This window comes from Cupressus sempervirens, chromosome 6 (genome assembly GCF_028749045.1).
Source record: "Cupressus sempervirens isolate cs-2001-9-10 chromosome 6, ASM2874904v1, whole genome shotgun sequence".
Taxonomy (NCBI): domain Eukaryota; kingdom Viridiplantae; phylum Streptophyta; class Pinopsida; order Cupressales; family Cupressaceae; genus Cupressus; species Cupressus sempervirens.
In genome coordinates, this window is record NC_143123.1 from 462807585 (window position 1) to 462879673 (window position 72089).

General features: G+C 33.9%; 1 protein-coding gene across 1 annotated transcript; it reads right to left on the reverse strand.

The window, feature by feature from the left end:
- Positions 1–20950: 20950 nt before the first annotated feature.
- Positions 20951–26822, reverse strand: LOC149553066 (uncharacterized). Its single transcript, XM_089788574.1, has 6 exons — positions 26656–26822; positions 22836–23013; positions 22105–22609; positions 21938–21991; positions 21714–21791; positions 20951–21591 (listed from the first exon to the last, which is right to left on the reverse strand). The coding sequence occupies exons 1-6, from the start codon at positions 26761–26763 to the stop codon at positions 21093–21095; spliced, it is 1422 nt and encodes a 473-aa protein (XP_089644700.1). The 5' UTR covers positions 26764–26822; the 3' UTR covers positions 20951–21092.
- Positions 26823–72089: the final 45267 nt, after the last annotated feature.

The following is a 72089-nucleotide window of genomic DNA, read 5'->3' on the forward strand; positions in this document are numbered from 1 at the left end:
GTTTCATTCATGGTAGATCTATTCTTGACCATATTCTTATTATCCAAGAAACTATCCATTTAGCATATAAGAACAAAGAGGCAAGTATGTTTATGAAACTAGATATCCAAAAAGCTTATGACGTGGTTGATTGGTGATTTCTTTGCAAAACCTTAGAAGCCTTTGGTTTCTCTCATCGATCGATCAATCTTATTTTTAATTTCATATCCACAACAAAAAATTTAGTTCTAATTAATGGGACCCCTGAGGGCTTCTTCAAGACTTCTAGAGGCATTAGACAGGGTGACCCTCTCTCTCTTTGTCTCTCTATATCATTATGGCTGAAGCTTTTGGGAGATCAATCTCTAAGGCTTACCAAAACAAGGTAATTATAGCTATTACTATCACAAGGAATATCCCTAACATTACCCACCAACAATATGTAGATGACACTATTTTGCTGGCTAAAAGTTCAGTTATAGAGGCACAAAATATTAAGGTCATCATCAAGCAATATATGAATGCATCGGGTCAAAAAGTGAATGATTTGAAATTTGAGATTTGTTTTATTAACACAGAACTGAATTTGGAAAAGCAGATATTTCATATTACAAGATATAAAAAAGGTTCATTCCCATACAAGTACCTTGGCATCGAGTTAGAGAAAGGTATGAAGTCCTAGAAGACATGGCATACTATTTTGGAGAGATTGGAGGCTAGGATTGGTAGTTGGAAAGATAAATGGTTCTCTAAAGCTGGTAAGATCATCAAGATAAGCTTAGTTTTATCAGTCATTCTGACTTATCTGCTATTTTGTCTTCCATTACCTAAGTACCTCCATCAAAAGTTTGAGGCAAAACTCAAAAATTTCCTTTGGAATGATTGCGAGGAATCCAAAAAACTGGCTCTCATTAAATGGGAGAATATTTGTAAACCCAAGAATCTCAGAGGATTAAGAATCAAGAATCTATACTAGCAAAATGAAGCATTAAGGGCCAAATTAATATGGCACCTTTATGTGGAGAGAGAGAGAGAGAGAGAGAGAGAGAGAGAGAGAGAGAGAGAGAGAGAGAGAGAGAGAGAGAGAGAGAGAGCAAATGGGCCAAGATTATGTATAATATGTATCTTAATGCAAAAGATTCGTTATCAATTTTTAGAATGAAGACCCTCCCCAGAGGGTCGAAGATTTGGAACTTCATGGTTAAATGTCACCACCTCATTGGAAAATATCTAACTTGGGATGTTGGCAAGGGTGATGAAGCCCTTTTTTGGGAAGATTCATGCGATGGGCATCCTCTGATAGACAACAATAAAATACTAGGGGATCTCAAAGAAAATTTAGTCAAACTATGGGGTAGTAAGGTTAGTAACTACAAAATAGAGATTTCCATGGAAGGAAACACAAGATGGATCTAGAAGCCTTTGCAAGACTTCGAAGCGGAACCAGTAGCAATAACAACATATGAAACAATCATACAAAATAGGAAAATTAAGCAGACCGAGAGGCATGACAAGCTCATATGGGTGGCATCGAATGATGGAAAGTATAGTGTGAAAAATGGATACAAAGCCCTTATTCATTCATAAAGATGGGATGAAGTGGAAATACTACTCAAACTATGTTGGGATCCTTCTTGCTTGCCAAAGGTAGGATTCTTCTTATGGTTGGCATTTCAAAATAGAATTTTGACAATGGATAGATTCAGTAAACTAGGTTTTGAAGGCCCTTCTAGATGTGTGCTTTGCAAACAAGACAGTGAGGATACTAATCACATCTTATACAGCTGTCCCTTCTCCCAAGTTTGTTGGGATTGGCTTAGACATATGTCAGGTTGGTCTACATCGATGCCTAACTCATTGACTAATCTTCTCAAAGGATGACCTACCAATCTTTGCAAAGGCATTTACAACAAGTTTTGGAACATTTTCCCATCTTGTAGTGCTTGCCCCTAGTTCACATTTCTGACTATCATTGCCAACTCTTTTAGGCCAATTTTATGCTTGATTGCTGGTAACATTATCTTGAGATTATTAGATATTGTTTTACTTTTAGTTGATTCAATGATGAGATTACCTGATTCTCTATATTTCATGTATGCATGATGATTATTACAGTGTTTTCAGTTATTAATGATGATTAGTTAGATGGTTCATTATCATATGTGTTTTCTTATGGATACTTACCCCATACTACATGTGTATGGTGTGCGTGTTTGTTTTCTTTATGTATGGTTTTTTTGATGTGGTTAAGGGAGTCGTAGTCACCTGCTAGTCGAGATCTACACAATGCACCACTTCCTACCATTGCCTGTTTAGCTTAGAATATTGTGTTTATACATGCGTGGATTTTATGCAGGTTGTAGGTATCGGGTATCAACTTCTCTAAATTGACAAGATGATTGTCCCCTATCGCATTATCTCAATGGTAAGAGAGGGGAGATAAATTCTTAAGTCCAAATCCTAAAACCTTAAGCCATTTGTCCTAATTGATAATTAGGACAAGTATTTGAGTTGTGTACCCTCTGAATGCATTGAATGACATTAATTCATGATTATTAACCCTTTAGTTTGATTTTGTATGTGTTTTTCTATGATGGGTTTTTCGTATTTTACCTTATGAGTTTTTGGTGAATTTTCTGTTAATTGAGTCTAATTAAAAGATTTAATTAATGATTTAATTTAATGGAAAATTATTATGATATTTTAATATTTAATTATATTTAATTAATTGAGAAATTAATTAAATAAAAGAATTAAATTTGAGGATAAATTTATAAGTTTAAATTTGGAAAATGATAATATTTAGTTAATTTCATAATAATATATTTAGAGTGCATTTTTAAATAAATGCTAAATAATATTATTATTTAAGTTAATGAATAGTTATCAAAATTAATGTTCAAAAATAAATTAAAAGTGGGAAAAGATATTAAATTATTAAGAGTTGTTAGTTCGCATGAAGTATACATGAGATTAAAATATAAGAAATTAATTAAAAGATAAAACTAGTGAATTTAATATAAAGGTATTTAATCTCATTAAGTGTGCATGAGTTTAAATTTAATAAATTAAATTAAAAAGAAGTCGAGTGAAAATTAAATAGAGTTATTTACGTGCATGAAAAAGATTAATGCAAGATGAAAGATAAATAAAAGTTAATATTGAGTTAAAGGGTTGTGAGCAAGGAGTTCTCCTGGGTGAATGCACAATCAGTGCCCTGATTTAAGGAGAGAACTCGTTATCACAATTAGGGGGTTCATTATTGAGGGAGAGGAATTTTGGGAGAGGAATTTGGATGCATATTTTGGAAGTGAATTATTGAAGGGAAATTTTTGGAAAACTGTTGGAGAGAGGTTCTTGAATAGAAGCAAATCTTTTGGGCATCAGAACCAGGTAGGTTCTTGAATTATGTTCACCCAGTTAGAATTATGATTATTATATAATCTTGTCTTCTCCATGATTGTTGAAAATGATTCTCTGAATTTCGTTCTGTGAATCTTTCGTTCTCTTGTTCTGAATCTACGAATATCATCTGTATGATATGATTGAAAGAAAAATAAATCAAATTGAAAACCTTGTCCGTAGGTAAAAGGAAATTGTAATTAAACGAGGAGGTTTTGAGATTTTTTTTAAAAATTAATTTAGAAACTCGAATGTTAATCAAACCTTTTTATCAGATGTTTTGGGAAAGATTTGAATTTGAGATTGGAAATTCTAGATTAGAAATTCAAATAGTTGTTTGTAATTTCCTATCAGATTAATATGGAAATTGTTTATAAAATATATATATATATATATATATATATATATATATATTAAAAAATAAGAATAAATAAATAAACAAATATATAAATACATTTTAAGATATTATTGTGGGGGAGATCTATTTTAATTAAACAAATTCATATTAAAAAAAAATTATTACATATATTCTTAACTTGGGGGGAAACGTTATTGAAGTTTTTAATTATAAAAAAAAATTTTAATAATATACGGTGGGGCGGGGAGGGAATAACCCCACACCCTCTACCCCTTACTGCATGAGTGTCGATAGCCACTACTGTCGCAGGATGCTGTCGCAGACTTGCATCAGTAGGCAGCTACCTAGCCAGCTGGCAGTGTATTAAACATGCCTGCCATTGAAATTTAAAATGCAAGGTAAGTCGATTATAATTTTTATTAAGATTTTTTGTATATATGTTATATGATGTATATTTTAACATAGTTATTAATTAATATTATATTTATTAAATGATATAAAGTTTTGTTGTTAACATATTAATTAATGTTATTAATTTCAGTAAATGTTATTAATATATTTAATAATTAATAAGTTTAATTTTATAATATGGTGATAATTAATTATTATTTATTATATTATTAATTAAACTAATAATTGTCTAGTAGTAATTTAAATTATATTTAAATAGATAATTATCTTAAATAATTTAATTAAGTGACTTATATTTTTCATAATAATTAATTAAGTTTTAATTAAATTATTATTAAAATGATTTGGGATCATAGACAATGAGATATATATTTTATTGATTAATTTAATTAAACATGAATTAATTAAGATTAATTAATAAGGGAGGTTGATAGTTTAGGTTTTAAAATTATTAAATTATTATAATATTGATTTGATAAATTCATAGATTAATTTCTTTGAAAATCAACAAGCATTATTTTAATAATTTAAGTAAATATAATTTACCTTTGGTATATTTTTGTGGAAAATTGGTCTAACGTATAATGGGGGTAGTTCTATTTTTGGTTCAAATAAATGAATGGGTTGACATGTAGGATAAACTGAGAATCCTATACACCTAAAATAAACGTTGAAATGCAAATTAGAACTTAAACTTTATTGTTCTATTCAACTCTGTATTTTCAAATCAAACCAACTAAGAGACTTTGATGTTTTCTATGTGTTGTTTATGTGTTGGGGTTGACCTAGCTTTGACCAATCCTAGGACGTTTACTAGAGGCTCGAGGGTTATGTGTTTGTGGTATCATGTTGATGTTTTGATCTCAATATTTTATACCCAACCATGGTAATGGGATGATATGCTCTATGATATGGTTGTATTCATTGCTTGTTATTGCTTTCTAGTCTTCTTGTGTGAATTTGAGGTGTATGTATATGAGATACCTGACTTAACCATTTTTGAATCATCGATCAATTATATTTGATTTACCTTCCAATCACTTTGAGAGGATTGAGATTTTTTGGATGATTTGTTCTTGATGATGTCATGTTGTGACATGTTTGACTTGACCATTTTGGAGTCTTCGATCGGTATTATTTTGGGATGCTTTATGGTTGCTCATTGAGAACCAATGGATATTTTGATTTACTTTGGGATACTTTCTGGTTGCTCGTTGAGAATCGATGGATATTGTGATTTATTATTTGATGTCTTTCAGCTACTCGTTGAGAACTGTTGTGATCATTATGATTATCTTTTGGTGCTTTCCAGTTTCTCATGGAGAAGTGGTGTGATTATTGTGGATTATCTTTTGATGCTTTCCAGTCACTTGTTTAGGACTGAGGTGATCTTATGTGATTATTGATTTGTGCTTTTTTTGAGCCTAGGGCAGGTAATCTATATGTAGTGTTGGGAAGTGGCTTACAATGGGGGATGGGGCCCTAAGTGGCTACCAGGGGAACCCATTGTAAGTTGTTTTAATAAGTGAAAACATTACACTAAATGAGAGTAAAATGAACCTAATAAGATAATTGTATGTTCTTTCCCATGCCTCGATTGCTAGTACAGACTAGGATGGGAGTAGAGAGAACACTTGGTTATGACCTTGCATTCCGTAGTATGCCTCGTCAATACGAGAGGATACTAGTGGTTGCATAAGGATCACTAGGGACCCTGGAGTCCTAAGCTAACTGCCAGGGTAACTCCTACATGATTTGTGCAATGACACTTTCCCGCTTACATAGTAGGTTTCCTATGTGTCTTGTGTGCCTCTAGGTCTAGATGTCGATCTATGTGTTGGAACCTTTGAGTTAGTATACTTTTAAGATTTCCTAGACTTAGAGAGTATTTGTGTTATGTGATTTGATATCCTATTTAGGACTTGAGACTATCTCCTTAGCGCAGTGGAAGTAGGCCATTTACGTTCCTTGTAGTCAGATGGTAGTGCTTTCTACTCTTACCATTGAGATCCGTCCATAGTCACCATGGCTGGAGCTTCTTGGGATGCTATTTATCATGTTTAGGTGATGTTATTTATTGATGTATTTATTTATATTGATGATTAGCATGTTAGATTTCTTTACGCATATGTTGTAGCATGTTTTAGTAGTGACGTCCCTATTACAATAGTACTGAAAATTTGATCGATAGCTTGGGATGTTACCCATGGGGATGGCTAGGGCCCATGATGGTCTAATGATGTTATTGACAATTGGGAGGAACCGCGCACTTACTTAGTTGTGTTTTATGATGGATGGATGTATCATGTATGTTATTAGTTTTATTTATTTTACTATACTTCGTATCATGGATCTGAAGAGGATGATGTATTTCTATTTCTACACATGTATATTCTTTTAAGCCTTTCATACCCTGTGACATGTACAGTAGATGATTGAGTATTCTAAATTAATTTGCCAAGAGGCATTCGGAAATGTATATTATGGACTTTGGACTTTCTATTATTCTTTCATGTGGATGTGATAGTTGTTAGACTTAGTATTAATTAGATTTAAATGTGATTCAATGTCATGGAATCCTTAAGGAATGTAACTTGTTATTGTATGCGTGAATATGCAACCTCTGCTAACACACACACTTCAACATGGTCATTGTATGCAGATTCATCCCAGAATGAACATTGGATTGTTCATCTGAAAATCAGCTGGCAAAGCGACCTATTGCCTTCTATCTAAAGGGAATTGCTTGTTAGATATCCTCATATTCGAGGTTTTTAAGCAACCAGACCCTGTAAGAACAAAGGATTTGAAAGAAAATGTGACTAATCTATATGAGAACGCAAATTAATCTAGAATGGAGTATTCACGTTTAATCTAAGAACATGTAAAAGAAATTATACTAAATGTATGCATATTAAATCTAGAAAATGAATATGAAAGTAGGGAGCTTAAATGAATGCACAATCTAGCAGTAATTTGATGCAAATTCTCATTCAACCTCTTTTAAAATGAAGAGATGAGGGTCTCTTAAATAGACTTTCCTGGAATCCATCAACGGTTGAGATTGATTTCAATCAACGGTCAGGATTAAAGGTGAAGTTCAGTCATAAAGGAAGATTCCCAAATTAAAGGGAGTTAACTGATTTAATTTGAGTAAAAAAAAGGAGTTAACTGATTTAATTTGAGTAGAAAAAGGAGTTAACTAATTTAACTCATTTTTTATCAATAGTGAACTGGAAATTTCCTTTTTTGAACTGAAGAGAGATTTTGGTGAGATATTTAATTTAATAAAATGAGATATGCTCTCATAATTACCTTTTCAATTTAATTAAATAATCCTTTAATTAATTAGAGACACTTTTCTTATTTAATTAAATAACTTTATTTAATTAATTAGGAATGGCTTTCCATATAATTAAATAACTTTGTTTAATTAATTAGAAGTAAGTACTCCATTTAATTAAATAATTTTCTTTAATTGCTTAGAAATACCTTTCCCATTTAATTAAATAATTACATTTAATTAATCAAGATAGGCGTATTTATTAAATTAAATAAATTTAATTCCATAGTACATTAGCCTTAAGATACAATTAAATTAAATTAAAGTATAAATACTTAGTAGTTAAATTAAATATTAATCAATAGGTTTAATGTGACTAATATGAGTAAATACTATAGGAATTAAATAATAAGCATGATGAATGCAGATTAGGGTTTTCTGCATCTAACAATTAAGTCAAGTAGCGAGTAGTAGAATAAGAATTTGCCTAATGGAATAGGACTTTAGGATTGATCAAAAATAGACCAGAATTGGTTGAGATGGCAATGAGCCAATTTTGGGGTATTACAGTTATGTATGCTTTAGTTGATTGTATGTTATTGCTTCCACTACTATGTATTTGATGTGTATGTTATATTTCTTGTTTAAAAAAAAAGTTTGGAAAACTTAGTAAAACTTTAGGTTAATTCTTTTGGATCCCTTGGTGGGGCGTTACACATCTATTCTCATATGGGAAATTTGGAAAGAAAGGAATAGAAGAATTTTTCATGATAAGGAGATGATGCCTAAAGAGCTAGTCAGCAAAATAGAAGCATGCATAGTAGAAACAGTAAATTCCCATCTTCAAAACTCTAGGAAAGAAGAAGGATCACTCTCCAGCTAGGATGGTTATATTAAAAAGAAATGGCCAAGCTTGATTAAACCCCCCACTTACCTATTTCAAGAAAAGCAAGGAGGCAAGGGAAAGTTGTAAATGGACTCCTCCTCTGATGGGTTGGGAAAAGCTTAACTTCAATGGGGCTACTAGAGGAAACCTAGGGACAAAAAGTATTGGTTGCATCATCAATGATGATTCAGGTAAGTGGATTGCTAAAAAAGCTAAGCCTATTAATCCTACTTCTAATAATTTGCAGAGCTTGAAGCATTCGAAGGACTTTAGCTTTGTCACAATTTAGGTTTAATTAATATCATCATCAAAGGTGACTCCCAAATTATTTTAATGCTATTATAAAAAGAGCTACTCCCAACTGGGTCCTTAATTCAAAGCTAGAAGAAGTGCTTAGGTTACTGGATCAGTTTACAGAAACTCGGATCTGTCACATCTTTCGGGAAGGTAATTGGAAGGTAGACCATTTGGAAAATAAGGGAGCTGATGGTGAAAATTTCCTAGTATTTAAAGATAAGCTTTGATTATGCCTAGTTATAGTGGTTTTTTAATTTTTAGCTATTAGATTTAATTCTACTAGGTGTGGTTCCTTTTCAATATGATGTATTGATAATCTAGGTAATGTAGATTTCTTAGTAACTATTAAAGGCATGATAGATTATGTAGATTAATCTTTGCAAGTTGTTACATAGATTATGCATTGATAATCTAGGTTATGTAGATACTTAGTTACTTTTCTAGGTTAGCTAGATCTTTCTTTGTAAGTCATTTGAATGAGTGGATGATAATATATCCTTTAACAATAAATCCCCAAGGGTACTTAGCAGTTAGGCTAGCAAGCAGATTCATAGGTCATGATGTCCCTAGGATTCATCTTCATTTAGCATAAGTCTCTAAGATTCTTTATTCGATGTCGATGTCAATAATGAAAGCTATGATGGTATGTTCCTTTCATCACTCGATTTGTAGTACATGTTTTTTCATTATTTCCTTAAGTTGATGGTATGTCTATCCCTTATATGGGGTGTTGTCTAATTCATAATAGCTACAAGGTGACATTAGATCTTAGAGCTAAGATGATGTAGGCTATAGTTTAGGTGTTTCTAGAGCCTTCGCAAAGCATATCCTTTCCTATTAGTTAGTGGTTCGAACTATCCATGTCACTCTGTTCATTCTCTATAGCTATGGACATGTTTATTTGTGTTTTCCACACCTCCAAGGTTTGCACTATGGCCTTTCATGGCAACATTAAGCCAGAAAGGTGGAATTAGGTGTTGAGACTAGTTGGACGAGATGACTTGAATTGCAGTTAGCAGGGCTTCAAGTGAGGGCTTCTTCAAATATGATTTCACCTAAACGATGAATAGCAACATCATAGGCACTTTTTTTGGTTGCATGGCTAGAGCAAGGATAGACAAATGGGACATAGTGAGATGCTATTTATACATTTTTGAACCCGTTTGGTGTCAAGGTCTGATAGAAGCTATTATGAGTGTAGATGAGAAATGCATAGTTCCTCTCCCAAAAACATATATGGATCGTCCTTCAGGGAGCTTTGAGCTGGCTATTGTGCCTAGATAGCCAACATTGGTAATTCGAGATCCTGTAGCATTCAACCAAGTATGGCCTAAAATGGAATCAAGCATCCATTTCCTCCTTAGATGGAGAGGGATTTTGGTGGACAATGGGAAGGAATGGCTTAGTAGCTACCTCAGCCTATTCAATGCCTACATCCATCTAGGGGTAGATTTGGGTAATATGGATACTCTAGACTTTTGCACACCCAATATCGAGAAGTCCATTAGGGAGAAGTTCTCTTTTGAATTTCCTACCTTTTTTCAAATGGAAATCCTTAATGACAGTGTAGAGGTCATTATGGTTTTTTGGAAGTAGGGTGTGCCAGATTTTTTGTATCGTCTTTCTAGTTCTAGTTGTTGTCCTCGTCTGCTCTACCCTGATATGTTGGCTGGGTTTTTGTTTAGTCTCTTCCTTAGTCTGACATTTTGGTTTGCCTATGTCTTGTTCTCTGGCCTTTTTAGTTTCAATTTTCTTTCATACTAGTCCTATTAAGGTTTTTTGTAATTAATGTATTAGTTTTATTGCTCCTATCTGGCAATGTTCTTAGTGGCTGGCTAGATTAGTGCCTCTATGTCTCCTCTATACTTTTGTAATCTTCTACTCATGATATACATTAAATTGATATTAATATAAATTTTGATGTATTCTCGGCTCATATGATTTATTAATGGTTCTAGCAATCTCTTAAGATCTGATCATTTGGATTTCCATAAGGATATTTCTTATATGTGACTTTGGTTTTGTAGGATGCTCTCTTTCTTAACTAATTGGAGTTGTCAATGGTATATGAAGTAGTAGCACTCAGATTCTTAATGGATATGTTTATTGATCTCTATGTTTCTTAGAATTAATACATTGCTAATACTTTTAGCAAGGTGTAGTTTTTGTAATTATAGTATATTTGTTATTAAAGATTCTTTTTGCTTGTTTGTTATGTTTTTATGTCTTTTTACACGGTTCTGAACACATTACAACTTGCTCTGTCAAGTTGCCTTCAATCTTTTCTATTTTTGTATTCAATTTGAGACTTATTATATGTTTTTCTGGTAGCTAAGTAGGCTTAATTTGTATATGGGGCTACTCATCGTATAGGTGGGATTCTTCTTTATCCTTGGACTATAGTGATTTCTGAGTAGGTTAGCAAGATTATGTAGGAACATCCCAGAGATCTAGGTAAAGGTTATTTAGTAAGAATTGGTTTCATTAAGCTTTTATAAGGTAGGTCTGGACAAACAAGAGCAATTTTTTCCTAAATTGGTAGGTTCTACTTATTAATAATATGGTGAAGATCATGACTGACTCACAAACTTTGAGAATGGTAAAATAGTTAAGTCTTATAAGGAGTATGGATTTGATTAATTTGTGGCAGCACAAAATAACTGATAGGCCTAAGAAGAAAAAGTATAGTGATCTTAGGACTTATCTAGGTTATCTCTATTTTGTCAAACATTTGATAAGGAAATCAATTTGCATGTTTCTACTAACTATTGAAATGGTTTCTACTTAAGGCTGCGTAACTGATTCTGAAGATAGTATGGCATGTGTGATTCTAGCATCCAGCAATGGTTGGGAGGTTTTTTATCTATAACTCTGGCTGATCCCTTCCGGCATCAGAATTTTGTATGGTATTCACTCCATTAGAATTCCCTTATCTATTGAATTTTGATCCTTCTTTGTAACTTTGTCAATTATGTAGCAAATCAATTGGGATATGCCCCTTTTATGATATAATAAATGACCTTGGTCTCAAGCAAGATTGGAGATTTTCCTCTTCGTTCTTTCCTACTAGTGCTTGTTTGAACTGAGGTACTCTTTTGTATTTATCTTTATTATTATTTAATGAATATAATCAAGGCCTCGACCGTTTACCAATCCAAAAAAAAAAAAACTACCAATACAACTAATTAAGAGTAAAATTTTGAAACCAAAGACAAGAATGAACTATATAAAAAAAAATATCTTTGTAATAGTGTAAATACATGTCATATTCTTCAATGATTAGGATTCTTTTGTGACCTTTATTTGAACAATGATTGTGAATACTTCTTTCATCATTGAGGGAAACCTATCCACTTTTGTAGATGTATCACACAAAAAAATTTATGCATCTTCCATATGCATTAATTCCATTTCCTCAACATAGTCAATTGGAAATATTGCATTCTCCGCAACTTTAATTATAGTTGTGCACGTCTCTTTAATTATTTGTAGGCATTTGTCAAACTCGGTCTCAAAGAAATCATTTGAGGTCACTGAAGTAGTCAAGCTAGTATCAAATAATGTTTGATTCTTTATTCGAGGTATCCATAACTCAAATAGTAACCTACAAACTTATAAACAAACATCAACATATAGAAATAATCAAAATGAAAAATATTAATAGTTAACATAAATTCTTTCAAATGATTAATGTTCAAAATCATATAAATATAAATCAAAACTATTTCAAATGAAATAGTTAAATTGTGATGTTTGAAATATGGTGGCATTGTCTTCCACTTTTCAAACATTACAAACATAAATATTAATAAAAATCTATATATACTATGAAAAATATTTAAATAAAACACATACATAATCTAATTAAATAATGACAAAATATAAACTAAATATATGATTCATTTATTTTAAATTAATCATTAACTTTAATAAAATACAAACTTTATTGATAAAGCAACCTTGCCATCCATATTAATGATAAAATTTAATTATGAAACATTAAAAATATCAATATTTTGAAACATACAAATATAAAACTATTATGAAAAATACAAATCTAAAACATGCAAACCAAAAGTATTTTGAAATATACAAATCTAAAACTAATATAAAACATGGAAACATAAAAATAAATTGAAACATGCACACTAAAATTCTGCAAATGAAATGTATTATCAAATATCTAAATCAAATAGATTTTGAATCAATTTGAATTCTAAATCTAAATCAAACATACAAAGCTAAACTATATAAAACTTATTAAAATTTAAATTTAAATCAAAGGAGAATATTATAACTAATTTTGAAACTAAATCTACATTTAAATCTAAATACATAGCTAAATCTAAATCCAAATGCAAAACTAAAATAAAAGTTAAAAATAAAAATAGAAATCTCACATGCAAAAAATTACTTCAAAACTTTAATCTACTCCTCTTCAAAAATTCTAATCTACTCCAATAATCTCCACCTCTTCCTCCCTATAAAAACACAAAATGAAATTGAAATGAAGAGCATTTGTTTTATAACCTATGAGAGACTCCTCGTATCTCCCAATAGATGTGTTTTGACATTCCACGAATTTGTTTCAAATTCCCCCACTCCCCACAAAAAAAAAGCATGAATGTGCATGCAAAAATATATTTAACAAATATATATATATATTTAATGAAATTATTTCAACCCTATTTTTTGGTCTTATTTTTTTGGGTCCTATTTTTTCACCCTATTTTTTAGGTCTTATTTTTTGGCCCCTTTTTTTGGGCACTATTATTTCAGCATCCATTTGACTTAATATTATTTTGGTCAGCTATTATTTTGAGAATGTTTTTTATTTTATTTTATAATTCAATAATGATACAATATATACTAAATATATGATTCATCTACTTTAAATAAATCATTAACTTTAATAAAATTCAATTGTATTGATATGGTTGCATTCTCATCCAGATTAATGATAAAATTATGCTTTGAAACATGAAAATATAAATACTTTGAAACATGCAAATATAAAACTATTATGAAACATTCAAATCTAAAACATGCAAACCAAAACTATTTTGAAATACACAAATCTAAAACTACTAAAGCTAATATGAAACATGCAAATCTAAAACTAATTTGAAACATGCACTTTTAAAATACATAAATGAAAAGTATTATAAAATATATAAATCAAATAGATGTTGAATACAAATCTATATCTAAATCAAACATGCACGACTAAACAATTAAATGCAAGCCTAAATAGTTAGGAATAGAATTCTAAATCTAAATGAAACTAATTAATATTGAAATCTAAATCAAAGTAGAATATTATAACTAATTTTGAATCTCAATTTACATCTACATCTAAATATAAATGAAAATATAAATAAAAAATAGAAATCTCACCTGCAAAAAAATTACTCCAAAACTTCAATATATTCCTGTTCAAAAACTCCAATCTAATCCTCCAATAATCTCCACATCTTCTTTCCTACAAAAACATAAAATAAAAATGAAATGAGGAGCCTTTGTTTTATAACTTGTGAGAGGCTCCTCATATCTCCCAATGGACGTCTCTTCACATTCCACAAATATGTTTCAAATTCTCCCACTCTCCACAAATAATAAGCATGAATGTGTATGCAAAATTATATTTAACAAAAAAATTAATCATATTGAAATTATTTCGGCCCTATTTTTTCGGGCCCTACTTTTTAGGGGCATATTATTTGGTCCCTATTTTTTTGGGTCCTACTTTTTCAGGCCCTATTTTTTCGGGTCTATTATTTTCGCCTCCACTTGGCTTCCTATTATTTCGGCCAACTATTATGGAAATTCTTTTTTATTTAATGGTTTAATAATTTGATATTTAATTTAGAAGTTTGTAACTGCTCTCTTTTCTTTTTTATTGACAAGGAATCTTGACATATTCCCATGTTGGGCATTTGTGTTGCCATTGTATAGAACGCCTCTCAGCATAATAACATGAAATGTGCCCATTTAATGTTACCTTACTAGGTCATTACTTTTCTATAAAAAAATATGATTATTTTGGGATTATTTTCTCTTAGTTAATTATTTTGAGTTTAAGTTGATTAATTTTTTTTTGTATAAAGACAACTTTGTTTAAGTTGATCTTTAATAGTCTCTACAAGGAAGAAAAATAAATAGTTAAGCTCTTACATTTTTTTTTAAAAAAATTCCAAAATCTAGTGGAATAAAGTATTTTTAAGGATAAAAAGAGACTTCTACCTCTCCAAGGAAGTCAAACCCATTAATTCCAAAAACCTTCCAGTAATATTAATAACTTGTAAAATTAAAAAAAAATTACACCAAGTTGTTCTTTTTGAAAAATGATTGATTTTTGTTTGTAATAATAACCCTATTAGCAATTTAAAATTTGTCAAAAATTGTATTAATAAAAATTGGAAAATTTTTATTGCAAATAGAACTTTGGGGCCTTCAAAATATTATAGCAACATCCATTTGAATTGAAAGGTGCTTTCATGAAAAGCTATTCATCAATTTTGAGCTTCAATGCCCAATTTGCAACTATATAATACAATGGCCCATTTGAATGAAAAAAAATCCAATATGGCTTTCTTGGAAACTCCAAACTCAATGGTGACCTTAGATTTACACCAACATGCTTCAAAATAAATTAGATGAAAACCTCAAAAGAAGAGCATAATCAATTTTACTAGATTTGTCAATATTTCTAACCTGGCAATAGCTTTAACCTAACATATGTGAAGTGTTTGTAAGAATGGATATTTAATACTATGTAGGAGAATAAGTTTAATTGAGACTCCAAGATAACATACAAAAATGATGAAAAACTTCATTTATATAGGAAAATGAGTATTAAGATTAAACAAGATATTGACATTTACATTAGTCTTTTAAATGAAACAATTAACTCAAACAACTATTTAATGACCTAAGAAAAAATAAGTAAATAACATATGATCATATTGTTTTGTAAAACATACACCCCATTGCAAAAAGGTACCTCCATTGTTTTCCCTTAGTTTCTTAGTTTCTAAGGTAACATGCCTAACTAATAATTTTGGTGTTGCCTCTCCATTCTCAATGTTGTTCTCATTCTACCTATTTTAATTTTTTTTTGGCAAAACATTCTATTTTCAACAAAACAAAAAAATCCCTAGTAAAAAAATATTTTTGTTTTCTAACAAGTTTTCTTATTTATTATTTTGGAAACCTTACATTTTTGGAAACAAATCACAAAATCAAAGATTGACAATAAAAGATAAAATCTTTGGTACAAAATAGAAATATCTAAATCGACTCAATTTTATTCAGTTTGTCACAAATGGGTTGTGACAGTGTATACAATGATATCAATATCAACAAATGAAACACAATATGTATTGTGTTTAAGGATAGTAGCAACACATGTTTCAACACCATAATATAGATGGCAATTATGCATTCCATCTTAGTTCATGTTGTCTTAGCTGTCCATTTCGAATATATTCTCTTCAAAAATCTGTATGGGTGGTATTTGAAATATTTATATCCTTCTTTGGGAAAGGGACACATCCTTCCTATTGAAAGCCCTTGCACACATCACCTAGATACAATGTTTTTTTCAAGGGACTAGAATTGTCATGGTTATACTAAACAGTATGCCTCGCCATTTGGTTAGTATGAATTATACCACTATTTTAATAAACTTGTGTTGCTCAAATAAATTGAAAAAAATACATTAAACAATCAATGATTAATAAAATATATAAACAATAATTGCAGTTAATAAATTTTTTTTTATTCGATATTGTAAATATTATATAAATGATATCTAATCAATTAATTTGACAAATATAACAAATGGTAGATATTAATCAATTACATTTATTATGAGGAGGGTATGATAATTTGAGTGAACATTAATAGCATAAATATCAATCATGCAATCTTTGAAAGATTGCACCTTTCTATGCATAGTTGAATTGGTGAAGCAAGTATTTGTTTAGACCATTAATGGTTTCTTGCATTGCTAGAGTTGGCTTAGATTCTTGAACCGAATCTCTTTGCAAATTGTTTTGTTAGAAGTAGTTGAAGAACCTACATTATTGAGTCATTTATGATTCTAAAGTCAATCTATTATCTAATGACTGAATAATGTTAAGTACCCATATGGTTACATACAAACCACATCATAAACTGAGTTATATCAAAAAAAAGTCACCAGTTTGCAATAAGAACCTTAGAGTCGCCTATATGATCTTTTTATAATCTTAGCATATGCGTTGTCTTTATTCAAGAGAAGATTAAATATTTGATGTTCCATCTTGAAATACTAAGTGTTTTATCCTAATGTTGCAATGGTCACAATACTCACATCAACATATTCCATTAACAATAAATATTTGTAGAAACAATCTAGGACCTAAGTTAGCTTAACATGTAAATAAGTCTTCGCTGAGAAATTAGTTGGGCATATTACCTTATTAACAGTAACACATAGAATGTACAAGGAGACTTGTTGAATTGGGATGCAAATAGAGCCTAGGTTGGAAGACATAAAATTGTGACATCATAACCAATTGCAATTCTTTCAAGATTGTATGAAGAGACTCTTCCTATTGTTGTGAATGGGATGCATCGTAACTACTATTTTTGAGGTTGATCTTAAACTTGTATATATTATGTTAGTTATTCTTTCTAAGAAGTGTTATTGTGCACTCTATCTCTCATGAGGAGATTGTATAACTTTCATTGCTTATTTTCCTCCAAGTGTTGTTTGCACATATTTTATATTTCTTTATTCTAAGGCATCCTTTTAGTTGCTTGTAAGGACCCTGTGACTCTATGCCAAATGAACTAATAAATCCACTTGATATGAATTCAATAGGGAAGCACCTTGAGAGGTTACCAAAGATGTTATCATTTCATGTCTCCCTTTCATTTCCCATCAAAGATGGCTGATTAAGAAAACTAAAGGGGGTTTTTCATCATATTATGTTTATGTGGTTATTGCATTGATTCCCCTTTCATGTTTTCATTAGTTACCCAATTTAGGAAAAATAAAATTGGCTAACTACGAAAGGTTTCAAAGCTTTGAAGTTTCAAGATTTTCCATCCATACACATTTTCCTTGTCACTCTTCAAACCCTTCCCAAAAGCCTTGTGAATTGCCTAGTATTGAATTTGTCAACTTTTTAGACACTTAGACTTCCTCATCCATCCATTCCCCTAACACTTATTTCCCAACTTCTTTATTCCTTGATGATTCAATCATCATCTTGTTAGCCTCCATCCCTTCTTCCCCATTCGACTTATCATCTTGGTCATACCTTCTCCAAAAGTCTAATCCATTGGTCTATCCCAAATTTCCTCTAATTCTTTCATACTTCCAACCTTTCTCATCACTTCATGCTTTCACATCCACCCCTAAAGGCCTAGAGCTCCACCTTTCCTTTGTTGACATCATGTTCATGTTGTTCCCCCTATTGACATCATGTTGATGCCATCCATCCCTAGAAATCCCCACCCCTACTAACATCACCATAACATTTTTCAAACATCATCAACCCTTCAAATATCCAATGTCTCATATCCCTATTCCATGGCAAATAGTTAACGGTAGCTCAATAGCTTGATGTGTAATGGATCAATGATTTACCGGACAATAGAGACAGTTATGCTCTTCTCTCTAGCCAGACATTTACACAAATGAAAGGAAACTTGATGGTCTGATAAGGAAAAAGTAATAAAAAGCATTGTCATGACATCTAAGGATTTTATGCTTCTCTCCTAGATGTCAGAATGTCCATTTTTATTTATTTTTTCAAATATGCTTTACTTTGTCCCCTCCATTAAAACCTTAGTACATAAATTGATTATTTGCTTATGAAAGTTCACTTATTTATCCTCGCTCAGGCTCAGGCTTATGACATCACAATAGAGACTATCATCAGTCTCATAAAAAAAATTGAAATCATCCTTGAGATCATCTTTTCATAACAGTGATCAGAAATCACTGAGCAATCTAGTACATTACCCCAACAAAAAACTTGATAGAAAAATAATTTAATGGTGTATTCAGAATTCCTATGATGTATTATAGGAATTCACAAATGTCAACGTTTTTCAACATTTTGTGAGGAATGCAATGATATCGTCAAATTCATATGATCTACCTTGTGGCATAACAAGAACAATATATGTAGAGCTCCCATTATGAACCAGCTAATAGGACACCACATCGTCAGCAGAGTAACTAATTAAAATACCTTTTCCCAAGTATACAAGTAAATTAGTCACATTCTGCTGATAGTTGTGTCATGTGGCACCCACTCTTTAATCTTCACAAGAGCCATTATTTTCACACTTCGACAAACTGATTTTCAACTTCAGTATTGACATGAAAATATTGCGAGATATCAAATTCAACCTATAGTTCAACTTATTCGTCTAAGTCTTGGGTTTTATCTCAACACTGGATACCGTGTAATGGCATGGAAAGCAGAATGTTACCTTACTACCTAGTCATGCTTCCTTCTAACAACAAACAAAAGCCATGATAAGTTTTAAATCCACATAGGCCTTCAGAATTTGTAGTAGTGAAGTCGACAAGTTTGGAACAACTTGTCATTAAGATTGCAAGTAAGTACAAAGCGAAACTCTGGTGTGGTTATGCATTCAACCAAGCATTTGATGTATTAATTAAATTTTGGGATTTTTCTCTCAGCTGATTGTTTTGAGTGTAAATTTGTCAAGGTTTTTTAGAAAGTCAGTTCTGCTGAATTGATTTGGACTTCCCTTAATTTGATCATGCATTTGATGGTTCATAGTCATATAATTGCTTTATCTCAAACCACATAAAAGAAAAATATTAACAGTTGAACTCTTGCAATTTAATACTTTCATAACTGAAAGCTAAGCTTCGGCAGCAACTTCTATCCACAGGAACTCAAAACCATCAATACCAAAAACCTTCCTGTAGCATTAATAACTCTTAAAATCAGAAGAATGTGCATCAAAATTCCACTGTTCGTTAAAAAACCGAGCCATCTAATACAGGAACTTCATCTTAAGCTTCATCTGTTGTATTTCCACCAGCCTATGTTTTCAAGTGTAGCATATCATCTCACATCTTACACTTTCTCATATTGAATACTCATGTGCAGGATATTGTGCTCATCTCCAGAAGCATGTTTTCTCTCCCAATCGCTGTTTCTGATGGCTTAAGAACTTTGGACTATCTCCGCTTTCCCTTAATTGGGCAGGGAAGCTGGCTCTTGCTGTCATTTCCCAAATTACATTATGCAGCTTTCTTCAGCATTTAGCACAATTATTTGCTTCCCTCTTGACATTTTAAAATTTATACTGTGCAAGTGTCTTGAGCGCTTACTGTACAATTCTTTGAGATGTAGCAGGAATCTATTTTATATAACAGCAATAAATCTGACTGATGGAATTCTTCTCTCTCTGACAAAGTAAAATTTGACTGATGGAATTCCTCTCTCTCTCACAGGAAAATTTGACTGCTGGAATTTCCCTCACTCTCTCTCGCAGTAGAATTTGACTGATGGAATTCCGCTCTCTCAGACTCTCTTTAATTGGCTTCCACTTCTAATAAAATTTCCCATGACCATAGCAATTGCATTTTGATTTGATCCATCTCTTGCCTGTGGATAACAGCATCTGATATTAAGAAACCATCCATCTATGTTAACATGGTTAAACAGAAATTATTACAACTCTACCCTCTAAACAATTCCATTTTTTCGCAAACTAATGTCAAAGTGCCATAAATATGTCAGTGAAACACTTGAAGCAGTTTGCAATAACACCAATGATGTTATCAACCATCATTAAACACTTCTGATGACTGCAATGCAAAAAACCTCAAAATCATAGGGCCCAGTAATTTTCCTCTCATAATGATGATATTTCACACAAACATGTGAAATCTATGGAACAACATGGAGGCGAAGATACTTATGAATACTAAACAACAACTGAGGTAGAGCTCTTGTAAGATAACATTAAGTGAAGATCTTAAGCCGCAATGAAGAACATTCAGTCAATTGAGCTTCCATCCACCCACAAGCTGTATGGATTAACATTCAATATTATGAATAGGTCGAGAGTCCTCTGTTGCTGTTGGGAAGAACTTTGGAAAAGTATTTCGAGAAACTGACCATACAGGTTATCGCTCTGCCAACTTAATTCTTCAACACTGCTGAACCTTTTATGGTTGAATCTTGACATCATTGACTACAAATCATAGGAAAAGTATGTTTCTGGAACATAATTCACACAAAAGGCATGTGCGAGGAAAATTCATTTATAATGCTGCTGCAGTCAAAAATTTATAAAACTATTTCATTACAAAAATTAATTAGGAAGATCTACAATTGTCTGCAACCTTAACAATATGTTACATAGGGGAAACAGAAAAGGAAAGCCTTGGGAATTTAACCATTCCTCACTATAAGCTGTATAAGGTACATTTACACAAATCTCACTAGTGAGAAGGCTATTAATGTTAAAGCCTTGAAAAATACACCAGTTAACTCCCTTTTCAGCCTAGAGACAATTTTTCTCTCTTTCGGCTTAAATTTGTGACTAAGTCTGGTTATGGATAAAACCACCTCTCTTAAATTTTGGACTCCAGCTGAGAGCCATAAAAGTCCAATCCCAAACATTATATTCATGAGCCTTCTACTGTCAACAGCATTAACAGCCAACATCTTTGAAGAAACAAACATTGTGATCCCAAGTCCACTTCCAGTAAGTCCAACAGAAATGCAATTAAGCAGCATTGTAAATTCCTTTTGATTGATTTTTTTAAGTTGAGAGACACTTGATGTTGCAGAGTCATTGTTGAAAAGCATTGAAAACATGTATTCATAATGTTGAAACTGACTTTTCTGGAAGATATCCCGTTGCTGTTTGACCAATTTTTTATTCTTTTTTCTTACATGGTGTTTTGGCTTGAGCTTTGCTGGACTGCACTTGAAAATATGTTCAAACAACAAGGGTAAGGCCAAAAAATGGATAGGAAGATTTACCACAGAATTTGAGAAATCCCTTTCCTGTAAAAAATTACTAAAAATGGCAGAGATTTGTACCTTGAAACTGGAGACTTCACCCTTTGCATAGTGTCGGATATAGGGGGCTTTTGTTCATTGAACTTAGTGGTGCCATATCTTCATTTGGCCAAAAGGAAGGCATTTAGTTTGTTGTTCGAACTTCAAATTATTAAAAAAGCAACCTATTTGATTTCTGTTTTCCTAAACTTATCTTTGTTGGCATAGCTTCTAGCTAAAACAAATGGACAAAAATTAGGACTTACAAAGTCTCTGGTGATTTTTCTTCATACTTGATTGAAGGCATCCCAAGCAAAGAGCTGCAGCCAACAAACATGGAGATAAGTGAGAAATGTGCAATTGGTGGAGATTTGAAATAAAACTTTAAGAAAAGACCTCAAACACAGAAAACTTGTATAATTCAGAAGATTACTTTTCAAAATGAGGCACAAATGCAAACTGCTTATCCAATTTGATTTGATTATTTACTAGATGTTCACTGATATTTGGAACTGAGCCTTGTTTCTTGTTCTTAGTGTCTGGGAACAATAAAACATGTGCCACTGGTTCTACCCAACCCATGACAGCTGCATTGCTTTGAAGGAACTGAGGTATTGACTCCGTGTATTTTCTGTTGTAGCCACATAATTTCTGATGTGTCTGAAAGCAGTCCCTGAACTTCATTACCTCTTTTCTAAACTCATCAGGTGGGATGTTTTCATAGCCATGAAGAAGAAAATCGATATTTGAAGGAAATGAACATTCAGTGTCCTTGACAGCTAAACATTGAATATCCATCAAGTCAGAAAGTAAAGATATATTCAGAATCTCCTCAACCCTTCTGTTGCTTCCAGAACTAAGAAACTGTATTATCTTTTCATATTGCAAATGCTGCTGAGCCAATCCAAACATGAATTCTACCAAGTCACTGCTGGATTCTGTGAACAAAAGAAAAGAGGAAATATTACATGAATTATAAAATGTATAATCCATCATCTATTGCAGAAATGCTTGATAATATCTTATAAACAGGTGCTAAAAATCATTTCTTCAGTTGGTAAAGGAAACATGCTATAAAATTATATATCAGTTTGAAAAGACGAATCAGTCAAACTGATAATAATACAAAATAATAGGTTTCAAGTTCAAATACATAGTCTGAACCTTGAATATCAACCAGAACAGGCACACTGAAAAAGGAGTTTTGCCTTGGCAAGCCTGCTTTTGGTTGCACAAATGCAGGCTTTTGAGCATTGTGTAACAACGCCACTTTGAATTCTTCTTTGCACACCCCAATAGCATTTGATTTATTGTTTTGATCTTGTAGCAACGGTACAAATTTCTGCACACAAAGACAATTATAAGTATACACGTACATAGCACACACATACAAGAATTCATGTTTGATATGCAAAAACATAAAATGACCCCCCTATAACTTGTATTTTGAACCTTCCCAGCCTCATCTTCATGTAAGAAATTTTCTTGAATTGAAAAATAGAAGTCCCACTCCATTGCATCTAATTTGGATCTTCTATTTGTGTATGTACATCTGTGTAAAAGAGGGGGAGACAGCATTTCTCATGAACAGAAAAATTGCCTGCAATAATTTACAGTAGCAAGCTGCAAATAAAGGATCTCCCTATATGCAAAATGTAAAATATAGTTAGAATACTGGAGAAAAAGCAGGTGGAAGGATCTCCCTATACAACAAAGGGAAAAAAATGAGAGTATATGCCTCTGGCTTCAGATGCCTGATCTCAAAATTTACATTGGAGCTCCCTATTTGTGTATGTACATCTGTGTGAAAGACGGGGGACAATATTTCTCATGAACATAAAAATTGTGTGCAATAATTCACAGAGCTGCAAATCAAAGGATCTTTCTATATGCAAAATGTAAAATATTTTAAAAGACTGAACAAAAAGCAGGTGAAAGGATCTCCCTATGCACTAGAAGGGGAAAAAATTAATGTATATGTCTCTGACTGGAGATGCCTGATCTCAAAATTTAACCATTGATCTCAATGTTTGTTCCATAAAGTTGAAAACCATCAAATCCTGCAGACTGTTTTGCCTATAGTCATTTGGTTTTGACAAGCACTTGATTGTTACATCACTACTATATTACTATTTATGCAGAATATACAATAGATTCATCGGCAACAAGCATTCCCAACTACAATTGGCAAACCCATTAATTTTTGTGCTTTGCCAAGATGCCATAAGAAAGAAAGTGCTCTATTCTGCTTGGTTAGAATCGCACTATTGCATCAAACTTGAGTTTTGAAATAACTCAATGGCAAATAGTCAATGGACCTTCATTCTGGTTTGCATCAAATAACATAACATTCTGCAGTTGATATGATGTTGACCCTCATTTACACTACAGCTCAGAAAGAGAAGCATCTCAAGACATTTTGACAGTCCAAATATTGCATGGCATTTCCAAACTAATACAAGGATAATCAGCTCATATCTAGCATACATTGTGATTGCGACAATCAATTCTTCACTTACGTGCTTTAATTTTATATTTAAAACTTTGCAGAAATATGCCCAAGTAACTGCTCTGCCTAGAATAACTTTACTTTGGCTTAGATGATAAGTCTGAGGAGCCTATCTGTCCTCATCCTTCCATACTCGTGCCATCTAGGAGGGCCAAAATTAATGTTCAGTGTTTCTTCTTTTTTAAATGCTGGCCGTTGGACTAACCCATGCTTATCAAAAACTTATGATTGTCTACTGAGACAATCTCTTCTAGGAACAATACATCCATTACCAGGGGGCAGGCAACCCTGATGACTTGGTGATTACACCTGATTGCAGGAGCAACCACCCAACATGTGTGAAATGAAAATTTCGATAGTCTTAGATCTATATTCAGTAGAAGGCAAAAGCAATTTGATCCTGCTGGATGCTTCCACACACTTGCCAAGGAACCAACATCATAATAATCTTTCTATTATGTTGTCTGATTTCTAGCTATCAGCAAATAAAATCCATTGGGTTATTTCCCAAACTTTCTATATAAATCATGATAGTTAGCTCAGTTAGCTCTGGATGGATAAGTACTCATTTGTATCTTCTACCCTGATAGTGAAGTCTGACCAATTCTTGGTGTGATTGTGCTGTGGCAAGTCATGTGAATAACTAACAAGGAAAGAGGTTGTGCTGTTGAATAACCCAAAATAGCTGTATTTTGGTTAATGAAACATACACACAAGTACTAATTGGAAAGTGGGCACTTCACTGAATAATCCACTTTCAGTCTTTTGGTTGTAGGATTTTATCGACAAGCATTCAGTTCCAGCTGGATCAATTAGTAAACAATGAAAATTTTATTTTTATCTTTATAAAAGCATTTAATTTAAAGGCAGATTTTCAGAATACCCTTTAATTAAAGGCATATGTACCATTCAGTTTTCTACAGTTTTGTGCAACTCTTTTGCTGTAAGGGTTTTGAAATAAATCCTAAAGTGCTTAAAAATTCGTATCCACAAGTATTTACCTACCACATGGAATCCCAGAAGTGTTCTCGAAACCCCCTATATCCATAATTCTTTCCATTTTTTCACCTTGAAGAAAGCTTAGCTATTCCAGGTCAGGTCTGTAATGTATGAATAGCAAAAGTTTTTTATTAAAATGGATATTGCATAACTTCAAGTAGGGATTGGATATTTGTTATATAACATATTGCAATTAGACAAATGGGTAATGGATAACTCCTCGTCTTATTTAACAAGGCAAGAATTTCTAAACTACACAATGGGGTAATTCGTTTAGGTGTTTCTGGCATCTTCTTTTCATTATCATAGAACCGAATTCCACCCCATTACAGTGCATCCCAAGAAGTCTTTCTGTCAACTCCATATCCTTACCTCTTCTGTTTTGCATTTACTGTCCACCTTAAAACAATCTACCAACATACTGTAAACTCCATTTCACGAACAATCATTCTAGTTCAGAATGATACGTAATAGAAAGCAATTGCAAGAGAATCATACTACAACAATTCAAGAGCAGTGAATATTGAATACTAGAGAGCATCCTTAATCCCTTTTTTTACATATGCTCTTCGTATCCCTAATTCTTCTGTTTCATATCTCTTTATATGCTCTCAAACAAAGTGGGTATTGGGACAACCGCTATAAAATATTTATTATGCCCATCTTATCTCTAATTCCTATGTTTCATATCTCTTCTATACTCTGAAACAAAGTGGGTATTGGAAACACTACTCTAAAATATTTCATACGTTCATGTTGTCCCCAATTCCTATGTTTCATATCTCTTTTATACTCTGAAACAGAGTGGACATTGGGAACCCTAATCTAAAATATTTCATATGCTCATGTTAACCCTAGTTACTCTGTTTCATATATCTAATATACTCTGAAACAGAGTGGGTGTTCTGAATACTACTCTAAAATATTTCATAAGCTCATCTTATCCCTAATTCCTATGTTTTATATCTCTTCTATACTCTGAAACAAAATAGACATTGGGAACACTAAAGTATTTCATATGCTCATCTTATCCGTAATTCTTCTGTTTCGTATCTCTTATATACTCTGGACATTGGGAACACTAATCTAAAATATTTCATATGCTCATGTTAACCCTAGTTACTCTGTTTCATATATCTAATATACTCTGAAACAGAGTGGGTGTTCTGAAGACTACTCTAAAATATTTCATAAGCTCATCGTATCCCTAATTCCTATGTTTTATATCTCTTCTATACTCTGAAACAAAATAGACATTGGGAACACTAAAGTATTTCATATGCTCATCTTATCCGTAATTCTTCTGTTTCGTATCTCTTATATACTCTGAAACAAAGTGGGTATGGGAACACTAGTCTACAAGAAACCATTATATTTCTGCTGATCTATTCTGAATACAATCGCACAGATTTCAGATGACTAATAAGAGAGAATTCTAACAGATCTCTTAATCAAAGTGGCTACTAGGTAACTTACACCAATTGGATGGTGCCTGCGAATTGCAAGGGATGGAAGAGAGGCTGCAGTTACAGGAGCCGCGAGAGAAAGGCGTGGTGAATCAACCATAACCATTGTCCCGGCCATCTCCCCTATCCAAATCGAAACGAAGGTATGATACAGAAAAACTGCACCCAATTTTCTTTGATATAAAATACATAAGGAAAATCCAAATAACACCCTCTCGGAATACTCCATGCAAATGGGGACCCATTTTTTACGTGGGGTTGAAAAATACTAGGCACTCGTATCCACAAAGGTCAGATTTTTCGTAGGGTTAGACCATGGTATCACTCGAGAGACCACGAGTTTGATTATGAGTCAATCAATGGTGGAGGGAACAAGGTTAGACAAAGATCTGATTTTTTACTATATACTAAATGTCTTCAACAAAAATATTATAGTTGTCACATTAACACAAGTGCCACATAGTGGCTTGTATTTGTTCTCAACAAAAATATTATAATTGTCACATTAGCATAAATGTCACATAGTGGCTTGTAGTTGTTCTCAAGTTATAATAGTTTAATTAGATAATAGATTAATTAGATAGAATAGTACATTAAGCCTAATAATTAATAATTATAAGACAATCAATTTATTGATTGGTAATGATAATGTATAATATAGTTTAATTATAATTTTAATATTCTCACAATATTTGAGATGTTAAAAATTCTTATATTCAATTTATAATGTTTAAAATTAATCATTCTATTTTTATAAATTGTTAGCATTTAAAGTATTAATATTTTGAAAATATATTAAAATATGTTTGATCCATTTCATATTTTCATATATTCTTACCAAAAATAGTATTGCCTCATAATATGAGTATGCTTCGTGAAAATCCACCCTATAAGACCCCAAAGGTGTGAGCCAAAAAAATTGAAGTAAAATAATTTTGCAGATGTTAGAAACTAAAAATCTCTCATATATACATTAAAAAAATTTAAAATAGAACTTCAAAACAAAAATATTGAAATGTAATTGGTTGAAATAAATAAAATTAATTACAACTTAAATAGAACCAATTGCAATAGTATATTGCCTACGACAAATACAAAAACTTTCAAAAGGATCTAAAGTTGATTAGCATTATCCAAAAGGATGTAAGGGTGCCAATGTTATATCCAAACCCTTTTAAGGATGTATGTGAAAGGATATCTTTCTATAGACCATTCTTTTCTTTTAATAGGTATGTGTTTGGTTGGTTTGATTAAGTGATTGTTAAGTATAAGTAGATTGACCAAATGAAATACAAGTGATGAAAGAATATGTATGAAAGCTAACTCCATATACTAATCAGATATGAGACATAAAGATGAATAATATGAAATGACAAATGAAGCACAAAACTCATCTTGAAGGCCAATTAGGGAGGTCAACTTGGATCTAAAGAATTGGTTTAGCATCTGCAAAAAATTATAATTGTTCTAGATTCAGAACCTAAGAACTAATAGCTACTAGATTTGAAACTTTGAGGGGTTCAAGACAAGGATGACCAGGAGGGTCAGGGATGACTTGTGGGGTCAAGGATGACTTCCCATGTTGATTGAAAAATTATACAATGACATTATGATGATGATGTTGAGGCTATGTTTGTCATTGATGTCAAACAATTGTGCATGAAGAATCAATAGATGAAGAGGTAAAGACAGCATATAAAGGGTTATATATTATTGGAGAATAGCAATAGGTTAAGTGTTATATACTATTGGCAAGAAGGAAGTTATTGACAAATAGGTAAATAGGAAAACAGGTAACAATAATTTTATTAGTAGATTAGAGAGTTATCGGTGTAAAGGAAAAGAAAACATTTGATTGATACAAAGGATATTATCAGAGAAATACAGTTATCAGTGAATAGGAAAATGATGAATAGGTTAAATCTACCTACTGACAATAGAATAAAATGAAGAGTAATCGAACCTATCGTGTTATAATCAAATTCACTAAACTTGGATAAGGCAAAACAAATTACATAGTAATATGTGAAGTGCAAAACAACTTATAAAGATTGGTGATAAGATCTTAATGTAGATTTTGAGGAAGGTTTGATGAATAAGATAAAAGCTTATTTCATCTTGCAAATGACAAAAAATCATAAAGCAACCAAGAGGATAAGAAAATGTATTATGTAAAGACCTAGATGGATTCGAGGACTAGCTAATGGGAACTCTAGTTAGGTCATGAAGACTATGCAATAATAAAAAATATATCAAGTAACAGAGTTAAGGTTATTCAAAGTCAAGAGGTTGAAGAGATAATATAGAATTAAGTTGTATTTGAGATCATAGATCATAATACAGAGAAGAAACTATTGGAAATGTAGTATAGACTGGGTGACTAAGATGGGGGGGTGAATCAAGAATGAATAAAACTTATACTTTAATTCACCAATTAAACAATCACCATATAATCTGATCTAATTGCATGCATGAAAGACTGAAAGCAATAAAACATTCATAACACTTGATAGAATATTTGGTAACCCATAAACCTTCCAATAGAAAGTAAAACTAGGGTGGGAATGATACTTGCAAGCTTAGTACTATAGTATAAAGTTAGCCTGTTAAAGCTTACAATTGATCACTTCTGATGATTTTCCCTGTTAGGAATAATATGGACTATTATGTCCACCTTGTGAAAGGATTTAAAATGTACAATGAAGTATGCACTCTGTTAGGAGATTTAGGAAAAGACAGTTAAGTCCACCTTGTTAGAGGATTTGAATGATACACATGTTAGGATGAATTAGTGGCTGATATTTGATCTGCAACTCGGTTTGTTGAATGAGATTCCTTTGAAATACAATGATCACTTCACTATGATAGATAAGACTCTACTTTTCCTTATACTTCTTGTAGCCTTATTAATTTGCACTCATATTGCTTCTTGTTTCTTCAATATATTGGATATGACAAGATGTATTACATATATACCAATCCAATTAAATTACCTTTTGGAGTCGACTACAATACCAAATTCAAACAATCTTCACAAAGTTGACTCACTACTATAACTCAAGTTTAGAAGACCACTTGGGTGATGTTCTAAAACTCAGCAACACTTGTCAACACTTGACAAACTCTGGCTCTCAGTTGACATAGATGCTTGGTCCATACTAATCACTTGGGATAACAAGAACTTGATCAACACTAGATGACTTTTTGAACACTAAAGATCTTGGTAGACTCAGTTGACACTAAATGGCTCAATCAACACTACCTTCATTCACTTCGTTAACACTGCCAGCTCGGTAGACACTACAAAGCTCGGTTAACTCTATATTATGTCTCAGATGCTCGATAGACATTATAAAGCTCGGCATGAATTACAATTAGATTGATTGGCTTGGTAGCAACTGAAACACTTGGTTTGCATTGCTAGTAATATGATAAGCTCAGTAGCAACTACAGAGCTTGGTAGAAATGTAACCAATTGATTAAGTGTTAAGTCACTAATAGACAATTATTTGACCATAAGGTCAACAATCTCCCCCTTTGGAATTAGTAACAAAAATACTTATCATACCAAAATACTGAATACTCAAAATATAAGTCAAAACTCCCCCTATCAACATGTCTAGGTCTATAACTTGGTTTTGACTGTTGTTTACTGTTATTCCTGCTCGGTAACCTCTGACTCTCTTTTTTTCAAAATTATTTTTGTAAACATATTTTCTACTTTTCCTTAGTGAAGTTAGATGTATCATTTAGTTTCACAAATAAGGAAACAACATTATTTATAGAATCTTCAAATGTAGCAAGAATAATGGACAACTCCACTTGGTCCATAGCAATCTCCTATGCTACCTTCTCCAAAACTTTGTTTTCAAACTTCCTTTCTGCCCTTTACAGAAGTTTGTCTTTCCTATCCATTTCCTCATTATACTTGTGAACAACTTCAACAATTTGATCCAAAATTGATTGTTATTCATCAACCTCAATGCTCAGTGCATCAACAAATATGCTCTTAATATCTTCAAGAACTTGATTTTTCTTTTTCTTCTCCTCTTTGAGCTTTTTTTATTTGGCCCTCTTCTTCCAAAGTTCACCAAGGATATCCATTTGATCAGGAGTCAAATTAAAAAGATCCCAATCTAGTATTACAATGTCCTCTAGATCAATTTCTTCAATAGAGACTTCTACCTCTTTACCCTTTTCTTTTTGAATAACTAAAGGAATAATTTCCTTTCCTCTCTTCAAAACTTTAGTGCTCGATTGAGGCTTGACCTCAACTATCATTGCACTTGCCATAGTAGAAGTAATAATAGTAGAAATAATATCAACAACAATTATAATAGGAAAACTTACTGATGTTGGTTGTGATTCTGATTTTGAGATGAATTGAGCTTGATGCTCAGTAGATGAAGTGATGGAAACTTTGCTCATCATTACACTTGGTAGTATTGCTCCACTAGTTAGTTGAGTGCTTGGTGAAGTGGTGTTTACCTCAACTAACCTAGTAGTAGCCTTCTCTAAGCTTGGTGGCACTAAGGCTTTGCTCGGAGAGAGAGGGAGGGAGGCTATTACCTCTGCTACTATCTTTTCTAGATCCGAGTCTTCAATACTCTGAATTTTAGGAAGATTTCCTCCTACTTCTTCTTGATCCTCTTCATCCTCTATATCATCTTCTTCTATATTGTCTATGTCATGTATTTCATCATCATGTATTTCCTCCTTATCTTTCTCAACACCTTCTTCATCATCTTTGTCATCAATTTGCACAACTTCTTCACTAGGCTTTTTGTAGCCAATAGATGTTCTTCCATGCAATTGTGTTTGATTTTACAACTGATTCAATCTCTTTTGATAGGATTAGGAATGCATTGAATCTATGGATCAGCTTTTTTTTCATTCTCCTTCAATGATTCCTTCAATTCCTTGTTAGATAGACTTAGCATAAGTTATCTCAGGGTTTGTTCTCTGATGTCCCTAATAATATTTAATGCATTCTCCCAACGATGTGTTATTGTCTTCAAAAGGATATCAAGAACTTGCTTTGTCAATTCCTCTAGGGAGTACTTTCATGTTGTCATTTTAGCCACTAGAGCTTCTTCAATTTATTTCTGCTCTACCTTGGTCCTTGTTTCATACTTCAAAAATTTGAAATTAGACATACCTCCACCATCTTGAATTATTTTTAATCATTGTTCAAAGGTGGGGATTAATCTCTTGAATGTTATTTGTTGATCTTCTTCTTCATTATCATCACCCAATTTGAGTTTCTTCTTAGATTTTGTTAATTTTCTAGTGAACATAGTAGGGGAGGACTTTGTAGGTTTGGTTATGATAACCTTCCCTTTCTTCCTAGGTGGTTCCTCCTCCTTAGATTCTTCTTCTTTTGTAGGTTCCTTTGTCTCTTCCTCTTCCTCAATGTCATCTGCTTTACCTTCTGTCAACAGAAGAGGAGAGTTGGACTTCTTGGTTTCCTTCATAATCTTTTCCACTTGCTTTCTTCCTCTCTTCATGGCCTGAGGAAGTTTGTTCTCCAATGAGATCCTAGCCTTGGATTCCTCATAAGTACCAAAGTATGGTGCCTTAGGGTCTACTAGCTCATTTACAAAAGCTTCAATTATATCCCTTGTATCATCTATATTAACCTCATATCCAAGAGGCTTAACCCATGCCATTCTAGGCCTTACTACCTGGATGTGCACTTTGTCATAGTCCACTAGAAAATAGATATACTACCCATAGTATTCCACAAGTTTCTTCAAAATCCTAAATCTACTTTGCATTCTCTCTTTGAAATTTTCAAAATATGCATCCATGATGCTTTCAAAATTATCACCCATTTCTGCTATGAACTCATTTATTTGATCCAAAATAGGTGTATCCTTCTTCCATGCCACAGTGCCTTTGGAAGGGAAAAAATTTGTATATAAAAGAATAAATAGGTCAAATGATATTTTAACTTACATGGATTTTTCTTTAATGACCAAAGCTTTCCATGTTCTTGCTCAACTGATTGAGTTGTAGCTCGACAATGTCAAAAGATAAGTTGTGCTTCACAACATTGTACGCTAGGTCTACAGCTTCAATGGAACATTGTTCAATCTGTTCAAGTTGTAGTTCTTGTGGGCAATGACATGGATGTTGAAATTGATCTCCATGTTAGTTACACCATTCAACTTCATGCCTCTTCCATCCTACTTTGCAAGAGTCTTCTTAGTCAGTTCTACCCAACCTAGGGTTTTGGTGGGTTTTGCTTTGTTTAGCATTGGCAACCCTGTGATTCTATGAATCATCTTCTTAGTTGTCTGAATAGGTTGATCTAACCAAAAATTCATGTTGTGAACTCAGCTGAGGATTAACCTAATCCATTTCCCTTGGAAATCTTTCGGCATATGCAATATATGCATTAAACCTTTCATCTCCAAATGCATGTGCTCGAGTTTCAAGCTTCCATCCACACACAACTCATTGTATGCCTGGTTCATTTTTAGGGTTCCTAGATCTTGAATAGAATAGTGATAATATGATTAAATATCATGAATTAAAAGTACCTTGGGAGGAATCTAGGATTGCACTCCAATTGGGTCAAGTTCTTCAACAATCATCAGAGTTAGTTTGAATGTTGGAGCTTAACAATTGACTCCTCGAACTAGTATCTCTAAACCCTTCTTCATTTTTCTACTAGAAGATGTCATATTGCTTGGTAAAACTTCAAATGTTGGAAAGAAATTTGATGAAATTGCTCTAAATTGCTCAAGGGCTCTGGAATACTCTTCACACTATTTTCTCTAAAAATCGTGATGAAACAATAACCTTTGATTGCCCCTTTTAATGAAATTTTGTCTTCAAGATTGTCATTAATGCATCATACACTAGTTAGCTCAGTGATAGGCTGTCCAACTCGGCTAAGTCTTCAACTTGGTAAAGTCATCAACTTGGCAAAGTCTTTGACTCAGCTTGAAATCCGATCTCACCATCTGCATCCAAGCTCAGTTATGTCTTGCAACCTGACCTTTCTCAGTAGGATCTTCTGACCCACTTCAGCTTTCATCTTATCTTGGTGATCCTTATGCATCTAGAATGTTGACTAGAACTAATGTGAGATATCTCCTTTTGAACCATAGTTCCAATAATCTCCATAAATAACTAGGTTGAAATGGTTGTGTCACCCAACTCATTGACTTGGATGTCAACACTTTCATTACTCTAATTTGCATCCTCAAGAGATTTCCTTACCCATTGTTACCTTGTCTGACTTTTGATATTATCAGCCTTTGCTTTCTTTTCATCTTCAAATCTTCCTCGGTTCATACAATTCTTGGCAAGATGTCCAACTTCTATACATACAAAACATCTCTTTGTAGTGTATCTCTTCCTTGTGTGATGTTTTATGCAATTTTCTCCAATGTGCCCATACTCACCACAATAGTAACATCTATACCATGTGTTGTAATCCCAACCAAATATAGATTTGACAATTTATTCAGTCAGGTTCCATTTCTTGGTCTTGTACTCTGAATATATATGCCCTTGTTTGTTGCAATTGAAACACTTTCCTTCAAACTTAGGTTTCTCTATGCATTCACTTGCTCTATGTCCTAGTTTGTTGCAACTGTAAAATTTTCCACTAAACTTTGATTTACCATTGCTCCAACACTTGTTTGATGTATGTCCTATCTTTCCAAAATGATTACAAGTAGGCCTTTTGTTCTTTTGAGCTCCTTGCTGAGATGATTCACCTTCTTCTATGTATCCTAATCCAGTTTTGCCTTTGTGTCAAAATTGAGTTTTCTCATTCAATTGATTCATGTTTTCATTAGATTTCATCATCCTCTCATTGGTTTTATTCTCTATGTTGTGGTCATTCTGCAATCTTTCATTCTTTTTCCTTAAGTTGATAAGCTCTTGATTTGCATCATTGAGTTGATCAATCATATCTATTTGTTGAAGAGGTAGTTGTTGAATTTCATTGTCCTTTTGTTCTTTAACTTCACACATTCTAACTGATTGAATTTCTTGTTCTCTTTTCAACTTTCTGACTTCTTCATGAAGAGTGAGATTCTTTTTAAGTAAATCTATGGTTGTTGCATCATCTTGATCATAACTTCTATCTTGACAAATGTCATCAATTCTTTCTTCAATGTAGAGATTGTCATTCATCTGAGATGCAAGATCTTTTCTTCTTTTCAAGGATTAAGAGATTTTCTCTTTCATTTTCTTGAATTGATTTATGGCCAATTCTAGATCCAACTTTTCATTTTCAATAGTTTTTTCTAGTCTATCAAAAAAATATTCATAACACTTGGCACAATATTTGGTACCCCAGAAACCTTCCAAATAGAAAGTAAAACTAGGGTGGGGATGATACCTGCAAGCTTTAGTACTCCAATATAAAGTTAGCCTATTAAAGCTTACAATTGATTACTTCTGATGATATGCCTTGTTAGGAGCAATAAGGATTGTTAGGTCCACCTTGTGAAAGGATTTAAAATATACAATGAAGTATGCACTCTATTAGGAGATATACAAAAAGACTGTTAAGTCCACCTTGTTAGAGGATTTGACTAATACACATGTTAGGATGAATCAGTGGCTGATCTTTGATCAACAACTCGATTTGTTGAATGAGATTCATTTGAAATACAATGATCACCTGACTTTAATAGATAAGACTCTACTTTTCCTTATACTTCTTGTAGCCTTCTTAATTCATACTCATACTGCTTCTTGCTTCTTCAATATATTGGATATGACAAGATGCATTACATATATACCAATCCAATTAATTACCTTCTGGAGTTGACTACAATACCAAATTCAAACAATCTTCACAAAATCAGCTCATTGCTATAACTCAAGTTCTGAAGACCACTCCAGTGATGTTCTAACACTTGGAAACAATTGTCAACACTCAAAAAACTTTGGCACTTAGTTGACATAGATTCTTGGTCCATACTAATCACTTGGGGTAACAGGAACTCAGTCAGCACTAGATGGCTCAGTGAACACTAAAGAACTTGGTAGACTCGGTTGACACTGAATGGCTCGGTCAACACTACCTTCATTCACTTTATTAACACTGCTAGCTCAATAGACACAATAGAGCTCAGTTAAAACTACATTCTATCTTAGATGCTTGGTAGACATTATGAAGCTTGACATGAACTGCAATCAAACTGATTGGCTCGATAGCAACTGAAACACTTGGTTTGTACTACTAGTAGTATGATAATCTTGGTAGCAACTATAGAGCTTAGTAACAATGTAACCAATTGACTAAGTGTTAAGTCACTAATAGACAAATGATCTAACCATAAGGTCAATGAAAACTGAGACAACACATAAGAGATCTAACAAGCTTTAAGAGGAAATAATTTTATAGGTTAATTAGTTTCTCGTAAAAATACATATCAATTTCTACAAGTTATTATGAAATCCCTTAACTGAGTAATCTTTAACATGACTTAGAAGTTCTAGATTGAACTTACTATAAATCCTTTAACTAGGCTAACATTGTATATGAGCAATTAAATCTCATAATATATTAGTTTATAACTGGAATGCTAGATACACCCAATAGTGCATCAATCACTCCTAACAAGGTGAGACATTGGAAGGTGACATATGTAGCTCTTAATTGGCCAAACATTTCTAATACACTAAAGATTTTTGGGTACCATTCCCACCATAGTTTTTCCATCTAACCAAAGGTTTCTATAAGACCAAAATGTTGACCCTATGGAAAGACATATTTTCAATTAGTGCCAAAACACTTAGTCATCATGGGAAGTCAGTTAGTACTACAACTAAGCTCTCCCTTAGGCAACAAGCACCAATATAGCCCATGCTACCAATCAAAAGAATGTTAACTGAGCTCCACTATAAATCGTGTTAGTTGAGCATTCCAATTTTAGAATGAGAACAAAGTAGGTAGAGAAGTATGAATCGAGCCAACAAAGTTTTTCGAGTGATCAATGTGAACCAAGCATGTAGAGTCAATCAAGTGCCAGACTTAGCCAAGTTGACAATGTTGCCCGAGTAATCTGCATATCACCCAATAAGCTATTGGACTCAAGTATCAGCATTGAGCCAACTTGGTAATTTTTTTTGAAACTATTGAATTTCTATTGTAGCCAACCTAATGCAAAGTTACTATTTGGATCGATATATGAAAGATATCTTGTTTCATCCAAGTCATCATGAATGATGGAATTATATTATTCATTATCATAAGAAAATATGGATAATGGAAGAGCAGATTGATTAGGAGGCTACCAAGAAATACAAAGGAAAAGCATAGACTCATTTATCACAATCAAGTGATCATTATATTATTCAAAGGATCTTCATCAGAAAACATAGTTACAAAGTAGAGATCAACCCGTCGATGCATCCTAATAGGTATAATATCAATCTCAAATCCTCTACCTAGGTGGATTTAATAGTCCTTGTAGAATCTCTAAATTGAGTGCATACTTCATCTTATTGTATAAATCCTTTCACAAGATGGACCTAGTAGTCCTACTTACTCTTAACTGAGTAGATCACCATAAGTGATCAATTGTAAGCCCTAATAGACCAACTTTATTGTTGTAGTAGTGAAGCATTATGGGTGTCATCCCCACACTAGTTTGACCTTCTCCTTGGAGGGTTTCTGGGTTACCAAATATTGTGTTATGATATTGTTTCTCTTATTGCTTTATGTTCCATGCATGCAAGTAGATTAGTTAATCTAATCAAATGAGATTAAGAGAAATAATTTTTAAATGGTTCTTGATTCCCCCCTCCCCCTCTTAATCACTCAGTCATCATTACATTTCCAACAATTGGTATCAAAGAAAGTTTCTCTTGTCAACAGTATAGCAGCTTGAGAGTAAAGATTATAGGCAATAGAAATGTACAAACTAGATAAATCCATTGAGAATGAAAAGTTGGATCTACATGTGGTCATGGAACAAATCAAGAAGTTGAAGGATCAACTCTCTCAATCCCTGAAAAGAAGAAAAGAGTTAGTAGTACAAATGAATGAAAATCTATACATAGAAGAAAGAATAGGAGATAGTTGTAGAGAAAGATGTTCAGAAGAAGAAGATGCAGCTATAGAAGATCTACTCAAAAGGAACTTCATTCTACAAGAAGTCGGGAAATTGAAAAGAGAACAAGAGATTCATTTAGTTAGTATATGTGAAGTCATGGAACAAAAGAACCAAGATGAAAATGATAAAGAGATGGAAAATGAAGATAAAATATTACTCAACACGAGACTAGAAGAAAAGGACAATGAGATCCACTAGCTATCACTACATCAAACAAATATGACACAACAACTTAATGGTGCAAATCACGAAGTCACCAATTTAAGTACAAAAAATGATAGATTCAAGAATGATCTTAGAGAAGAAATGGAAACCACTAAAAGAATAACAAGATCACGAGAAAGCATGAATCAATTGACTAAACTATCTCAAAAAATACACAAAGTAAAAATAGGATTGGGTTGCATTGAACAAGGAGAGTCATCATAGAAAATATCTCAAAAGAACAAAAAGCCTACATGCAACCACTTTAGAAAGATAGGACACTCATCAAACAAATGTTCGAGTAATGGAAAGTCAAAATTCAATGAAAATTGATATCATTGCAATAAGCCTAGACACAGAGAAAATGAATGTAAAGATAAACCAAAGTTTGAAGGAAAATGCTTTACACATAACAAGCAAGGTCATAAATCCTTTGAATGCAAAATAAAGAAAAGGAACATTGGACCAAGACTAGGAGAATTTATTAGTTGAGATTACAACATTTAGTACATATGTTATCTATGTGGATAATATGGACTCATTGGAGCAAACTTTGTAAGAACTCACTTTAGAAAAGAAATCCTACCAAAAGATGCTATGTATGCAAAGAACTTAGTCATTTGGCAAGGAGCTACATGAATCAAGCTACTATAAATACTAATGAAGAAAATAAAGGCAAGACTAAGATAAATGAGATCAAGACTCAAAGGAATCAACAATGGGTAAGGAAATCTCCAGAAAGCTTATGTCAAAAATCTGAAGTTGTTAACACCCAAGTCAATGTGCTAGGTGATTCAACCACCTCTGAGTAAACATACAAGGATTCCACTAGAGCTATGAATAAAATATAAGATCCTACATCAATTCCAAAAAAGCAAGAAAGTTTGAATCAACATATCAAATGCACTAGGACAAATGGAGGAATCATGTTTTAACCAAGTCAAATCTTGAGTATAACCAAGCCATCAAACATTACTGAGTTACTCTTTAGGCATAACCATATATAGTTAAGTTATGTAACTCAATCGAGCAAAGTCAGGTTGACAACTAGTTCTAACCAAGCTTCACAATGTATAGTTCATGTTGAGTTCAAGTTAAAAGATCCAAATTTGTTATTTTACCTACCATAGTATAGAGAATTTATGAGGCACTAAAAGTTGATTTGTTTTTATAAAAGATGAAATCGAAGATTTATTCTTTCATTGCAAATTCAGCGAGAAAAATTTGGAGAGTGATTTTGAAACCCCGAGTGATCCAAGAGAAAAAAAAATGTTGAGCTAAGTTGCAAGCAATTCTATTAATTATCAAGATGTCTTCATTAACCGAGCATTATGAAAGACTCATCAAGCACAAAGGTTGGGAAGGGTTCTGAAATGTTGGTCAAGAATGTATTTTGTGAAACACCTAAATTCAAATTGTATCCTACAATTTTTGAAGAGAAGGACCCCAAAGGAGCTCATTTAGTCATCACTTCAAAGGTACATCTAATTCATGATGTAAGGACTTTTTACCACTATTCAATTCAAGAGTTAGGCAATTTTGAGCTAGATCAGGCATACAATGCATTGTGTGAGAATGGAGCTTTGAAACCCAAACACAAGCATTTGAAAGTCAAGGGTTTGACCCACATCCTTTATATGCCAAAGAAATTTCAAATAAAATGGATCATATACATATTGAGAAGAGTCCATGGCATGACCTTTTGGCTCGAGCAATTAGTCATAATCACCAAGAAGATGATCCATTGAGTTACTGGTTATCGAATGTTGTTAAAGTCAAAGACAACAAAACCCCTAGCTCGGAGAATTGTCTAAGCTAACCCTAGCTGAATGGGATGATAGGGGCATGAAGTTGAATACTATTGCTAATATGGAAATCAAATTTGGAATTCTTGTGAGAGCCCATAAAAGATCTACAGTTCATGTCGACCCAACAACATTCCTTGTGAAGAAGACCTAGCATACAAAGTGGTGAAGAAAAAATTTCCATTTGATTTCGTTGAGTTGTACCGTATTCAATTGAGCAAGAACATGGAGAGCAACCAAGCATCTAAGAATAATCCATGTAAGTTTGGCTCACTTCTTATATGTTTATTTTTCTATGTGCAAAAATTATTTCCATCCAAGGGAAATGTTGTATGGAGGAAGGATGAACCTATGTTATGTCAGATCAATGATTTCATTAGTGAAATGGTGAGAATTTTGATGGCATCATGGATGCATATTTTGAGAACTTAAAGGAAATGCAAAATAGGTTTAGAATTCCCAAACAATTGGTGGATCACTATGAGCAAGACATACGTTTCCTAGTTGACTATGATAGAGTTCACATTCAAGCAGTTAGAGCTAGGATTGCATGGGTGAGGTCATTGGGTTATGAAGTTAACATTGATGAAACTAGAGACATCATTGAAGCTCTTATCAATGAACCTATGGATCCTAAGGCCACCTATTTTGGAACCTATGAAGAAGCCAAGACCAAAATATCACTTGAGATTTAGACTCCTCAAATCTTGAAGAGAGGAAAGAAAGGGATGGAAAACCTTGAGAAAAAATTTGGCAAATCTGATGCATCTTTCATGCTTACCGAGGGTAAAGGTGATCATGTAGAAGAGGAAAGTGAACATGAAGAAGAAGAGGTAGAGGAACCTCCAAAGAAGAAAGAAAAGGCACCATCAAGAAAATCTACAAGGTCTTCTACTCGTGTGATTACTACCACCAAGCCTAGGAAGTCAATATGGAAATTGAGGCTTGATGATGAGGATGATGACGATGATGAAGATAACACGCTGATCATCTCACTAAAGAAGCCCCAACCATATTTTGAATAGAGGTTGAAATAAATAAGGGAAGGAAGTGGTATGGCTGATCTTAGATACTTTAAATATGAATCTAGAAGCAAAAAAGAGCAGTAATAGATTGAAGATGCATTGGTGGAGAAAATGACAAAGTGGAAATATGACCCTAATGAACTCAAAAGGAATGCTTCTAAAGCCCTACTAAAGGTTGTTTCTCAACACTAGACTTTTGTAATCAAAATAGAGGAGGATATTAGAGAATGGACTCTAAGGAAGATAATGCCAAATCTCTATGTGAAGGAAATAAAGGAGGCAATGTTACAATATAAAGATAGACATACTACTAGATTCAAAACATTTTAGATTCTCTCAAATAAAGTTGAGGATATTGTAAAATCCACATCCAATATGTGGAAAAACATTTTTGATATGGATGATAAGGAAGAGGAAGATCTACCAGAGGTTCAAACCATTGAAGAATCTAATCTAGAAATGATAGCAACAATAGTTATGGCATCTCTTCCAAACTCTTTGAGTCAATCCCCTGTCTCATCAAGTTTTGAGATGTAGTCTACTGAGTTGAACATAGTTCAACTAAGTGGTGAAGAGAAGGAAGAAAAAGAAAAAAGAACTTACACCTTCACCGAGTGCAGCTAAGGCATAAGAGGAGAAAGAAAATCCTTCATCCACCCCATGAGTAATCGAGAATCAGGATCTAACTATTCCTGGGGCAAGCCTAACTAAGAAACTACTTATCAAGGATGAGGATATTGTTGAAAAAGAAGATGAAGAAGTCGAGCTTCAACTAAGAAATGAAGAAATGATGCAGTGCAAGGTAGGAGAATCCTCAAAAGGAGATGTCCTAGTCCCTAGCAAATAACCACACAATGGAAGAATAAATAATAACATAGATAATTAGATCCAACATAATGGAATTATCATAATATAATCATAAGATTTACATCCAACATGCCTGGCTATTAGGCTTTCCAAGTTATGGCCAAATACATAAGCAATTACAATAGTAATTGTGCAAGATCCCTCAAGATCCAATCCCAAATCTAGCTAGTCTAGATCCTCACTCTAGTAGAAATCTCTGAGGAAGATCTCAACTTGTGCTCACAAGCCCACCAAGCAATCTCCTTGTTTTCCAAGCCACAACTACTAGCTCTTCTCATACTTTATCCAAAATCCAAGTGTAAACTTCCTCACATTTGGTGCTCTATCCATACACTCTAGAAGTATTCTCTCACTCAATTACTCCATCTTCCATGCTCTTCTCCAAGCTAGATGATGAATAATATCAAGAAAATGCCCTCTACTTATACCAAACCAAGCCACAAGTCAGCCACTAGCAAGTTACATTAAATAAACCCTCTAGCCACAAGCTACATTTAATAATGCCACCTATTAAATGTCTTTTCTCTCTTTTCTCCATTTTAAATTTATTTTAGTTATTTTGTCTTCCAATTTTCATCACTTTCTCTCTCCTACACAATTTTTTTAAATTGTTTTTGATAAGATAAATAGGTTTTAAGGGATCCTGAAACCCATAAGTTTTACAAAAAATAAGGTTGATAATAAGCAAAAGAAGCCCAACCAAAATAGAGGTCCAACAACTAAAAAAAGCCCGAAGGCCCAGCCCAAAACAGAGGCCCACAGAAAAGCCAGAAAACAAACAAACTAAAATAGACTACAGAAAGCCTGTCCAAAAGCCAAAAACCAAAAAGACGAAAATACAAAAGACAAGAAACTAGTCTTCAGTAATCTTCTCCATTTCCTACATAGTCTGAGCTGCCTTGACTATCTTTTGTTGCTCCTTTGCCATTTGATCCTGGACCTTCTCCATGCCCTGATCCATACTGGTGAACGTACTGATTGTGGCCTTGTCATCATCCGACCTAGCCTTCTCCCTGTTTTGTCCTCCCTCCTCCACCAGGAAGCCCCTGTCCTTAAGTTTACTAGCTAGGGATTGGATGTTGCCATTCATCGAACTCAAGAGAGAAATCATCTGACTTGCTAGGTTGTGGTTGTAGTTTTCAAGATTTCTAATTCTCCTTTCATTTAAGCTTTCTCTGTTATCCTGGTCCTCCTGGCTGTCAATACCAGTCTTTTTCTTAGTACTTTCCATCTGGGATAGCTTTTCTCTAACTTCCTCCAGCTCATGGAAGAGCCATTTGATTGATCTGAAGTTGTCAATCATACTACTGCGGGCATTATTCAGAAGGTTCATTCTAGTCTCCCTTGTGTTGTCTAAAATGGCCAGGATAGCTGGGTCTATGAGCTCATTGAGCCTAGGCTCCTCCAGGTTGTCCACCAGGATATGAGGGTTCATAACTTCCCTAAAAATCCCCATATTAGTAGTCCTCACATTGAATTTTTTCCAGGCCTTTCTTCTATTATTGACCTACACTTCCCCCTCGTTCTCACCAGTGATGACATTCACTTTTTCCTCCAAAGGAGGCTGAGACTGGACAGGGGAGAGGGGAAGAGGAATAGCATCTGTCCTCTGATTTCTAGTCTCCTCAACTCTCACTACCTCCCTCTTCCATTTTTTCCCAGGTTTCTTCTCTTCCAACTCCTCCTCCGACTCATTGTCAGAATCTTCCATATCCATTTCCTCTTCCTCCTCAACATAACTCTCTTTTTCTTGAGCTTGGCTGTGATCCCTAGGGATTTTTTTGCTAGGAGTTGTAGTTGTGGACTATTTCCTGCCTTGACCTTTATTCTTCTTTCCTGAGGTAACATTCTCCTCCTCCGAGCTAATGCTCTCAATGTCATCAGAGTCTGAAGAAGAGTTGGAGCTGCCTTTGTCAACATCCTCAACTTGAGGAGGGTTATTGCATATAGACTGAGCTTTGAAATGCTCATGGATGAGGAGCAATAAAACCTCATGCACAACAGGGTTAACAGTGGCTTTCTTCTTGAAACTAGAGATAGCCTTATTCATAGAAGTGAGAAGGTAAAAGGGAATAAAAATTCTACTCTTATGGAAAAAATGATTTAAAATCACAAAATGGTGAGTTCTGACCCGATCAAACCTAAGGTCCAGGGTAACATAATCAATGAGGGCATATAAAACATACCTCTAGAACTTCTTTATAGTCTTCGTCACATAGAAAGACTCTTTCTTTTCCAACTTGTTCATCTCTGTAGAATTTTTCACAAACTCCTTGACTACATTGGACGAAAGTTTCTTGTCCCTGTAGAATTTGAAACCCTTCATAGGGATACCAGTGACCTCCACAACCACCTCGTCTGTGATTTGGAAAGAAACCCCGTTCACCTTGACCTTGCCATTGTTCCATGAGTTCACCATGCTGTTGGTGACCTTAGGGTCAAAACCATGGAGTTTCTCGAAAAAATTCGCAACCCCGCCCTTTTCCAATTCTTTCCAGACTTTGCCCATATTCTTTCACTTCTCCACTTCACCCACTGGCTCCTTTCTGCTCCATTCTCCAGTCATGACATCCATTTTTTCTTCAACTATTCTCATGAGCCCCAATCTCTGCAAATTTTTTCCAACCAAGATTTTGGCTCTATTTCTATTATTGGGTTCGTGATCATTTGCCTCTCTGATACAATAGCAAGTAAAAATGATAACAATTCTCCAAACGTGTCGAAATGAAAAAAAAAATCCCTTGAGATTACGAAAACCAAGAAATTTATTATGGCTCGTACCAACATTCAATCTTTCTTTATTAAACATGATAACAGTTAGATTGACCTATACTTCCGTGGATTTTCTCCAGCTTGATTAGTGACTTAGCCTCCATCAAAAATCTTTTCCAGAATGCCAGGTCATCTCTTTGTCTGCTTCCACCCCTTTGTTAGCAAACCAGTCAGCAACTGGGTTTGCCTCTCTAAACGCATGAGTGACATGGACCTTCTCAAATTTTGTGAGGGCAGCACGTGTCTCATCAATTATATTTGCAATCGACCACGAGGGGGGGGGGGAGGAGATTCCATTAATGTTGTTAATTATGTTTTTGGAGTCCCCTTCAAGCCAAAGTTTGGAAATGCCAGCTTCAAAAGCCAGCTTAACCACTCTGCACGCGGCTCTGGCTTCGGCCAAATGGTTGGTCTGGGTACCAAGCGGGAGAGCAAAGGCTGCAATCCCCTCCCCAAAACTATTTCTTATAATTCCACTGCTTCCAGAGGGGCCTGGGTTGCCCTTAGAAGCACCATCAAAGTTGACTTTTGACCACCCTTCCGAGGGTAGAATCCATTTGGCATCCTGTCTTTTGGGATTCCTGTCTTTTTCTTTAATCGTCTTCCTTTCCCCTATATCAACTTCCCCCTCCTTCATCACTTCAAGGTTTTCTTTCATGTTTTTCAAAATCTTCCTTCCTAGAATTATTGGCAGCTCCTCTCTGTCCCTGAAAATTATGTTCTTCCTTTCCTTCCAGATGCTCCAACGAAGTGAGGTAAAAACCAGGCATAATTATCCTATCGGCCAGCAATTTTACAAAGGCTTTTCCAATGACTGAAAAAGTCAATAAGGTTATCCGACCAGCACTAGAGAATCTCCATATCCTGATTAAGAGAACTCCACACCTCCCTAGCAAAGTCACATTGAATGAAAATATGATTTCCTGACTCAGACTAGTTTTTATAGAGCGGGCATCTATTGGGCATAACATGGCCTCTCTTCATGAGATTATCTTGCATTAGGATTTTGTTCTGAAGGGCCAGCCAATAAAATATGTTGATCTTTGGAGTGAGGCCCATGAGCCAGGCATCTGCCCAAGGGGGTTTCTCCTTTAAACCCTAGAGAGAGTTGTAGCCAGAAGCAACAGAATAACTTCCATTGGGATTATCCCTCCAGACCAGCTCATCCTTATTATTACTAGGGATCGAAGAGTTAAGCATAGTCATTATAGGTTTCAAATCCTCGAAAATGAGGGAAAGGTCTCTCCATTCCTGACCAACCTTGTAATTGCTTACTTTAAACCCATATAGCTCCGTGCATTCTTGCACCCATCTCTCAAATACTGGGTTGTTAGAAAGAGGGCCTTAACATAACCACCTGTCAGACCAAAACTGAATATCCTCTCCATTGCCTAGTTTCCAAGAGACCCTCGCCTTAGCCAGGTCCCTGACCTTCAGGATACCATTCCAAATAGTTGACCCTTTAGGGATTTCCTCATTGAATAAATTAAAATGAAGAGATGGTCTTCTGCGGTATTTATTTTCCAGAATGTCTCTCCATTCACCAGTGTTATTGAAGATTCACCAAATTTGTTTTGCAAGAAGCACCTTATTGAGATGGGTAAGTATTCTGATGCCCAGACCACCATACCTCTTGGGGAGGAAAACCTTCTCCCAGGCAACAAGAGGGTACCTTTTCTTTCCTTCAAGTCCAATCCATAGAAAGTCTCTTTGGATTTTCTCCATTTTCTCTGCAAATTTCACAGGAATTCCAAAGAGGCTCAGAGCATAAATGGGAAGGTTCTGAAGAGTGGATTTGACCAGTAAACATTTCCCAGCCTGGCTGAGAGAGGAACCTTTCCATCCAACCATCTTCTTGTTGACTCTGTCCAGAATGCCATTCTAGAAAGAGTCAAGGGGAGAGGAGCCCAAGGGGAGCCCTAGATAGGATGAGGGGAGAGAGCCCACCCCACAACCAAGGATTCTGGAAATTTTCCTTTGTCTGACAATAGGGGTGTTAACAAAGAAGGTTGAGCTTTTGTTCCAGTTAATCAACTGTCCAGTCCCTCTGGAGTAAGTATCAAGAACCTCTTTCAAAGTCTTAGCTTCTTTCACAAAAGCTCCCCCCCCCATTATAGTGTCATCCACAAATTGCTGATGAGTGAAGGGGGCATTTCTCAAAGAAGGATTAATCCCTTTAAGACTTCCTTCAGAATTTTTATGTTCAATAAGCCTCCCAATGCATTCAGCTAAAATAATGAAGAGGATAGGAGAGAGGGGGTCTCCCTTCCTGAGACCTCTAGAAGGTTTAAAGAAATCATAAGGGGCTCCATTAATTAGAACAACAAGAGAGGAGGTAGACACCAATTGAGAAATGAGTTTACACACTTTATTGTCAAAACCAAAGGCCTAAAGAACCTTCCCAAGAAAGGACCAGTCCACCTGATCATAGGCTTTTGAAAGATCCAGTTTGAGAAACATACCTTCCCTCTTAGAAGCTTCTAAAGAATGAATAACCTCATGAACCATCAGCACCGAGTCCGAGATTTCTCTCCCAGGAACAAAGCCAGATTGTTGCTGTGATATGATCAGATGCAGGATTTTAAACATTCTAGAAGTGAGAACTTTAGAGATGATCTTGTAGAAAGAGTTGCACAAACTGATGGACCTGAACTTGTCGAAAGAGTCAGCCCCTGGGGATTTAGAGGTGAGAACCAAGAAGGTAGAATTTATCTCCTTAAGAATACTTCTAGCTCCAAAGAACTCCTGAACTGCCTTAACCACACCCCCCATGACCATCAGCCAGTACATTTGGAAGAAAAAGGTGGGAAACCCGTCTGGACCAGGAGATTTGTCAAAATCTAGGGAGAAAAGGGCCTCTCTAACTTCCAAAGCATTAGGAATAGCATAGAGAAGTTTATTTTGGTGAGGTTGAATAATCTGAGGAATACAAGAGATGATGTCCTCTTAGTCCTCCTTGGAAAGTAGGGGGTCCTCGGAGAGAAGAGAAGAGAAGAAGGAGACCGCTTTAGCCAAGATATCTGGATCTTCAGACAACAACACCTGCCCCTTCCTGATTCCAGAGATCCTATTGTTAGCCCTATGTTTTAGGGTGGAGAGATGAAAGAACTTCGTATTTTGATCTCCATCCTTAAGCCATGTGATTCGAGATTTAATTTTTTTAAATTGTTTTTTTCCTCTTTTATTTTTTATTTTTTTAAATTTATTTTTTTAAAATTCCCCCTTTATTTTTTGACGTAAGATGCTCCTGCATCAAACTCCCTAGGTAGATAGAAAAGTGTTTCCCATACTTTGACACCAAAACAAATGTCTGCAACCATCTTCATCTTTACTAAAGGCTTCCACTCCAACAGAGGAAAGAAAACCAACATGTAAATAATCCACATCTATATCACTCTGTCAAACACTAGAATCTCAACCATCCAATCAACATGCTCACTCCCATAAACAAATTGAACATAATGCTTCAACATAAAACCTTCATCCACATCAACAACTAGTGAATCCACACCAGTATCAAAAAACTCCATATTAGCAACAATATGTAGATCTCCATGAATACATTCCAAGCTCACAACACCAATGGTATTATTGCTCACACTAAGATGCTTTGCAACATACAAGTCACCACCAATAGAAACTGGATCATCCATGACCGAGTGCTCTGCAATCTCCATGTCAAACTCAACCAACTAATCATGAAAACTAATCTCCATCCCAACATCAACAAGACTAGGAATATCCTTAGCAACAACCTTCAGTTGCTTTGTAGGTTTTGTATGAGACTAAACAAACTGATCAACAAAACCAACCTCTTCCACCTCGACCTTGTTATTCCATCTTCTCTCTCGAACAAGTCTCTTAACTGGCCAGGCAACTCTCTTTCGGATTATGAGACTCCAACTCCAAAAACATCCATGGAATGTCTTCCTCACCTTTCCTTAACTCGATCAACCAAGGTAGCTTCAAACCAAGAAGATATCTTAGAAAACCTCCTCTCCACCACATCATAGACATTCACAATCATCTCAGAGTCCAATCCTCTTGGAGCCATCTTCCAAGATTTTCGCAAACTTTCTACAACAAATCACCAATAGATTAATCTTCCTGAACAAGATCAACCTTCCATCTTCACAACCATAGATCCATTTGTATGTCCTCCCAAGGTCCTGGTGTAAACTTTGGTGCTCGGTCTACACACCCAAGAACAACCTCCTTTCTAATACCACTTGATACAGTGCAAGGTAGGAGAACCCCCAAAGGAGATGTCCTAGCCCCCAACAAATAACCACACAATGGAAGAATAAATAATAACATAGATAATTAGATCCAAAATAATGCCAATACTGATAATATGATAATAAGATTTACATCCAACATGATCGACTGTAAGGCCTTATGGGTTACGGCCAAATATATAAGCAATTACAATACTAATTGTGCAAGATCCCTCAAGATCCAATCCCAAATCTAGCTAGTCCAGATCCACACTCTAGTAGAAACCTCCAAGGAAGATCTCAACTTGTGCTTGCAAGCCCACCAAGAAATCTCCTTATTTTCCAAGCTGCAACTACTAGCTCTTCTCAAACTTTATCCAAGATCCAAGTGTAAATTGCCTCACATTCGACACTTTGTCCACACACTTTGGAAATCTTCTCTCACTTAGATACTCCATCTTCCATGCTCTTCTCCAACCTAGTTGATGAATAAGGACAAGACAAGGCCCTCTACTTATACCAAACCAAGCCACAAGTCGGGCAATAGAAAGTTACATTAAATAAACCCTCTAGACACAAGTTACATTTAATAATGCCACCTATTAAATGTCTTTTCCCTCTTTTCTCCATTTTATTAAATTTTAATTATTCTTTCTTCTAATTTTTGTCACTTTCTCTCTCCTCCAAAAAAAAAAATTTAATTTTTTTTGTCCCCCTTGAATCCACACTAACAACAAAAAATTCCATACTAGTAGCAATATGTAGTTGAAAGAAATCATGCATTCATTAGCTACCAAGGTTAAAGGAAAAGAAAAGAAAATTGATGATATTGACCTAGATAAAGAGATTGTGATTCCAAATTGTGATCTATCCAATCTCTCTACTAAGAAAATGGATATAATGGGTGAACTTTGGAAGAAAAGAGCCAAGAAACAAAAGATAAGAGAACAAAGGGATAGAAGAAAAGTCCTTGAGGACATTAAAGATATATTTCTAGATACATTGTATAAAGAGGTAAATGAAAAATTTCCCATCATTGAACAATCAATTGAAATTGTACATAAGTTCAATGATGAGGTAGATGTCCACAACAAACTTATTGATAAGGAGCAAAGGAAGTTTGAAAATAAAGTTTTAGAAAATGTAGGCAAGAAAATTGCCATTGACCTAGTAGACTTATCCAATCTTATTGCTACATTGGAGAATGTTGTGAATAATGTTGTATATTTATTTGTAAAATTGAGTGATACAACAAATTTTACCAATGAAATCAAGGATAAACTGGCTAAGATTGATATGGACTTAAAGGCTAGTGCTAGCCAGTTAGCACTTAACCCAAGTTCCAGCTCAACTCATTTTGAAAAAGTCATATTTTTGATAGATCTATAGGTAGAATTGATATGGGAAGAGGCTAGAATAATGGCAAGCTTGACAGACATTCAGAGTATGATGATTCCCCACATGGATATTATGCAAAAGATAATTAAACATGCAAATACTCTAGTTAAAGACACAAACCTTTTAGTGGCAGAGCATCTGATGGAGTTATTAGCTGAGCTTTAGATAAATCTACACATCTTAAAGGTATTGCAAGATAATTGGGATAAGACTATGTCTTTAATTTTGAAGGTGATAATGATTTCCTCTCTCATTTTGGCATAACCTTGTAAATTTTTGGAATTTGTAACAAAAACAAGGGGGAAATATATATGCAAATAAGGAGGAAATGTATATACAAGGGAAAAATGTATCTAACAAGAAATGTATAGAAGATATGTAAAATAAGATAAACAAAAAAAAATGAAAATATAAAAGTTAGTTGTAACTGAGTTGCAGAGTTTTCAGCTCAAACTAAGTTGCATAACAAAGCACATACAAAGGGGGAGTTTGACTAAAAGATTTTGATTGAATATTTTGTGCATGACAAGTATTTTTTGTCACTAATGTCAAAGGGGGAGATTTTTGACCCTATGACAAGGCATATTGTCAATTAGTGCTAAAACACTTAGTCATCATGGGAAGTCTGTTAGTACTGCAACTGAGCTCTCCCTGAGACAGAAAACACTAGTATAGCATGTGCTACCAATCAAAAGAATGTTGACTAAGCTCTAGTGTAAATAGAATTAGCCAAACATTCCAATTTTAGAATGAGAACCGAGCAGGTAGAGCAATGTGAACTGAGTCAAAAGAGTTTATCAAGTGATCAATGTGAACCGAGCATCTAGAGTCACTTGCTTGCTAGAGTTAGCCAAGTTGACAATGTTGGTTGAGTAATTTTCATATCACCTAAGTAAGCTATTAGACCTAAGTATCAACATTGAGCTGACTTGGTAATTATTTTAGAGACTATTGAATTTATATTGTAGCCAACCTAATGCAGAGTTACTATTTAGATCGATATATATGAAAGATATCTTGTTTCATCCAAATCATCATGAATTATGGAATTATATTATTCATTATCATAAGTGAATATGGATAATGGAAGAGAAAATAGATTAGGAGGCTACTGAGCAACACAAAGGCAAAGTAGAGACTCATCTATCATAGTCAGGTGATCATTATATTATCCAAAGGATCTTCATCAACAAACATAGTTTCAAAGCATAAATCAACATGTTGATTCATCCTAATAGGTGTATTAGTCTCAAATGCTCTAACCAGGTGGACTTAAAAGTCCTTGTAGAATCTCTTAATAGAGTGCATATTTAATTGTATTGTATAAATCCTTTCACAAGGTGGACCTAGCAGTCCTGCTTACTCTTAACCAAGTAGATCACCAAAAGTGATCAATCGCAAGTCCTAGCAAGCCAACTTTATTACTGCAGTAGTGAAACATTCTGGGTGTCATCCCCACCATAGTTTTACCTTCTCCTTAAGGGGTTCTAGGTTACCAAATATTGTGTCAAAGTACTATGGTGTTGTTTCTCTTATTGCTTTATGTTCCATGCATGCAAGTAGATTAGGTAATCTAAAAAAGTGGGATTAAGAGAAAGATGTTTTACACGATTCTTGATTCACCTCCCCCCCCCTCCCCTCCCCCTCTCAGTCACTCGGTCATCATTTCATTTCCAACACAAAAATCATGGTGTAATATGTGGATGCATGGTTTTATGGTTTACTATTTTTTTTCTTTTTTATTTTACTTTACAACACATCAATAAACTAGTTCATACTATGACAGTTAATGAACAAATGAATGTTATTGGTTAAAGTGGATTATAGTTATAGGTCTATAGTTAAAATTATGAATTGGTAAATAATTTTTGAAACTTGATTCACCCTCCCAATACACACCTTTTGAATAATTGGTATCAGAGCTCGCTTCTCTAGAGGAAAGTTCAATATCTTGAGAGTAGATCTGGGAATATGGAGAGGTATAGAAGGGAAAGGTGACTAGAAGAAGCTCGTGGTGTAGGTAATGATCATATACAAGGTCTGGAAAATAAGTTAAAGGCCTCAGTTGAAAAGAGGAAAGAAATATTAGAACAATTGTAGATAAGCTTAGATAACATTGAAGAACTATTTGAAAGTAGTGCAAATTCTAAAGAAGTTGATGCAATAGTTTCATATCTAATGGAAAGGAATACTACCCTAAAAGATGATCTAACTAAAGCTAAAAATGAACTTGAGATTCAAGCCCTAAGAATGATTGAAGCACCTAAGAGAATGAGAACAAACAAGAGTTCCAAAGAAACACCTAAAACTAAAAAATAGAAACATTGAAAGGAACAATCAGAGATAAGGATTCTATCATTCAAAAGCTACAACAAGAGAATAAGACACTAAATGAACAAGTGAAACAAGTGATGAGAATGAAGATACTTACTAAGAATGAAAGTTTAAGACAAGAAGTTGAAAAGTTCAGGAACACTTTAAAGGTTGAAAAAGAAGTCAATGAGAGACTAATAAGGTTTGAGCTTAACATGCAAAAGGTTGATGAGCAATTGAAGAATCAAAGAAGACCAATAGATACTATTAGAGTAATATTTTTCTTATTAATTAAATCATATTGATTTAATTATTAAGTAACTTATTATCTCTAGTTTACTTAAGCTAAACTTTGGAAATATGATAATTAATTCTTTTATTAATTATAATTATGCAACCTAGGTTAGTTATTGTTGACACAAAAATATGCACCCTTGCTTAAGGTATGACACTTAAGTGACCTCGTGTAACATGAAAACAATCTCAAAGGTGTGGGACTTTGTAATCAGAGATTGAATGTCCAAAGAAGGTCAACTTCCTTACTATCAAGGTGCACCTAACTACTTGAGAGGAAAAGGGAGAAGGAAATGCATGAAAATCAAACTATCTATTCTAATCTAGAGGAGGTGATAAACCAAATAGTACTTTTGATCTACTTCTTTCTAATAACTACACTAAAATCTAATAGACTTCATAAGATATGCCACTATCTACATTCCTTCAGTCTTAACACCATAGACAAGCCAAAAAATAACATAACCATGCAAGGAATACAACATATTCACTCAACAGATTAGTTAATTGATATGCACATAATCATATGGTATTGTAATTGCTAAAATACATCTAGGAAAATGAGGCATAATAGATTACATAAACTTAACTGGTTGAGAATGGATTGTTGAGATAATGGGTGTTGCACACATTGCATAATATTGTTATATTGTATTATTTTATTTTATTATGTAATGTTGCACCTAAATGGATGTGTAACATGTAAAGATTCCCATGGGATATACTTGATGAGTTGTACCACAACATTGTGATAGTATTTCTTATAATTTTTGAATATTAGGAAAGAAAATTCTAATATTAAATGTGGGGTCAATAGGTTAGGTAGCACATGGTTTTACCATGTGGTTTATGTAATAATATTTGGTGTTTTTGTGGGACTTGCTACTATATAATTAGCCACGAGGGTAGTTCTAGAGACAAGACAAAAGGCAATAAAAGCCAAGAGTTGAGCAAGACAAGGCTTGATAGGTTAGCTAAGGGAGCATTTGTTAAGGTTAGAAGCATGCCATGGGATGTGTGCATTCATGCATGTTCACATGGATTGTTTGGTTGTGGCTATGGCTTTGAAGGCTTCCATGATTTTATTTCAATGGTGTTTTGATGAATAATACATGGTGATGGATGCTTTTGGAGGCTAAGTTTTTTCCTTAATGAGGGTATCCTAGGGTATATCTTTTGTCACATTTTTGTGAGTATGTTGTCTATTCTCTTATATGTGGATTTCAATTACATAGTTATTTCAGATCTATTATGGGTTATGTGGAAATGGTTATATTTTTCTTACAAGTTTCCTTACAAGTGGTATCAGAGCTATGGTTTCATTATTGTAACCCTAGACTGCATCCATGGGAATGCATGAGAGGATAAAAGAAAGGGCAAGATATATGAGTTATTTATTTTAGATATGAGGTTTTTGGATTTTCTATTATGATGGGATGTTGGAAGATTTTGGGAATGTAAAACTGTTGATCAAATAATTTTTTTGGATGTTTCATTTAAATGAGTGTTTTAGGGGGAGCTTGCAGAAATGACCTCCTGGGTAAAAACAAACCTTACCATTGGATCTAGGTCAATGTTTCCATTAATTTTGATATGTAATATGTCATAGTTTTGCCATGTTTAGATGAAATGGAAGAGTTTTTTAGTTTTAGCCCATAATGGCTGGCAAATTTAATCCCATGGAAATTTTTTGTCAAAAAAAAAAAATCGTAGTGAAAATGGTAAAATGATTGTCTTAGTAAAATGGCCATAACTTTCTCTCAAGATATCATATTTCAGACTTCTTATAGGCATTGGAAAGCTAATTTAGAGAACTATAATGTGGTGTAGGTTTGGTTCTGTGATTTTAATTTTTTGTCAAGTTTTAAGAGCCCAAAAGTTAGATGTTATTTATTTTAATCACAAATTAGGGCATAACTTGGGCATGCAGACTCAGATTTTGGACTTTGAGTAGTAAACTAAAAGCTCTTGGAGAGCTCTACACATTAGTTTAGATTTGGTGTAGGTTTGGCATGATTTATTTGGTGATATATTGATCTAAATAGTTTATGATATATATTGACTATGGTAGAATTGTGAATTTATGACATTGTATGTTTGGAGATTTGGATTGGATGTCATTGTATACTCAGTTCATATTTTAGATTGATCTCATGATGTTATGGTTATCAATGTTTGGTTTAGATATGTATGATGACTTGTTGGGTCTACAAGTTGTGCAGTGTTGTAAGCATCTATACTTATAGGTTACATTTATAGTTTCATTATGGGTTGTCTTTGCCCATTGATCTTTCATTATTAATGCATATTCAAATTGGTGGCTTGGATTTGGGTTATCTATACCCTAAGTCACATGATTTTCTAATTTTTCTCCATGTAGAAGGGATGATATGTTGTTGCCAAGTATAGTCATAGTGGAGGATTGTAGTTGACTATTTTATGTTAAAAAGTTGGACATATTGAGTGTCAGACACTCAGTTCATGGATGTGATCATGGTACAATAGATTTTGGCATGACATGATTGGATATATAGGTATATCCTTGATGCTCATTGGTTTGGATTCCTAATTTAGTTATCATGGTATATCTTCTTGGTTGAGGATCATGGTTATTTGGTTTCTTTTGAGGAGCTCATGATGTGTACATTGAGTTCTTTGATTGTTTGATGCTTTGGTTGATTCTCATGGTTAGAGGATGATTTTTTTTATCATGATTTCATGGATAGCTTGAATACACTATTTAGTAGGAGCTTGTGATAGTGATGAGGTAGGTAAGGTTACTGGGGGGGTTGAATCAAGAACCAATAAAACTTTAACTTATTTCATCAATTAATCCTTCATATAATATTATGATCTAATTGCATGCATGAAAGAAAATAAACATTCATAGCAATTTGACATAAGATATGGTGACCAAAAACCTTCCAAATGGAAAGTAAAGCTGGGGTAGGGATGATACCCATAAGCTTTAGTACTATAGTATAAAGTTGGCTAGTTAAGGCTTATAGTTGATCACTTATGATGATCTACCTTGTTAGGAGCAATAAGGACTGCTAGGTCCACCTTGTTAAAGGATTTACAAAACATACAATGAAGTATGCACTTAGTAAAGAGATTTTTCAAATATTTTTATGTCTAACCTATTAAAGGATTTGACTAATGGACCTATTAGGATGAACCAGTGGCTAATCTCTTATTTGCAAATCTAATTTGCTAGTTGAGATTCTTTTAAAATGTGAAGATCACCTTGTTGTGATAGATAAATCTCTATTGTCCCTTATTACTATTGTAGCCTTCTCAATTCACACTTCTTCTCTTTATATTCTCTTCATGCTTACTTAATTAGAGATGATACAATTCATTACATATATACCAATCCAAATCCAAATTCATCAAAGTCAGATACAACATAGATTTTCATCAAGATCACAAAAGTCAGCCCAATTGCTAGCACTCAGGTTCTGAAGACAAACTTGGTGATGTTCTAATACTTGGAAACTATTGTCAACACTCAAAATTGTCATTCATTTAGTAGATATAGAAGCTCAATTCATACTAACAACTTCCAAGTAGCTTGAACTTGGTTAACACTTATGTGACTCAGTAAACACTGTGAAACTTGACATATAAATTGAATCGCTTGGTTGACACTATGTGGCTCAATCAACACCAACACTACGAGTTCGGTATAAACTAAATTACTTGGTTGAAACTCCTTGGCTTGGTCAACACTAGATTCATATCACTGGCACTATGAGCTCAGTATATACTGGAGAACATGGTTAACACTGTGTAACTCAGTTAATACTATAAAGTTTGGTTAGCACTGTCACTAATCAACTTGGTAGATGTTGCTTGGTGTGAACTGAATGTTGATTCTAAAACTCGATAGCAACTATAGAACTTGGCAACAACTATATGACTTAGTAGTATCTATGTATAGATTGCTTGGCTTGGTAGTAGCTTAACCAATTTCACTAAGTGTGAGTCAAAAAACTTGACCTTAATGCCAAAAATCTCCCCCTTTGGCATTAGCAACAAATACACTTATCAATCCAAAACTGAATATTCAAAATTTTCAGGTCAAAACATTCCTTTTATCTCCATCATGTATCTTTAACTTGGTAACATACTCTATTTTTGAGATTTTTCAAAATTGCTTGAATTATAAAAGATATTTTCTAATTATCTACACATGAATTTGTTTAATATTATGTTGCTCCCCCATTCATATATCACATATATACCTCACATAATACTTTTTCCAATATTCTTCATATATACATACATCTTATATTATACTTCTCCCCCTTTTTGACATAAATGCCAAAGGTGTATACTACATGTTAATGCCAAAATGTGACAAGAAATTAGAATGTACCTTCAAAATCAATGCCATTTTCTTGTCCCAATTCTCTTATAACACCTTGCTTGCATGCAATGCAATATGCACTTATGTTGATAACTCCATCATGTGATCAGCTATGGAGAAGTTATTGTCATGAATGAGTGTCTTGGCATGTGCAATGTGTTTCTACAATGCATCCATGTTTGGGAGAATCATGCCTTTGATGTCTACAAGTGTGGCCCTAATTCTATCTTCTTCTCTTAATAATTATGCTTTCAAACTTGTCAGATATCTAATCTTTGAATAGTGAGAAGAACTATTGCTTGGGTCAAGTGACAACTAGGGTGCACTTGCCTTCAAATATTCATCTATCTTAGATGAAAAGAAAATGATTCCTAGGGTGAAGATAGATGTATCACACAACTTACTAAATAATGAAGTTAAATTATTTGCATATGTTTCCAATGAACTAAGAATAGTAGAAAATTCTACTTGATTTATTGCAGTTTTTTGTGCTACTTGTTCCAATACCTTGTTCTCAAATTCCCTTTCTACTCTTAGTAGCAACTTATCTTGTCCATTTGTATCTTCATTCAATTTTTGGAAAACTTCTACTAATTGAGTCAAGGTTACTGAGAGATGGGGGGGGGGGGGGGGGGGGGTGTTGTGAATCACAAACCACTAAAACTTCAACTTATTTCATCAATTAATCCTTCATATAATATTCTGATCTAATTGCATGCATGAAAGAACAAAAGTAAATAAACATTCATAGAAATTTGACATAATATATGGTGACCCAGAAACATTCCAAATAGAAAGTAAAATTGGGGTGGGGATGATACCCACAAGCTTTAGTATTGCAATATAAAATTTGCTAGTTAAGGCTTACAATTGATCACTTCTAATGATCTACCCTGTTAGGAGCAATAAGGACTGCTAGGTCCACCTTGTTAAAGGATTTACAAAACATACAATGAAGTATGCACTTGGTAAAGAGATTCTTCAAAGACTATTAAGTATACCCTATTAAAGGATTTGACTAATGCACTTGATAGGATAAACCAATGGCTGATATTTGATCTGCAACTCTAATTTGTTGGTTGAGATTCTTTTTGAAATGTGAAGATCACCTTGCTATGATAGATAAATATTTGATGTCACTTATACTATTGTAGCCTTCTCAATTTGCACTGCTGCTCTTTATATTCTCTTCATACTTAATTCTATATGATATAGTTAATTACATATATACCAATCCAAATCACAATTCATCAGGGTCAGCTACAACATAGATTTTCATCAAGACTACAAAGTCAGCCCAACTACTAACACTTGGGTTCTAAAGACAAACTCGATAATGCTCTGATACTTGGAAACCATTATCAACACTTGACATCATCATGCACTCAGTAGATGTAGAAGCTTGATTCATACTAATCACTTCCAAGTAGCTTAAACTTAGTCAACATTTGTGTGACTTGGTGAACACTACAAAACTCGGCATATAAATTGAATCACTTGGTTGAAACTACATGGCTCAGTCAACACTAACACTATGAGCTTGGTATAAACTAAATCACTTGGTTGACACTCCTTGGCTTAGTCAACAGTAGATTCACATCTCTAACACTGCAAGATTGGTAGATACTAGAGAACACAATTGACACTATGCAACTAGATTAATACTGTTAATCTTGGTTATCACTATCATTGATCAAATTAGTAGATACTACTTAGCATGAATTGAATGTAGATTCTAAAACTCAGTAACAATTGTAGAACTCTGCAACAACTATATAACTTAGTATCAACTATGTATAGACTTCTTGGCTCAATAGTAGCTTAACCAATTTGACTAAGTGTGAGTCATTAATAAACAAACTTGACCTTAATGTCAATAGAGGTGATAGTGTAGGATTAGTTCCTGGTTTAGTTTGTATCTTCTTGGTTTGGAGATCTTGGTTTCACTCGGTGCTGACACTTTGGTTGTGTGTATAGACCTGGATAATCTTCATGTAGGAGGTGGATTTTACAATGCCATAGGTGACTTGGTACCATGGTTGAGTTGGAGTTTTTTTGGAATTGATATATTTATTGAGTTTTTGTAGATGTCAAAGGTTTGTCTTAGATCTTATTGCTATAGAAGCATCTTTGAAATTTTCATGGTGCACTTGTTATCTTCATGATGTGTGAGGATGGTTAGATCTTGATGACTCATGGGGTTCTTGGTTATCATTGTGGTATGTGGAGATGATTCTTCATGGTATGTGGAGATGGTTTTCTTCATGGTTTATGGAAATGGTTGCATCTTGAGGACTAATGGGGTTCTTGGTAAAGGTGTGGTTTATGCTTTCATTTGACATGTTATCCTTGGTGTTAGGATGGTTTCATTTTTATGTCATGGTATACTCTTGATACACCTTTAGAATTTTTTGACATGTTATAGTATGTTCATATGGAGAATGTTATCTCTTTGGTTGAGATGGTTAGATCATGTTGTCATGTTTATGTTCCTTGGGTCATGGTTAGAATTTTGACAATGATCTTGGTTTAGTTTCTTGGTATTGAGTACATTGATCATAAGCTAGATATTTCATGATTTTGCTATGTTGCATATGGAGTTAGCATGAATTGATTGGTTATAGGTGCTCATGGATACTTAGAGATGGTGGTGATGCTAATTTTTCTTGGATTAGAGAATTATTTGTTGGGATAATTATTTGGTTTCAGCAAGAACTCTGAGGGGCATTCACCTAATATGGACTTGAGAGGAGATTATTCTTAGATGAGTCTTGGTTGGAGACTTGAATATCTTGATTGGCAATCTCATTCTCCACTCTTGGTCTACTCAATGATTTTCTATTTGAGAGGTATAACCCATTGTTTCTCGCAGGTTTATTATGTTTATGCTTGTCTTTCATGGATATGGATCTTGGGCTATGGTATAGGAGTTAGTTCCAGATGGTTCATTTGAGAGATGGTTAGCATTGGTTATCTCCATGTACATATGTTGTTATGTTGTTTAAGTTTTGGAGATAGTTTTATATTGGACATATTCATTGGATTAGGAATGGTTTATGAGTTTGATCTTCTTGTGAGAGACTTACATCCATGATTAGTTATATGGTATGGTTTGGGTGTTGTTGAGGCTTCTTGTTTGGGGATTATGAAGGAGATATCATACTTGCATAGTTTACATCTAGAGGTGTGTGTAGAAGGACATGATATAGGTTATGATTTTCATGGTTTCTCTTTGGTCTTGGTTATCTTCCTAGAAGTTCAATTTCACTTACATTGGATTTGAGATTGCTTATATTATTTGTTCACTAGTTTGTGCTCATGTATGTCATGTGAGAGATGACATGGTTATTCTTTTATCTCTTTCCTCTATTGGTTGTGGAGAACTTGGGAGAGCATTGGAGACTTGTTATGAGAGTGATTCTTGCAGGTTATTGGTTTATATTATGTGGATGTCCTTGATACTACATGGATTCACTCTTTTGAGATGTTGTGAGTGGATTGGTTATAGATTTGACATTATCTTTTATAGTGGGAGATTCTTGGTATATATGTGGTAGGTATTTCTCTTGAGGCTTATTATTACAGGTTATAGATTGGATATATTGATGATTGTGAGATTCACTTGGTATATCTTTGGAGGTATGGATAGTTGGATGGGTTTGGCACTTGTTGTGGGTGCTATTTTAGATATGGATATTTTGACAACTATAGATACATGTGATTATTTGGATCGGTTTTTTTTTCTTGATGCTTTGGTTGGTACAGGATTTTATGATCTTCTAATGTGACAGGCTGGGTGGCTTTCTCTTTGGATGGCTTCTATGTATGTTCGATGGCAATGGCATAATAGGAGGTGAGATCATTCATGTTTGAGATGTTGGATACTTTGATTTTGTTGTGGGTACCAGGATGGAGAACTTTGTGTACTTTGATCCATGATGGTGGATGTGTTAGGAGAGATTGTTCCCTTTTTATTTATGTGGCTACAGTTTGACCCTATGCAATGTATACAAAAAGTGGGAGATTGTTGAGATAATGGCTATTGCACACATTGCATAAGACTATTATATTATATTATTTTATTTTATTATCTAATTTTGCACCTAGATGGACATGCAACATGTACAGATTCCCATGTGATATACTTGATGAGTTGTATTGTAACATTGTGATAATATTTCATGTAATTATTTAACATTGGGGACAATAATTAAATTTTTAATATTAAATGTGCGGTCAATGGGTTAGGTAGCACATGGCTTATGTAATACCACTTGGTGGTTTTGTGGGACTTGCTACTATATAAGAAGCTACAAGGGTAGTTGTAGAGACAAGACAGAAGGAAAAAATGAAAAGAGTTGAGCATGACAAGGCTTGATAGGTTAGCCAAGGGAGCATTTGTGAAGGTTGAAAGCATGTCATGGGATATATGGATTCATGATTGCTCACATGGATTTCTTTGTTGTGGCTATGGCTTTGAAGGCTTTCATGGTCATATTTCAATGGTGTTTTTCCAAATAATACATGGTGATGGATGATTTTGGAGGCTGGGTTTTTTCCTCAATGAGGGTTTCCCAAGTTATATCTTGTGTCACATTTTTGTAGGTATGTTGTCTATTCTCTTGCATGTGGATTTGAATTACATATTTATTTTAGGTCTATTATGGGTTATGTGGAAATAGTTATATTTTTGTTGCAAGTTTCCTTATATGGATATGATAGTAGTGATTTGTATTGAATAAGAGACAAGAACATTTACAAAGAATATCTATAGAAGACCAGAAAAAGAGAGATCTCTTGAACAACAACAAAAATTTCCTTTATAGGGTGCAAGCATAACCCATATATAACCTTGACTTTAACTCTCACAATCATGAGATGGATTATAGATGAGGGGAATAACTGAGAATCAGAAGAAAATCTAATTAGACACACGTCTCCATGCTGAAAATCTAATCTTGCATGCAAATCGAGCCTTAAAGAGATAGAAACATCGGCTACAACCACCCTAATTGGGTAGATGGATAAACAAGGTGGCAGAAGGAGGAAAATTATATTTACTATGCGTGGAGAACACCAAAGAGTGTTGCAAGTGATCAAAAGGAATGTTCACTATTAAAGAGCTACTTAATTTTGTATTCACAACCATGCCAAGTCAGCTATGTCATCTTTCGATAGAAATCAACTATCAAACTCACAATGTGGCCTTATAAACTTTAAGCATTCTGCCACTTGATGAGCCTTCTTTCAATTAGGTTGACCTATTTACTACCTTGTTCATAGCTCTATAACTCATTTTCTTATTTAACTATTTGGTCTTATGAAACTGTGATGTCTTCATGTCATACCTTTATCTCTATTTCATAGCTTGAAAATACTTTAGCCCTCTGACTGTCGTAACGCTGTGATAACCATGAAATTGACTTCTTTTCATCTTTGTAACCACCATGACTTAACATCCCTCTAATCATGTGAGAGTGTGATACCTCTATCTTTAACCACATTACCCCATCAGAACTACTAGCCATGAAGACTGTTTGAAACATGTGATGTTGCACCAGTGGCTAACTTAATTGTTTCATAACTCATATTACAAATTCACAACTTCTAACTCACCTCTTGACCTTGTGAGAGTGTGACAAAGGAAATTGCCACTTCACTGCTCAAACCCTAGTTTTTTCTTAATAAAGTGTGATTGTGCAAACAAGGTATTCCACCCTAATCTAAGGTTAGTCTTAACTCTCATCAAAGATGTGATGGGGGATCTCATGAATTAGGGCCCACTAAGACACATGTCAATTGCTCCTATTCTTGCTTTAGCTAAATTTCGTGCAACTTTAGAAAGTGGGAATATGCTAGTCATTGATCTAACAAGATCTGATGGTCATAATACAACTTAAGTTCCCTTGGAAAAGTCAACATCCTTGACCAATTAGACATTATTACTTTGACAAACTTCTCTTATACGTCTCCTTTTTTGCATTCCATAGCTAAGTCTAGTCCCACCATGTCCACATGGAAAATGCTTGCTTTCTTGCTTAACTTCAAGCATCTTTGAAAAGAGGGAAAATGCCAAGCATTGATCTAACAGATCTGATGGTTGGGGAATCTACATCATTTGGAAACCAAAAAGGGGCCCATGGGGATAGGTATCAACTACTTGTATTTCCACTTTGACTAATCTTCATGTATTTTCATAACATGGGGATGCACTAGAAGTTGATTATCTAAGATCTAATATTAGAGAAGATTACGGGTCCTTGAGACATTCTTAAGCCAAAAATGGTTTGCAATGTTGTGACTAATTGCCTCCACTCCTTTGCAACATGAAATTGAATGCTAGCACTAACCACTACAAAGTTAGCCTCACTATGAATTTGATTGTCTCACATCTTTGCAACACATTTGATAGTTAAGATGTAAATTGGAGTGATAAGGTGATAAAAGGTGGTTGCAAGATTGCAACTTGAAATACCCATGAGAAAATTGTCATCCAATATGAAGAATTTAAGACTTAGGGATATAAAAGAAAGGAGACAAGATTTTCATGTATCCTTTTTGCATTTGCATGTAAAATATATGAATTCAAAGGATGTATACATGACCATAACCCTTGGTCTTTCATGAGATTGACAATACTAAAGGGGTGGGGGGCTAAAATGGTCAATAGTTACCCGTTAGGGTTTTGATCTCCTTTATAAGGATGATATCTCTTTGTAATAATATTCATTCACTTTGGATAATATCAATTTCTCTTTTTTCTCATAAAAAATGTCTCATTTGTAGATTTGGAAGTTCTAGCCTCCATATCTTTTCATTCTCTCATTATGTGACAAGTGTTTGCATGTAGGTGATTCTGGAGAGCTATAGGGTTGAGCTTTCATCAACTTCAACATTGTATCAAAGCTCTAGATCTTCATGCCCCTGTTTAGTTTGTGAGAGATTTGGCATTGGTTTTTAGATATGTGGCTTTTAGAGGATTTTGTATTGAATATGGGGGGGTCCTATTTTTCAAAGCACTTTGAGCCCAAATAGACATCACTATTGAGCTTCAAGCACTCAAAAACCCCCATTTCCATATACAAAACTCCAGTTTGGACACTGTTGAAATCTAAGGCAAATTGTTTTTAGCCTAAGGCCTTCTGTCTTCACTCAAAGATTGAGATTGGTTTTTTTAAATCAAAATTTTTCTTTGATTAAAAATAATCTGCACAAATTTATTTGTGCCTAGTTTTTTTGGTTTTGGGGGTGCAATATCATTGGTTATTGGGTTTTCATTGAAAGGCAACGCCTATGATTTTGGTCCTATGCATACTTTGTTGGAGCCTCATGCATGTTGTCCTCTATCCTTTCTTGGGCTTCTGACTAGGCCCTGTGTGTGATTTTTTTGGTAGAATTGCATTTTTTTGTGCCCAAAGTTTGTGTACATGAGGAGGCATTTTGGGCAGTAGATTGTATTGGGTGTCATTTTATAGTGGATGTATGCTTTTTCAGCCTTGGGCCACATGACCTATTAATGTTAATAGTGTTGTCAACTTTAGGTGGCGATTGTTCCCTCCAAATCTACCAATCAACATTTTGGCCCCTATACCTTCTTGTGGCTCTCCAAGCACTGGGCACTATCTTATGAAGCCATGCATGTGAAAATACAAGGGGAGGTGTTTATTAAAAGTTGGAGTTGTTTGGGCTCACACTCCTATAACGACCTCTTTACCAACATGCCTAGCATTTTTCTTTGGCCTGTGCTAGTGCTACCCTCAAAAGAGCACATTTGGTGCAAAGATTTTCCAACATAGATCAAACATATTTATTTTGTGAGAAATTTTTGACAGATCCCACCTACATTTCCAAGTGGACCTTCTTTTTGGCATATTTGGCAAAAAAAAATTTCCAAACAAAACATTCCTGGCTTTTGACCTGTAGTTCCTTTTTTGGGCCCCGTGATTTTTGGTGATTGCACATGCACCCACCTTTGGTGCATTTTCTTTTGGACTTCATCCATGAATAATGGGTGTGAACTTTTTTTTGTTTATTGTACTCCATTGATCATATCAGATCTCCACATGCGTTGGTGACATTTCTTGAGATCCACCAATTGCTCATGCATGATCACCCATGATTGGTGCCCTCTACAAAGACCCATGTGTGTGCTGCATTAGACTCAGTAGTATTTTCTTTTATGTTGGAAATATCTTTCTTGTGCCTTTCATCCTTTGATCCCAAGCAGGCCCTCCTTCATAGTTCCTATGTTTTTTTTTTGGGCATTCACACTTCATGTCCACTTCAGCGTCCATTTTGTCACTCAATGCACAATTTATTGGACATTGTATTTATTCTTAGAAGATGTGCCTAATACTGCAGGTCCCAATGTGATCTCTAACCATTTAACTTGGAGATAGCTTTTGAAGCATTGTGCATTTCTTGGTGGCCATGATTCAAGTTTTTTTTTGGTGGATTGTGGGACATTTTTTAGGAGGCATGTTTTACATGATGCACTCCTATTGCAAGCAGTTTGAGGAGATGCCTTGACGGTTTGTGGTTTTATGGATTGCCATGTCTTTTTTTGGCATTTGACCTGTGTTTGTTATCTCTTCTCTATTGGCAATTTGGAGGTGTTCTTCTCTCCCACATGCTATTTTGGGCATCAGATTTTTCTTCCAGCATTGACTCTTTGATTTGGCACATGTTTCTGTTGATTGGATATATTTTTTTTGTAGGGGTCATTTTTCAAGCAATTGTTTGTCTCAATGGCCATTTGACCATCCAATTTATGCTTGTTATTTGCTAATGTCAACATTGCATCAACACTCATGTGACTTCTAGCTTTATTTGGAGCTACCTTCAATGTTCTAATCATATCCTAGGGATATGGACTTTTTTTTCCACAAATGAGATATCACTAAATTTTTATTTTTGATGTTTTTTATGGTTTTTTGTGTTGTCAAAGTCGGGGGTTCTATTTTGTACTCTGCAAGACATATCTTGAGCATCTGATCTCTGATTTGAGAATTATTTATATCATTGCAAAGGTCTTCCAGATCTCTTTCCAGTAATGCTAGTTATTTTTCCAGATTCTGCTCTAGGCACATTCTATTCATTTTTTTGCATTTTTACATTCTAATGGATATCTTGGTTGTTTTAGGTCTCGGGATTGATTTTGTTGCTTCAAATAATTCTTCATGGTTTGTAATATTTATTGTATTATCCCTATATCTCTTCTAGTATATTTAGACATCATTTTTATACATTCTTGCAAATAAATTGAGATAAAATGTCACATTTTAACTGTATTTTCATTTCAATTAGTTTTGTCTTGTTTTGTCTTCTGATTTGAGCAGTATCATTTGAGGAAACCCATACAAATTATTGTATTCTTTGGATTCACCATATCTACTACCTTATTATACATGCACAACTCTAATTAAAGTGCTATGGTGAGTTAATATTTTTCCTTTTTTTGCCATCTTTGTTTGTCCAGTGATTTTCCCTTCTGTGACATTAGCCACATGATGTGTCTAAGATTGATCACCTCAATACATACATATGTACTCTTTTGTGCATCTTGATCATAGTTCCTTCACATGAAATTTTTTTGGCCCACTTTTCCAATTGCATATCACCTCACCCTTCTCTACAATAGGGGGTTATTTGTTGTTTCTCATGCTTTCTTGGTTCAATGGAGTAAACTATGTATTTAGTATTTTTTTTTATGTACTAGGCAAATGCAATGTCTGGATACCTATTTATTTCAGTGAGATGGGTCATTTACCATATAGACACTTTTCTTTTTGTTCCTACTTTGGTTGTAGCCTTCCATGTTCAATTGATCAGCTCTTCAAGATTTGGAGTTTCATGCCATCTCTATCTTCGAGTTCAATTGTTTTCCTTTGTGTGCCTCCTTATTTGATGTAGATTATAGTCTTTTGTACCTAGTTAGGTTCTATTTTAGTAGATGTTCTTCATATTAATGGTTACTTTTGATAGAGCTTTGCAGCATCTCTATGCTTCAGTGGTATTATTTATGATAATCTTTTGTTCCTTTCTTTTGGGACATTCCCTAGTTTGGAGGCTTCTTCAGTCCTTCATTAGGTCTTTTCAACATTATTCCATCTCTTTTTGGAGTAGGGCTTTTTCCATGTGTTTTTCTCTATTTCTCCTCTTTTCAGAGATTTGGTTGTGCTTGGGTACCTCATCAGGCCTTGTTGTCAAGACCCAAGGTTTTTAGCTACTCAATAAGCTTATCTTAAGATGGGGTGTTAGAGTAAAAAATTATTTTCTTATTAATTAAATCATGTTGATTTAATTATTCACTTATTATCTCTATTTTTCTTAAGCTAAACTTTAGGCATATAATAATTAGTTCTTTTATTAATTATTACAATACAACCTAAGTTTTACCTTTTAAGGTTTGGACCTCCTTTATAAGGATTGATCTCTTTGTAATTAATCATTCACTTTTGATTAATAGTAATTTCTCTTTTTCCTCATCAAGAATGTCTCATCTGTGAATCTAGAGTTCCAACCTCCATAGCTTTTTCTCCTCACTTTTTGTAATACATGTTTGCATGAAGGTGATTCTTAGGAGCTATGGGGTTGATCTTTCATCAACTTCAACAATTTGGATATCAAGCTAAAAAATGAAAATCAATATCTAGCAACATATCATCTAGAGGAAGTTTTGCAAGTTGTTGTTATATATATAATTAATATGGACACAAATTTGAACATTGTCAATCAATAATTTCACCAACAAGGATTTGAAACAAACAATAAACATACTGAGAAGAGAAGAAAATATTCATGGTATGTGTAATGTATGTGGACACTTTGGACATATGAAAATGAATTACAAACTGAGATATCCAAGAGATAATTCTAGATCCTGGAGGACAACATTCATGACATGTTTTATCTATCATAAGTATGGACACTTAGCATAGAAATGCATATACCAAAAATTCAACAATTAAGGTAATGAAGGTTAAACAATGGTAAGTTAAGAAAAAGTGAGGAATAACATGAACAAATTTTGGATTGAGAAGGAGGAAAATAATTCACCAACAAGTAACCCTCCATCCTTTGGTCAGGGCGACTCATCATCAAAGTAAGAAAGTAAGTTTTACTTTGGAACCTAATAGAAAATTGTTATATCTACATGTCCCTTATATAGATGAATTGGAATATCTATCAATATGATTAGGTGTATTTATGAAATTTTTTTGACATATTTTATGCAATTGGTTGAATCAAGTATTCACTTCTTTGTCATTTGAATTTTTGCACCTAGCGATCAATAGGAGCAATTATTGGTATGAGGAATATAATTAGTAAAAGAACTTTGTAATTAGTTAAAGGTTTTATTAAAAAAAAAGAATCTATTATAAAAGTAGCCTCAAGTACACTTTTTGACAAATAAATACATGTTAAACCTATTCATTATTACCTTCCATTTTATGAAAGTGATTGTTTGAGTGACTACTAAGAGATCAGTGTTATCTATTGTGATAATTGTTATTGACAAGAAATTTTTCAAATATCAAATTAAAGGTATTGTGACCATAACCAAGAAGAGTGAGTCAAATAACATACGATCTTGAACAATATGTGAAGCTTCGAGTAAAGATGAGTTTACTAAGTTATAATGGCAGCTGAGATTGATACCCCTATCATGATTGACATTAAGAAAGTGCCTTCACCTAAATTCAAATTGTGCCCATTGAAAGCAACTATAATTAACAAAAATGGAGCTATATCATCACTACCTCCTTAAGAGATGTTAACTAAGGAATTTCAAACATTTATAAATTGCAAAATAATCAAACTGGGAGATACTAAACCTGAATGAAGTATATGGAAAGTTATGTGTTGATAGAATATTGAAAGAAGAACACAAGTATTTGGAAAGCAAGGGTTTAACCCATTTGTTATTCCTTCCAAAAAAGTTCAATGAGGAATGGATATGTTATGTTCTTAGTCATGTGGATGATCAATTCCTATGATTGGAAGATGATATACCAATGAATATTACCAAGGATTTAATTCATATAGCAATTGGTTTATTGACGGATGGAAAATAGTGCACCCTACAACATGTTAACATAGAATAAGTTGAGGAGGTAACTAAATATTAACAAGACAATAAAGTAATTCCAATTGATAACATTCCCAGAATAGAAACAAAATTTTCAGCTATGATCATAGTTTATAAGGTAAATAATCCAATAGGTTAAACATCGTGTTGGGAGGATCAGTTCATGCATTATATGAGTTTTCTACAATGGGAAAGCATTATGATTTAGCTGAGATGACACATGCACAACTACTAGAAAATATGAAGAGGTCAAGGAAAGATCAAAAGTAAGAAATTAAATATGGTTCAATACTGGTATTTTCATTCTTTTATGTTCAAAATTTATTTCTAGGTATAGGTCAAGTTAATTGGAAAACTGACACACATGTGTTGTACCAAATTGATGAGTTCATTGGGAAGTTAGGTGAAGCATTCAATAAAATTATGTGGGGTTATTTCAAAGAGTTTAAAGTTATAATGCATAAAAGTTGTAGAATTTCTCCATCAATTGTAGAAAAATACAAGGACACGGGTCAAGGTGACAAGAAAAAAACAAAGGACATTAAAGGTAAGAGGAACTGAGTTAAAGAAGAAGATGAAGAATATGATCCACCTACCAATTATGATGATCTAGAATTTTCTACACTAAAAAAGGATCCAAGGATGATCAAGAACTATAAGGAGAAAATGGAATATAGAGAAGCAAATAAGAAAAAAGATAACATAGAGAAACAAAAGAGGAAGAAGTTGAAGAGAAAAGTATTTAATAGAATTTTGGATTGATTTGAAGATTTAGTACCAGATGTGACTGTAGATGAAGGTGAGACCCTAATAGATAGTTTTAATTTGTCTATTGATTTTACTCATAGTTTTGAACATAAGAGTAAGACACAACTGAAAAAAGAAAGTCAAGAAGAGAGTTGAACAAGAAATGGTTCAAAAGTTGTTACCTAAAATTGTGTTGTTGAAAGTTCAGTTGTCAAAGATAATTGAATAGAATAATTATTCATTGAAAATAACTACTAAAATTTATGAAGACTTATGTGTTTTCAAAACTTTTACCAAAAAAGTGGAAGGTAAGATTGCCACATTGCAAAATGAGCTATCACAACATACATGTAGTCTACAACCCTCAAGTTTAGATTTCATGGATCATTCAGCAAAGGTAGTGGAAATTATTTTTAGAGAGAAAAATTAAAGTCTAAGGAAGAAAGAATAATGATATAAATATTATAATTAGCAGGCACGACCACTCCTCATATGGATATCATGCAAGACCATGTGCAAAAAGTAGAAGAATAAGTACAAACACTAGAATTGAGTACAATTGATAGTTTGTAGGGGTTGGCTTCTGACCTACAAGTTCATATTCATTGGACTTGAAGTATTAAAGACTCATGGGAAACCCTACTGAAATAAGTTTATCTTTGATAAACTATGATAGGCATGCACCCTTATGTACATAACTTTTTATTATCTTTGCCATTGTTGCCAAAAAAGGGAAAGAGAGTATATTCAAATTTTTTATCAATAAAGAAAAGAAAAGAAAGGGAGAGAGTATAAGAAAAAAAAACCAAAAAATAAAATAAAAGGAATTATTATATAAGGATTATCTTACAATATGATTATCGATAATGAACAAAGTATACATATTCTACAGTTTTGAATTTTTTTGAAGAAGTTTTTACCATCAATGCCAAAGGGGCAGATTTTTTATTGGAAATTCATATAATGACATGATGATGACATGAGTTTAAGGTTATATTTTTCATTGATGTCAAACAATTGTATAGGAAGAATCACTAGATGAAGAGGCAAAGACAATGGGTAAAGAGTTATATATTATTGGAAAATAATAATAGGTTAATTTTTATATACTATCAGAAAGAAGGAACTTATTGAAAAATAGGTAAATAGGAAAATAGGTAACAACAGTGTTATTGAATTCTAGGGTGCTCAATAGGATCTTTTCCTTGTATTTATTTGGGTCTCCCTTTGGGACCAAAAGCTCCTGATTCCTTTTGGGGAAGATCTCATAAAGAAATTTAACAAGAAATTGGTAGGCTGGAAGGGTAACCTTTTGAGTCAAGCTGGTAAAATTACCCTCCTTAAATCTTGTCTCCAAAGCATCCCTACTTATGCGTTGAGTCTTTTCAGAATACTAGTGAAATTTGCAAATACTATTGATAAAATCCAAAGAAATTTTCTCTAGGATAGAACTGAGGAAAGGAAGAGAATGGCTTTGATAGCCTAGGATCAAATTTGTAAGCCTATCAGGGAAGGTGGATTAGGAATCAATTCAATATAGAGTATGAGTAGAGCTCTTTTGGCCAAACAAGGATGGAGAGTTTATCATGCTGATAAGGAATGGAGTACTATATGGAATCATAAGTATCTTTTTAATGCTAATTCATTATCTAATTTTCTATCATCTCCTGATGTTCTCTCCCCTTCTGCTATTTGGAGGGCTATGCAGGGAACTAAGAATACCTTAAGCAGAGGTTGTTCATGGAAAATTGGAAATGGGTAGAAGGTAAGATTTTGGGAAGATACTTGGTTAATGGATCATCCCCTGATTAAGGACTTTGAGGATAGAACCCAAGCAGACAGATGCAAACAATTGTATGAGACTTTTGTGGGACATTATTGGCATAACAATAGTTAGTTTAACCTTTTTGATGTTGACTAGGGTTTTCATAACATCCAGATTATGTTGAATGCCTTTTCTTTGTATCCCCATCAGGAGGATAAGATGATATGGAGTGTTGATCCTAGTGGCCAATTTAAAATTTCCTCTATTTTTAAATCTAAGGAGAAAGGTAATCAACCTTTATGGACAAAATCTTGGATAAAGGGTCTCATATCAAAAATAAATATCTTTTATTAGATCTTGCTTCAAAACAAAATTCTCACTTAGGATAATTTGCAAAAAAGAGGCATTAGTGTGGTTAATAGGTGTAGTCTATGTAAAGGAGGTTTTGAAGATAGAGATCATTTGTTTTTAAATTGTTCTTATA

Coding starts and splice junctions, on each gene's coding strand:
- LOC149553066 (XM_089788574.1), bottom strand. CDS start 26,763: ATGGCCGGGACAATGGTTATGGTTGATTCACCACGCCTTTCTCTCGCG. Junction 23,014..26,655: donor GCAGGCACCATCCAATTGGT/GTAAGTTACCTA, acceptor CTTTGTGTGCAG/AAATTTGTACCGTTGCTACA. Junction 21,992..22,104: donor TTTGTGCCTCATTTTGAAAA/GTAATCTTCTGA, acceptor TGTTGGCTGCAG/CTCTTTGCTTGGGATGCCTT.